The 71925-nt window shown below is 48.5% G+C and overlaps 1 long non-coding RNA gene across 1 annotated transcript; it reads left to right on the top strand.

Annotated features, from left to right (window-relative positions):
* Window positions 1-14658: 14658 nt before the first annotated feature.
* On the top strand, window positions 14659-18780 carry LOC311523645. Its single transcript, XR_014712396.1, has 4 exons — window positions 14659-14714; window positions 14827-15325; window positions 16618-16696; window positions 17310-18780. It is a non-coding gene; the product is annotated as an uncharacterized lncRNA (long non-coding RNA).
* The last annotated feature ends 53145 nt before the right edge of the window (window positions 18781-71925 follow it).

Here is a 71925-nt window from a genome sequence, read left to right as displayed (position 1 = left end):
CAGACCTGTCCTGGGAGCAGAGCTGCAGCAACCAGAGGCAGAGGGGCCAGAGAAGCAGCCCAGGGAGCTGGAGGCAGAGCAGCAGCAGCAGTGCAGAGACCGAGGGGTGGAGCTGGGGCTGGAGCAGTCTGGAGCTGGGTGCGGTGAGCAGCTGGGGAGACCGAGGGGGACCCTGGGCAGCGGGCCCAGCACCGGGAGACGCCTCAGCCAAGAGGCTCTGCAGGCCAGGCTTGGATCGTAACCCCGACAGGGCGGGGGCGACACTGGGAAGAAGGGTCCTACCATTAGAGCCTGAGAGCGTGTGGCCACCACCAGAGCAAGTGTCCAACCCACAGTATCCCTGCAGCACAGCCAGGGCCTGAGACGAAGGCCTGGGCCTTACAAGGAACAGACTGTGAACGGCCCTGACATTCCAGAGACACTGTTTGTGATGTTCCCTGTCACAGAGCGGGGTGATGTGTTTCATTTAACCTTTCCCATTTTTCCTTATTCTTTTTAAAATTAATTGTTGATTAAATAACTTGTATTTGCTTTAACTTGTATGTAATGGTCAGTGGGTCAGAGAAGTGCCCAGTGCAGAGAGAGTACCCCGGAGTGAGGACACCCTAGCCCCTGTCCTAGGTGACCACAGCAGGGTTGGGGGTCGAGCCCCCAGGAATCCTGGGCCCAGCCTTGTTGGGGTTACGAGGACTCTGCCAGACAGGAGAGTGGAAGGGGAGTCCTCAAGGGCAGGGAGGCCACTCGGTAAAGGAAGTGGGAGCGAGGACTCAGATCCTTTCGCTAGCCCACTTCACTGCGGTAGTGCAGAAGCCAGGAAAGTTCCCCACAATAGCGGGACTATTCCCCTGCTTAAACTTGGACGGGCATAACCATTGACCAGAGTTCCCCCTCCTCTCGCTAGGTTCATGTTATAACTGCAGCTAGGACTCAAACAAGGAACCTTGAGTATCACAGGCAGCGGCTCTGCCTGGGCCAAGCCAGCTGGAGCAGAGCTAAACTTGGCTCAGCTGGGAGTTGCTCTTAAAGACAACCTGGAGATTGGTAGCTTCCACACCAAACTCCAGAATACTATGGCTGTTCCCAGAGGAGGCTGAAGAGATCTTGTCCCAGCTGAGAGATGTGGGGGAGCTTTTTCCTGAAGGAAATGAGCACATGGCTGGGGAAAATGAGGGCATTTCCCCTATCCTGGGGTAAATCATCAGCTGGTGAGTCAGAAAGGTCGAGTCCTTGGTGTGAGGCCAGCATGCCGCTCCCTACGGCTAAGGGGGAAGACCCCATGAAGACAAGAACAAGCCACTTTAGGTAAGTGGACATTTGGCCACCAAACCTGGACTCAATTAAAATTTCAGTTCTGGGTCATTTCTGGCAACTTTTTTGATGTACAAAAGTCCCCCAGCCCTTCTGGGAGGGACCCACACAAGCTACCCAACTGAGATGGCGACTCTCCATTCGCCAAGGTCTGGGAGCCATGACAAGGTCTGAGGAGCCCTCAGCAGGGAGTGGATAGGAAGATCTTGCCTCATACAAACTGGACGTTCATCTCACTCTTTGATGGGACCCCCACCAGACAGGAAGGAACACACAGAACTTCTGATATTGTGGAGGGTCTTATAACAAACAATTCAGCCCTACTGCAGAGCTGGGGTTAGCGCTGGCATTAGGGGACCTAGCATTTACAGAACCCTAGGCTTACACTAAGGTCCTGATCCAAAGTCTATTGAAATCAATAGAATCTGGCCAATGGGGGCCTTGCTGCTCTGACCTAGAGCTGGGGACCTGGTTCTGGTCCACCTCAGGCCTTTTGCCCCATCAAAGAAGGTATCAAACACTCCATGTTGTCCTTAACATGGGATGTGAATTCCTCCAGCTCAGCTAGGTGGAGCACATGTCAACAGCACAGGCCAAGCAAGGCCACTCTTCATCTCTGCATGTGATGCTGCAGGCCTCTTCACGTCAGCAGGTGAGCCGAATGAACCCAAAGCTTTTGAGAACCGTGGAACTGGAACCAGCCTGTGGGCTTGGTGGATGTGGAGGGATGGGAGCATCAGTTCTGGTAACTCTAGGGGTAAGAAGAGAAGGAAGGGAGCACTTTGCCTTGCTGAGATTGCTGATGCAGCCCGCTTGAGCATAGAGACCTTCTACGCCAGTGCCCTCTTTTGGACTATGTGTCTAGGGTGAGGTGGTTGAATTGCCACTCCATTACACTGGGGTTATACTGGTGTAACTCTGTTGGCTTCCATTACATCATAATAAACCTGATGGAATTGGGTGGAGATTCCGGACCAATTCTCAACTGTGCCAAGTACCCTGGGTGAAGCAGAGAATTTGGGCAGTCATTAGCTGCTTCCTTATCCAGTGATCGCTTCCTTCTCTCCATAGTTCAGGCCCATCTTCCTCTCTTCTCCATCCTGATGGATTTTGCCAGGCCCAGCCGCTGTAAATTGACACAGAGGCTTTTCAGGAGTCGCAACATTGCCGTGACACAACACGATGCTGCTGCATCTGCTTTTCACATCACAATGCCATGTATGTACCAGATCATGCAATATCATCATGCAGTGTCACATGTTTGCATGCCTTTTTGTGTTTCCATAAGTGCAATCACGTTTCACTAGCCCGGAGGTTCATGGTGAGTAAATTTTAAGCTCACCCACTCAGAGTGAACCTGGAGCATTTACAGTTCTAAATCTCTCATCTGTTCAATCAGAAAAGAGAAACAGCGCCATATGTTCTACGTGACCATTCACAGCTAAAGGACGTGGCTTGAATCTTGGACTTTCAGTTTGACAATGTGAGTGAACAAGATTCATGAAGAATTCTGTCGAGTGATGCCCAACAAGAAGTCAATCTGAGATAATCGTGACCTGCTCACAAATATCACAGAAACAGGCCAAAGAGGCAAAAATGATGGGGGAAAAGGATTCATTCTGAATTATCTGCACATCAATGTTGTTAATAACAATCAATAAAAGGACCGTGCTATGTGCTTCTCTCACTTCCAAGGCCAAATCCTTCGCAGACATGACTGGCTTGAGCCTCACAAGTGGGCTGTGAGACACATGAATGAAATTCCCTGCTCTAGAGAGTAAAAGGCTGTTCAGTCTTCTCTCCCATTCAGTCAGCTGAGGCGGTCGCCAAGGCTGCAGTTGTGATGGCATTGTTTTTTGATGGACATCTCTTCTCTAGGAAGATGATGGAGCCCACCAGCTCACAGTTCACAGAGGGGCCACCAAAACAGCTGTCAGACACCAGCTTCCAGTCACCCTAACCTTGGCCAAGTCTCAGTCCGTGTCTTAGAGGGGAGAGGCTCCATATACCATTTCCCCCATCCCTGGAGCCATCTGGCCCACATTGCGCTGGGGGCATGTCTTGGCTGTGCCATCTAAAGCAAAGGTGTCGGGGGCCTAGCACTTTCATTCCTCCCACTTCGGAAAAAACGTTGGCCCGGGGAGATCAGAAAGGGTTCCTCTTCCTCCTCCTTTTCAGTGGCGTTTACTGCCACCCAAAGATTAAAACAATTGCACCATTTATTTGGTTCCTATTTTATAAACATTTAGGTAGCTGATTTCTCAGCAAGCCTCTGCTATCAATCAAACTTGCCCAAAGTCCTCCTTTGAGCCTGTGATTCCAAGAAGAAAGAAAACAAAATTGGACTAATTTATTATTCATTCGTTCATTAAGTCCGTATTAACCAGATATATTATAAAAGAAAACAGGATTGCGCCTTTTGATCAGGGAACTCTCTGCTCATGAATATTCAGCAGCTTCCTCCCTCCCTCTCATTTGCACATGCTTTGCTTCCCAGCCTGCATCTTTTGTGAGGCATCGGGCTCATCATTCGGGCTCCTCCGACACAGCTGATCTCCGACGCCGCATTTACATGATATTTAGGGGGGGATATGAATGGCTCCCCCAAGGCCCGTCTCTGTTCTCCAGTGTCGCACAGCGCAAGCTGTTAGCCAAGCGCTCCCGCTGCTTAGCCCATTAAAAACCATCAGACCAGAAACACTGCAACTCACAACGCATTTTTCTTGTCTCCTCACTGTCGTTGGGAGCGGCCTGAGTCTGTTTCCTCCCGCGCCCAATCTGCAGGGAACCTTGCTGTTCCCTCTGAGGTAATCATATTTTTCCATCCGTAGGTGTCAGTCTCCAAAATGATACCGGGCCTGATCCAAAGCCCTTGGAAGTCAGTGGAGAGATTCCTATTTATTCCCATTTGCTTCTCTGAGCTTCAGGGCAGGCAGAGAATGCACTGGGCTTGGATTCAGGATATGTAAGTTCTAATCCCCTGCTCTGCTACTGATTGCCCCTTCCTGCCTCAGTTTCCCCAAGTGCATATCCACGTTTGAATACATTGCCTTTATAATGTGACATCACCATGGGGGCATGATGCTTCACTGGTTACCACAGAGAAGGAGAGTGGGTGAAACATACAAATGGGACCCAGGATGCTGGGGCTCTATTCCTGGCTCCGTCACTGAGTTGTATGACTGTTGGCAAGTTACTCAGCTGTGCCGTGCCTCATTCCCCACACCTGGAGGACAGTTGGGGAGCAAGGAATGAGCTCGGAGACTTAACGGAGCAGCTCCATTTGTGATCCTGGAGGTTGTCCCCTCCTTGAGTCCAGAATAGTGCTGAAGCACGTTGCAGGGAGGAGGGGGCTGAGAGGTGTATGGCCTGCTGCTGCTCGTCTTCTGCTGCTCATCTTCTTCTGGTGTAAACTGGCAGAGCCAAATTGACCACAGTGGTGCTACGCCCAGTCGTGCCAGCTGAAGGTTTGACCCTGGATGCCATTGCCCCAGCACCTTCCCTCAGCACCAGTATCAGAGCATGTGATTCACAGGTTTGGGGTGTTTGGTTGGCAGAAGGAAGCTGATGTCACTCAGGCTTTATGGCTGTTAAAGGGAATGCAAACAGACAGCGGGATGTGGTGGATGATGGGGGCAGGAGAACTGGGTGGTGCTGGTGGGATGGGGGAGGGTGGATAATGGGGACAGGAGAGCTGGGCGGTACCCGTGGGACGGGGCAGTGAGCGGACGACGGGGACAGGAGAGCTGGGCGGTGCTGGCAGGAGGGGGTGGGGGTTGGATGATGGGGGCAGGAGAGCTGGGTGGTACCCGCGGGATGGGCATAGTGTGGATGATGGGGGCAGGATAGTGGGCAGTGCTGGTGGGATGGGGCAGGAGGCAGCGATGGGGTGGGAGAGCTGGGTGGTGCTGGCAGGACAGGGCAGGGGGCAGCGATGGGGTGGGAGAGCTGGGTGGGGCAGAGGCCTGACAGTGGGAGAGGCGGACGGGGTGATGGTGCAGGATCAGGGAGCAGCACAAGGCCTGGGCCTGAAAATAGGAAAGAGGGCTGGGAGAGCGGCGCGAGGCCTTGTCCATGTTGCAGGACAGTGGAACAATGAGACATGGCAGGCCAGGGCCCGATGACAGGACCAGCACTGACGTGACTGGGCAGGGCACAGACAGCAGAGACGAGAGGGCCAGGCTGAGGAGGGAGTGACAGTTGCCTGTGGAACAGGGATCCTCATCCCTGCATCCTCCGTGAAGCTGATAAAGACATGGCGCCTTTCCCACCCCCTCCCCTGTGGGAGCACTCACCCTGCTCGGGTGCCTAGGAAGTCTGGTCCCGTTCTGTCCCTCCCGAGGCTGCTGGGACTGAGCACAGACAGGAACATTTGTTGTTTCCACAGTGTGAAAAAGCAACATATGTCTGCAGTTTCCACAGCTTGGGGAGTAGTGCTGGGAGGCAGAGCGCTCCCTGAGTGCTGCGTGTCAGGGACAAGCACGTGGCCTGCCGGGCTACAGGGAGACATGGGATAGTGCTGCAGGGAGAAGGAAAGAAATCTATGCACCAGGCCCCAGCTGCTGCTGGCCCCCCGCCAGCCACTGAGGGTGTGCCCTCTGCCTGTGGGTGTACAAGTACCATGGAGAGCTGGCACTGCAGGTGCCGTGGCAGTGGGGGCATTAGAAATGCAGTCAGATCCTGGACAGACAGACAGATATAGGGATGGATGGAGGGATGGACAGCGCGTGTGTGTAACAGAGAGAGACTCACCTCTTGCTCCATTTATGTGAGTGCACCAAACTCTGCTCCTAGGGTTCCCTGCAGGGCCCCCTAGTTCCTTCTGGCCGACAGGCCATGGCCACCTCTCTGATACATGGGCTGCATCTGCCACATGAGTCACCAGAACCGAGCGGCATCAGGCAGCACTGCTAGTGGGGTGGGCCCCCAGAACAGCTGTGCAGACCTGTGTGGGTTCATTGTTCCTACTGCCCTAGGAGGCCACAGCTGAATACAGGCCAGGAGATTTGTTGTGTGCATGCTGCCAGCAGCTCCTGCGCAATGGGAACTGTCGGTGACCAATATTACAGGCTCCTGTCAGCCTCTGTCTCCACCTCCACCATCCCCATCAGCTCCCACCTTCCTCCGAGAAACCCCTTTATCTAAGCCCCTGCTGCCTCTTCCGAACAAAGCGGGACAGTTTCAGCCCTGCCCCAGCTCCAGTGATAACCAAGTTACCTCAGGGCTCGGAGTAGACGGGCTCAGACTGTTTTGGTTGCCAGCCAGGGGTTAAGAATGCTGTCCTTTCTTCTTCGCCACATCAGTCATTTGCCCTGAGGGCCAACAAGTTACTTCACTGGCTCCCTGGGATGAAGAGCAGAAGGTACAAGAAGGGGGAAGAGTTAGCGTGCTAGTCCCTTGGCCTTGGGCTGGTTGGATGAGAGCAGAGAAGACTCTTAAGAGGCATGGACGGCTGTTGTATGGCTGTTCTTTCTCCTCCTCTGGCCTCACATCCCCAGCCTCTGTGGAATAGAGAGCACCTTTCCATGGTGATGGCCATCTCTGCATCTTCTGAAGGTGTATGGTGGAACTGTCTGTAGCCTGCCCCACACCTGTGTTCATAGGCACTGACTCCGAGGGTGCTCCAGGCGTGGAGCACCCACCGAAAAGAAATAGTGGGTGCTCAGCACCACTCGCCGCTGATCAGCTGTTCGGTGGCCCTGCCGATCAGCTCCTCCCTCGTCCCCCCAGCCCTCCCGCCCCCCATTGTTCAGCTGTTTGGTGGCAGGTGGGGGGAGGGGAGGGAGTGCTTGGGGGAGGGGACAGATCAGGATCAGGAAGAGGTGGGGTGTGGCAGAGCCTTGGGGTAAGGGGTGGGGTAGGGGCAGGGCCTTGGGGCTGAGTGGGGGTGGAGCATCCCCGGGGAAAGCTGAAAGTCTGCACCTGTGCCTCAAGGGAGAGCGGAGCAAAGAACTTGCAACTGTATCGTGTATTCAGTCATTTTGCCTTTTTTTTTTTTTTTTGCTCCATAGAGCAGGCACAGGCAGATGGTGCTTTCCTCGCATTTTCTTGTTACGCCACTAATTATTTCACAAATATCAGTTACGAGTGCCTGGATAGCCAAACTTTGCCTGGTTGCGATTTGGTCACTTGGTATTGTTTCCGCTCCCTGATTGGCTGAGCATCGCCCCGGTAATCATTAGGTCATTGGTGCATGTGCCCTTTGAACCGCCTTAAAAAAATCACTTTCCCCCAACATTGGCAGAAGTAAACCTCGGCTGCCGGGTTTTGTTGTTTGGAAAGGCAGGCGCCCCAGCTGCTGGGACGCTGGCGTGACAGTCAGTGCTGGCTCTGCCAAAGATCTGTCATGTGACCTTGGGCAGGATCCCTCCCTCTGCCTCCATTTCCCCAAGTTCTCGTGAAGGTTTGAGTACTCGGGGTGATCTGTTGGAACTCTTCACCCAGCTCCAAGGTTTGAAGGCCCATTGAACATCCATTCGAAATGGGAGAGCGGAGGAATGGACTTTCAGTCACCCCAAAAGAAACCTTTGAGGAGGCACATGGTGAGAGCTCAGGAGGGCAGGATGGGTGTGAGGCCCTCCACCCAAGCCATCTTAGTCTGAGCGTGATGGGGACTGGTTGCCAGACTATTCCACAGCTTCTTTCCCTGCCCCACACGCCAAGCAACAGCCACCCTAGGCAGCCTGCTTCCTCCTCAGAGAAGGTTATTAGGTGGCTGGGGTGCTACTCATTGGCCTGGGCAGGTGTCCAGGAACACCTGCCTGCAAGAGCGAGGCATGGCTGCTGCATCCCAGGGGAAGGCAGCAACAGTGCACGAGAAGTGCCGCATTTCCATTTGAATGTGGCATTATTCCGCCCAGTTGGCCAGAGCTGCTTGGGATTGTTCTGCGACCCTGCCACTCTCAGCTCGCTGTTTAGACACACAAATCCCAGCCGCTTAATTTTGTGCACAATGGGGGAAGGAGATTAGGCAGTTCAAACACAAACAGATGAGCCCAGATTCGCCTTTTAATCAAAGCATCTTTACTCCACTTAATTGTGTTGTATGTGTTTATTCAGCTGCGGCACCACCACCACCCGCGCCCGCCCTCTCAGTCACTCCTTCCAGAGCCAGCTTTCCTCTAACACCTTCTGGGGAGATGTTAAGAGCCAGTGGCTTCCACACAACTGCTGCTCCAGAATTCCAGCCTGGGGTTCTTGCAAGTTCTTGCTTTCTAGGCCTGTAAGCTTCCTCCCCGTTTCTCACACCATTAACCACGGTGCCATCTGCTGGAGCAGAGACAATTGATTTCCTGCAGCCTCCTCCCCTTCCCTGCAGAATTCCCAACCCTTTGCACGGGTGGCAGAGTTGCATGCCCGCTTTGCATGGGTGTGAGTAGCTACAGTGCCACTCCGGCTCAGAAAGGCTAAAGGCCTGCATCTCCACCTTGTTGTGCCAGGTTCATGCTGTGCAGGCAGGGAATTTTCTCTGCCATCAGTCAATTTACACTGGTAAAAAACTGGTGGAAGAGAGTGGCACATCAGGCCCTGAGTCTAGATGGAGTCCTCCAGCCAGATCCTCAGGTAGTATATCTCTAGTCAAAACAAATGAAGCTTAAACATGCATTGAAAGTTCATGGACCTACATCGATTGACACCAGCTGAGGATCTGGACTGTATAATGTAGGCCTTCTTCTGACCCCTAAGTGCTGCAACAATTGAGGTACTGTTTACATGCACTCTGTACTCATTTAGGCTTCCTTTGGCATAATTTACCGCCCCCACCCTTACTCCGAGGATGTAATTTACCACCCCCCTTACTCACCTACCACCTCTGAATTTGGCCTCCGGAGACTAAGCTCAGAGGGGAGTCCCAGCTGGGATAACCTATACACCAAGGGGTCAAAAGAGAGGAGTGGGGCAAGAAAGGTGTAAAAGGTGTAAATTTAAGCCCCCAAGTTCGGTGAACATCCACCTCCTTTTGCCTTGTGAGCTAGAGCAAATTAGATTCCTTGCACAGTGAGAGAGCGCATGTATGTAGCTCTAAGGGAACATAACTGGGTCTAGCTCAGGTCATGGAGATATTTAGCCTTGTGCTGCTTGTTTCCCTGTTTCAAAGTGGTAGGGTGACCATACGTCCCATTTTGGCAAGGACAGTCCCCTTTTTTAAGCCCTGTCCCTGATGTCCTGACTTTTTTGGCCAAAATGGGCATTTGTCCCTTTTGCCTTTGCCAGTTGCAAGTTGCTCTGATCAGTTGGCAAGAGCAAATGGAACAAATGCCCAGTTTTGCCAAAAAAAGCGGGTTGCACCCCCTTGGGGGGCATGGAGGAATGTTTGGGGAGGCCAGTGGTGACACGAGGTGCTGGGTAGTGGGGCTTGAGCAGTTTGTCCACAGAGGTGTGGGGGCTGGAGGGGCTCAGGCGAGCGATGATGCCAGGTGGCTCAGGCCAGCCCCATGTGGTGTCCTGATTTTGCTGTGGTAAATGTGGTCACCCTACAAAGTGAGGATACTAATTCCCCACTCATAGGGGTGTTAAGAAGGTTGATATGTGAATGTTTGTAGAGAGGTGTAGAAATGCAAAGAATTGCTATTATCATCCAACAGGAGAGACTGGATGGGGGGGCGGGTACGGTTGCCTACTGTCTAATTGCACAAACCCAAACACCCTTGTCCTGCCCCCGCTCACTCCAGCCCCCGTCCCTCTGTTGCTCGCTCTCCACCACCCTCACGCACTTTCACTGGCTGGGGCAGGGGGTTGGGGTGTGGGAGGGGGTGAGGGGTGCAGGCTCTGGGAAGGAGTTTGGGTGCAGGAGGGGGCTGGGGCAGGGGATTAGGGTGCGGGAAGGGGTGGGGGGTGCAGGCTTCAGCTGGGTGGTGCTTACTCGGGTGGCTCCCAGAAGCAGCGGCATGTCTGGCAGCGGCTCCTAGGCTTAAGGGTGGTCAGGTGGCTCTGCACACTCCCCCTGCCTGCAGGTACTGCCCCCAGAGCTCCCATTGGCTGTGGTTCCCCATTCCTGGCCAATGGGAGCAGAAGAGTCGGCGCCCGGGGTTGGGGCAGCATGCAGAGACCCCCTGGCTGCACCTCCGCCTAGGGGCCAGACATGCCGGCAGCTTCTGGGAGCACCGTGGAGCCAGGGCAGATAGCGAGCCTGCCTTAGCCCCACTGCGCCGCCAGATTTTTAATGGCCTAAAATCTCCTGGATTGGCTTCAGTAGCCTCCGGGAGATTGAGCCTGATTCTGGGAGACTCCCAGCCAAACTGGGAGGGTTGGCAACCCTAGCGCGGGGTGGGGCTGGGGAGAAAGCTCTTCTCCAAACACAAATATCAGGTTGGAACACTAATAATTAATTCCTACAATAGCATGGGGAATGCAGAAAATGATGGGCCAAGCTTCTTGTAAAGTTCTCCACAAAACTCCCCTTTAAGAGTCAGACCTCGAATCCCAGTTCATTGACTAACCTGGTTTACGTTAAACCAGTGCAACATGTGCAAACAAGGCCTGAGATACCTTTCTCTGGGAGGGAGGATGGTTGTGTAGTTGGGGCACTGTAGTTCAGAAATTCTGGGTTCCTAACTTGGGTGCAGTCTCCTGGGGTGACAGTATTTGGATGCCCAGTGGATTTACAAAAGCACCTAAATGACTTTCAGTGGGAGTGTACCAGGGCTGCCTGCCCCTTTAAGGGCCAAGGGGCCTTGGGTCAGCCAGCTGTGTCCAATTAGCTCTGCCTTGCTACACTGGCTTTGGGTGCAGGACTGAAAAGGAGCTTGAGCCAGTAATGCTCCAGCCAAGAGGGACTGGGAGGCCAGAAGCCTAGGAAACTGCAGCTGGCTTGAAGAAGCATGTGCAGGGAGCAAGCCTGGGGGAGTAAGGGAGCTGAACACAGCTCTGGGAAGGAGGATTGGAGACTCCTGACCAAAAGGAAGAAAGACACTGAACTGGGGTTGTGGCCTTGAGGACCAAACTCCTGATTCCCAGAGAAAGACTGCACTGAACCCAGCTCTTGCAGCTCTGGATTCAAGGAGACAGGAGGATAAAGGGAGACAGCCCTTCAGGGAGGTGAGGCTGTGCCCAGTGGAGTGAAGCATGAGTTCTGTTTTGTAGGTAGAAGTTCTACACTAGACCACAGAAGGGGATGGCTTTTAGTGCTATGGACCAGTTGAGTTACTGAGGAGTCCAAGGGGGGAAACTGAGGCAGGGCACCACAGCGCCACCCCAGGCCAAGAGGGGGCACTTGGGAGGCGCTTGCACGGTTACATGGAGTTAGGCATCTAAGCCACTTACGTGTTTTTGTAAATGCCACGAGGTGCCTATGTTCAAGTCTTAGGCACCGAAATACCTTTGTAAACCTGACCCTCAATATATCTAAGTCTCCATTCCTGGCTGCTGGATGAGTATAATAATGCTTCCTTTGTCTACCTGTGGTGACTATGAGCTCGCTGGAGCAGGGACCGTCTCTCACTATGTGTCTTTATAGTGCCTGGCACAATGGGGCTCTGATCTTGGGTAGATACTACTGTCATACTCAGATTTGGGACAATTAAGCCCAGATCCTCAAAGGTATTTAGGTGCCATTCTCCTATTGATTTCAATGGGAGTTGGGGATCTGGACCTTAGATATACCAAGATGATGGGTGCCTCAGAAATAGCAGCACTAGGCAGGAAGCAGTTGGAGTAGGACAACTAGGGGGGAGGGATAGCTCAGTGGTTTGAGCATTGGCCTGCTAAACGCAGGGTTGTGAGTTCAATCCTTGAGGGGGCCATTTAGGGGATCTGGGGCAGAAATTGGGGATTGGCCCTGCTTTGAGCAGGGGATTGGACTAGATGAACCTCCTGAGGTCCATTCCAATCCTGATATTCTATGATTCTATGACAGCTTCTAGGGAACCTGCCACCTGTGGGTTGTTTCAGGAGAGCCCACGCAGATGCTGGAGTTCAGAGTACCAAGAGATCAAAGCACAGGAAGAGAGAAGATGTCTCAGAAAGCCGACTGCACTGAGGGCCTGATGTCTGGCGTTGCAGACTCAAAGAAGACCTGAGCCAGAGGACATCAAAGGCTGCTGCCAATGTGCATAACATTGGACACTCAGGAAATCAGATGGGGCTATTCCAGCAATGCTTTTATAGGTTGCAGCCATCATCAGCCCAGTCGCTCACAGTGAGAAAGTGATAGCAAGAGCTCTGGCTTCCATAAAACACCTTGTGGCCTTTATCTGGACCCGTCAATGTGGATTCAGCGAGCAGCAGTGGGGGTAGGGAGGGGAGGAAGTGATGAGAGGTGAGAAGTGATGGTGCCATGTCTGCAGCTAGGAAAGAGCAGGCTGGAGAAGTCTTGTCTGGGGCAGCCACTAAGGTAACCCTACCCCAATGGAAGTGCTAGCCAGAAATCCCCTGCTCCCTGCCCCCAACTTCACACCCATCAAGAAAACAGCAAATTGCCCCAGGTGGACCAAGTTGAAGCTGATTTCCAGCTACCTCAGAGAGAATTTCACTCAGGCAAATAGACAGTGGCCCTGTCCCCGAGCTGTAATGGCTGCGAGAAGGGAAGAGATGCTGGGATCCAGAGCAATTAACTTGTTTTTAATCACCTCAGCCCATATGTTCCTCATTTAGTCTGCAATTTGAGACAGAGGGAGAGAGACAGCACCATTGTGTATGAGTGGCTGTGTGGGCATGTGAGTGTCTGAGAAAGTATAGCTCTGTGTGTGAGACAGAGTATAGGTATATGTGTATCTAAGAGTGGATGGATGGATGTGTGGATGTACAAATGCATGGTTGTCTCTGGGCGTGTGCAAGTGTGTTTGTGGATGTGTGTGACTATATGCCAACGTGTGTGTCTCTAACTTCTCCATCAGTGGTGCAAACAATGTCCCAAAATGCCCAACGTGTTAGGTTCATACTTAAAACACCCCTATATGAATCACTGAGTATTGCAAAACAGTCTAGCTTGCTCCAGATCCCTGAACAGAACTATCATGCTGGTAGACTATTTTGCTACAGTGAAATGCCCAAAGCTAAGGCAGACTCTTGCCAAACACAAAGTACAGTGCAAAGCCAGACAGAAGCAGCTGGGCAGTCACAGAGCAGAGGAAAGATTGGGAGAGGGGAGTCATGCTATTTGAGGATGTTCAAGGAGAGACTTCTTCAAATTACCCAGAATCATTACAGATTTTTTTATCACAATGGTGTGAGGAGAAGGTGTTGCGGTCTTGCCGTGTAATAACCTGCGGGTGGGCGCTAGTGACAGATGTAGAGCGGGGATGAAACCCCAAGACTGGGAAGCCCAGATCATACCTGCCTCTGCCAGGGGCTTGGAATCTGTCACTTTTGTGCTTTGGCAACATGTCTCCAGCTTGTCAGATCAAGAAAGAATTGAATTCAAAGGGGGCGGGGGTGGGGCAGGATTTGCGTATGCAGCCGTACTTGGATGCCTGAGAGTGTATAGATGTGTTTGTGTGTGTGAATAGATCTATGTGTCTCAGTATGAATAAATGTGCGTGCGTGTGTGTAGGGCTGTGTGTGTCTGGAAGAGTGCACAAAGATTTGTGTGTGTATATAACTGAGAGGTTAGAGAGCTGTGTGTATGTGTGTGCGTTCATTCTTCTGCTCACCTGTGCTGGAGAGAAGGGGCAGATTAGGAGAGGGGGCCCATAGCTAAACCGGAAAAATCCTCCTCTTATGATGCATCTTCACTGAAATCAGTGTAGTTGCACCAATGCAAGTGAAAGAGGAGTCTGGGCCCACAGCTGTAACATCGGCACACCCTGGCACTCCGTTCTGCTAGAGCTTGGAGCACGTGCAGAGGGTGTCTCTCTCTCTCTCTCTCCCTCGCTCTCTCTATTTGGCTGATCAAATAGAGTCAAACTGGACCCCAAAAAAATAGGCTGATTTTAAAAATGCATGACTTTGAAGTTATGGAAATGCAAGACAGCAGCAGCCAATGGAGCGTGTTGGCAAAGGGATTTTTTGTTCCCCCTTCCTTTGATTAAAATTGGGTTGCAATTCATTAATAAAGGAAGAGTTGTACTGAATAAAGCTCCATCGCTTGTATCAGGACAGAGCTGCATAATTAACCCAGCTCCAGTCTGATTAGATGGGGAAAAAAGGCTTTTCAGTTTTGGTGCCTTCTCATAAAAGCCCGACACATTTGCCTTCCCTTGCAGGGAATTGATTTGAGCTTATTTAAAAATGAAGCTTGCAGCACGGCATAGCGGCTTCATGGAGCTGTATAAAAAGTGCTCTGATAATATTTTATTCATCCCTCTCTCTCCTTCCCTTTGCTCTGGAAATTCCAGGAGCTCCTGGCAGTCTCTGCAGGCAGCTTGGGGAGAGGAGCAAGAATCCCCTTTTAGAAAGCAATTACACATGCAAGTCACATCAGTTCAAGCCAAACTGTGAGCCAGATCCCGTAGCTGATGTAAGTCCATGTAAGTTCTAGCCAAGTCACTAGAGTTACGGTTGTTTGCACCAGCTGAGGAGCTATCCTGTGTATGTTTTTCCCCCTCTTTCCCTCTAATTAATGTCCCTCTCCATTTGTAGAAACCAGCTCTGCAACACTCCAGGAGGGAGAAAGATAATAGAGGATTTCTAGGCCAGGTCCTCGGCGGATGTGAATGGGTATCAGAATGGTGAAGAAAGTGCAGTGGCCCCGATTTCCACCAGAGGAGGATCCGGCCTGTTTAATCTGATTGGAACTACCACTCAACTTCAAAGCATAATGGACCACACAGCTGTGTTTGCAGAGTCCCTGAGCTGGGTCCAGGTGCTCTTTGGGGCATGGATTACAGAGCTGCTGGAGGACTACCTGGCTCCAGCACAGAACCTGAGGGGTGAGAAAGCTCTGTAGTGCATTGTGGGGAGCTGGAGCAAATTGTGACCCAAAGGGTTTTTGCTGTGCAAACCCCAGTGTGTTTTCACTCTTCCTCCCAATTCCCGTCTCCTTTCCTGTATATTCCCACAGTGCAATCCACATTCCATCAGGTCTAGTCTGTATCCTGTGCATCCTGGAGGCGTTCTTTTCTCTGCCATGGTGGCTCATGTAAGTTGCTGGGCTCCACACCCTGGTGTGGTCTCCCTGTGGCTGGCGCTACTGTGGCTATGCAGGGAGGAACCCGCCCCGTGGCTGCCTTAGATCTCCTCTGACTGTGGCTCTGGGTGCGGTGAGGGAGAAGCACAAATCGGTGGGGAAGGGCAGGCAGTGGGCCAACCCATGGTTCCAGATTTTCCTCTTGTGCCAGTATGCAAGGGGGCATATTGTGTCCTGACAAGGGCCGTAGCAAAATACCTCCCCCATTCCCCCAAGGAGCTAGAGGGAAGTCATTGTGCCTCTCTGAGGCTCATTTCCTTCCTGGGACTCCCCCTGTGGGGCTGCAGTTACATGCCCCCTCCTTGCACAGCACTGAGCCCAAAGGTTAAGTCTAGCCCAGACCCTCCATACTTGCATCTCTAAGCATTGTGTCTCCCTGGGGAAACACCTTCTGAATGGAGTTCCTGTAACTCTCCTCCTCCTTGGTTTCCACTGGGTGACCCACACCCGCACAGTTGGGGGCCTGTACATCAGCACAGCTGCAGCCTCACCATGAGAACAACTGGGGAGGTGGGAGCATAGCCTGGAACACCATGCTGGATAACTCTATTCAAAGAGAGGAAGGCTGGCCCTGTGATTAAAGCCCTGGCCTGGTATGCAGGAGGTGGTGGTTCAATTCCCATTTCTGCCCCCAGACTGATTGACTGACCTTGGGGATGTCCTGTAATCTCTGTGCACCACAGTGCTCCATCCCTAAAATGTAGAGTATGATTGGGACGATGCAGTCCTGAACATGGGGGGGCCCTGATCTCAGTTGGTGGCCTTAAGTGTTAGAGTAATATTGACACTATGAATAGACAGAATGGTGGTGAAAAACACCCCAGGCCTATCAGCGCTGCAATCGTAAATTCTAGGTTCTTCATCTGCTCGTGCAGACAGAGCCTATTACTATTTTCTGGACTGATTTATCCAATCAAGCGGGGAATGAAATCAATCTCTCATCTGATTTTAAAGTGTAGACTTTAGTGTGCAATTATATATTTTTTTTAGGTAGCAAATTTAATCCAGCTGATGGCTTTCTAGCTGAGCACTGGTGGGGGACAAAAAGGAGCTGCACAGTCATCTTTAAATATCTTAGGTGCCATAATCCCTGTGTCTGGATCCCTGTCTCGCACCTTTCGTGTGTTTTTAATTTAGGCGTACAGTATTTATTAATTTTCAGCCCAACTGTTTATTCTGTCTTTAGCAAACCTTAACATGTTATGATACATTTCATAACACGTGCTGTTCTTTTATCGAGCCAGATGCAGCAGGGGCCAGCCCCGTGGGAGATGCCTGCAAGTCAAAACAGGCAAGAAAGTCAAAACTAGCATCAAATAAAGGGTGAGCTTCTCCTCAACATGCAGTGCAAATCATTGCCAGCCCTGATAATCCACTCATTTACACCAGTTTTGCACTGCTGTAGCTGCATTCATTCCAGTGGGGTTACTCCTGATTTATGCTGGCCCAAGTGAGGAATTGGCCCCAGGGGGGTGGAGCTACATTGATTTACGATAGCATCAGATCTGGCTCCAGGTGTCTGTATTTGGTAACAAAGGTGGATGGGGGATGTTTCTCAAGGGCTTCCCCCAGCAGTGGGCTCCATCACCAGGTCCTGGACCCTCTGGATAGATCGGGGAACCCGTGGATTGTTGAGACTTTGTATGAATTCAGTGCTGGTGGAAGATGCTGAGATGGCAGCCCCGTGTGCCTGAACTCCCCTTTTTATCCACAGAATAGAAAGTACAGACTTCTCCTGCCTGGCCAGTATGCCTCAACCCTGAGCGGGAGGGGGAACTATCTGCAGGGGGAGAGTACAGCTTGGTCTCCATGGCCCATTCAGTCCCTGATCCCTCTGCTAAAATAACTGCTAAGGGGCTGTTTAACACCAGCTGTGGTAACTGTAGCTGGGCTGTGTGGGCTCTTATAATTATTTCTTTTCTCATTGTATCCACAGTGTGCTAGGCACTGCACCCTGCCACCCCACACACCGGAGGGCACTGCCATTGCCTTGAAGAGCTTAGAATCTCGGCACTTGCCCCAGTGACAACTTGATGGACATACCAAATGCATTGCACGTGGGCAACCAATTGGGTCACTCATTTGTCCTGGTCTGGATTTGAGTGGACACCCTATAGGGGCATCATATACCCAATCTGCAAACCAGCCCCAGTTTTTCTATTTATCTTAATGCAGAAGACATTCTAAAAAAAATGACAGCTGTTTCAGTGATCTGACCTTTTCTGAGAAACATTCATTGATGCCTGGAGAATAAATTATAGGGCGCAGTCTTGCCTGGAATGGGGATGGGATTGGGGGGGTAAGCTGGTGGGCCTTTTGGATCACTGGTTTCTATGATGATTCTACAGTCTTTCTCTGCGAAGGTCACCAGTGTATTGCAGAACATTCATCCAACCATCCATAGTGACACCTTGGTGTTCGTCATTTAGATTTCTGCAACACATTTTCGCTGACCCTGCCTTTCTCCCCATGTTGAAGCTAATTTCTCCATTGATTGGTTCTTACTTGGTTTAAAAATAGCTGGTTTGTAGCACAGAAGGGTAAAATTAGCAGCTTGCACTTGCTTTTACACAGATTTACAGCTGTTACAGAAGAGAGATGTCGGGTCTCTCATAGCCTCACTGCTTGCACTAAACTGCTACCTTGTTCCGGAGCCTTCTCCCCAAGTCCTGATGACCTGACTCTTCCTATTAGCTTCTTTCATCTTAAGACTGATCTTAGAACATACTCTGACTCTTTGTACCTGGGGGGAACACGCAGCACCCCAATGTTCATCCTTGTAAAATGATTGTGTGGTATCCAATGCAAAGTTTGTCATGTCGGGTGACTTCGGAAGGCTCATAATGCACTGAGCATTGTTGTTACAGTAATGTTATAGGTTTATAATTTGATGTATGTAGTTATGAGGCTGAAAATGTATCCTCATGGCTTAAAATAAGCCTAGGCAAAAACTCTCCAAGAGCAGAGAGTCAGTTCACACCTCATCAGGGCAGGTATGGGACAAACCCAGCCCAGCCTCACAGGAACAAAGGACGCTGGCCTAGGCAGCAACAAAAGGATCTGTGGGACTCTCAAGTGAGTCACCCCCCTTCCTTTGGCCAGTTTGGGACTGCGATGAGGTAATGTTCATCTGACTCTGAAGGGAGGAGGGGGCAAAGCCAAGAGAGAAGAAAGGACATGATAAAAGGGAGAGACTTTGCCATGCTCTTTCTCTCTCTTTCTCTTACATCTACAGACACCACACGAAGTGACTGAAGCGCTGATCAAAGGGGAGAGCCTGGCTGAAGAGCAACTAGCCAGCCTGTGGCGAGAAGCATCTAAGTCTGTAAAGACATTGAAAGTGTTAAGATCAGCTTAGACTGCATTTTGCTTTTATTTCATTTCACCAAATCTGACTTATGTTTTGACTTATAATCACTTAAAATCTATCTTTCATAGTTAATAAATCTGTTTGTTTATTCTACCTGAAGCAGTGCGTTTGGTTTGAAGTGTGTCAGAGGCACCCCTTGGGATAACAAGTCTGGTACATATCAATTTCTTTGTTAAATTGATGAACTCATATAAGTTTGCAGCAGCCAGGAGGCATAATTGGACACTGCAAGATGGAGATTCCTAGGGTTGTGTCTGGGATGGAGATATTGGCTAGTGTCATTCGGTTGCAAGTAGCTGGGATCAGCTTACATGCCAGAGGCTGTGCGTGAACAGCCCAGGAGTGGGGGTTCTCACAGCAGAGCAGGGTAAGACTGGCTCCCAGAGGCAAGAATTAGAGTGACCTAGCAGATCACCAGTCCAGATAATACCAGAGGGGAACGTCACGTATACCTACAGAAAGTAGGCCACATCCTGAAGTCCTTGGTCCTTGAGCAGGCAATGGGTGTTTTGACAAAGGACTTAGAGAGGACTTCCGAATTCAGACCAGTTTCTTTCCCAGCAAGCAGATTGCTTTTGAATGGACAACTGTTTTTTGCCCTGTTTCCTACCTTAGAGAAGTGATTAACTCTGAAAAAGACTCCTGGCCAAACTCAGTCCTCCATCTCTGCAGACTCATGTACAGCTGGCATCCTCTTCTGGGGCAGGATCTAAATTTCTGGTGGTCTCCAAATGAGTCAAACTTTCAGCACTGCTAATGGGCCTTCATGGGTAACCCGGTAAACAAAGAATGAGCCACCCTCTTTATGGGTAGTTAATTCAGTTCTCATGAAAAAACACATCAGCCAAAATCAGCTAAGCTCTTTCAGAGGAGATGTAAATCCAAGGCCCTGACAGTTCATGGTCATTAAAATCCCAGGGGCGTCTTTGTAAGTGCAGAGTTGTTACAGCTATACACCAATAACAGTAATTGCATCCTGCCTACCTTCAGCTCACCTTGTAGTTTCAAATGGATACTGCTGTGCTGGGAGGTGTTAATGGCTGCCATCAGTCATAGACCTGGTTAAAGCTGACGGGGGCTCTAACCATCCTTCATTCAAGCTAAATGAAAGAAGCAATTAAATGTCCCTTTATGGAGTGATAGCTGGAAACAGGAGGAAGCCACTGCCCAAGGCAATGGGACATATGGCAACACTGATCAGAAGCTAAGCTATGTGGACTGTGGGGTTTCCATGGGATTAGTTGCAAATGTAGGTGTGAGGGGATTCTTTGTTTGCAGCTGTGTGCATCTATGGACCTTACCTGTTCCTCTATAGGTGTGCAGCTGTAAGGTCTCCTGTGTGGCCGGTCTAAGCTGGTGGGAGAGAGCTCTTCCACCAGCATAATTAAACCACCCCCAATGAGTGGTGGTAGCTATGTCAGCAGGAGACGCTCTCCCACCGACATAGCACTGTCCACACTGGCACTTTTGTTGGTGAAACTTTTGTGAGTTTTTTCATATCCCTGACCAACAAAAGTTTTACTGAGAAAAGTGCTAGTGTAGAGCCAGAAAGTGACCTGAAAGTGAGATAAGCAGCCACAAGCATGGTTGCGAGAGAGCAGAGAGTCATTGCTCCTTGGGGCACAGGACTTCCTGGAAAAGCAGGTTTTGACATTACGAGCAAGGGAACTGCCTGCTGTTTGTTTCTGCTGTGTTCAGGGAAACGGGACTTTGTGCACATTTTTTGGTAACTAAACATGATTGCACCAAAGAAATACCCGACTTGCATCTTCCAATTCACCTCCTAACAGAAAAAACCCAGCAAGGCCCCAAATACTGTCTACCCACTCAGTCCAAAAGGGAAAACTATACATTCTTCCTTCCTTCTGTTCTGGTGTGCATGCAGAATGGCTATTGAGTCCCACTCTAGAAGGGGATATGCCAGACGCTAATGAAATGAACCTTTGACATACAGAGTAACAGCCGTGTTAGTCTGTATTCGCAAAAAGAAAAGGAGTACTTGTGGCACCTTAGAGACTAACCAATTTATTTGAGCATGAGCTTTCGTGAGCTACAGCTCACTTCATCGGATGCATACTGTTATGCATCCGATGAAGTGAGCTGTAGCTCACGAAAGCTCATGCTCAAATAAATTGGTCAGGCTCTAAGGTGCCACAAGTACTCCTTTCCTTTGACATACAGTCTTCTGGATCTCTTTGGGTGAATGATTCCACATGAAGCATAAGACATCACCATTTATTATTACTGTCAGTACAGTAGCACATAGAGATCTCAACCAAAATTAAAATAGCAAAAAGACAAAGGGTATGATACAGGAAGTTTCAGTAGCCCTATATGTAAAATAGGGAACTGAGGTCAGAAAGATGATGTGACTTGTCTGTGTCCACACAGGAAATCTGTGGCATAGCTGGGACCCAAACCAAATTGTCTGAGTTCTAGGCTACAAACATAACAACATCTCACTCCTTATTTATTATAATCATTACCAGAGTGCCTATGAGCCCTAGGTATAAACCAGAACCCCACTCTGCTAGGCACTCTACTGACATTGGACAAAAAGACAGTCCCTGCCAGATTTTGCTGTGCTCACTTCTCTAGGTTTTCTTTTATCCCCAAAGTAATTTTAGCTAATTATCATCAAGTGTTTACTTAATTAGCCTAATGAAATAATGAGTGCAACTCCGTTCAGTCGCACAGTTACACCATATAATTATCTACTTAGAACATGTGGTACTGGAAAAACCCTTATTACATTTCATGGAGGGATGAGGAGGGGGATAAAGATCTCAGCTAAACACTTGCTCAGGAGACATAAATTGGATCTCCCTGAAATTGTCAAGACTATTTTCTCCCCCAACCCCCACTGTCGCAAAGCAATTAATCCTGATGGACTGGCAGCAACGAAGGGGGTTCGGAATGGCGATGGTGAACCTGAGGAAGAGGAGCAAGAATGAACACTTGAAAAAAATCATGCCAATTTCTGTTCTTTGCTAAATGAATGACAGCACAGGAGAACGCCCAGCACCGGTGCTGCATTTGTAGTGCCCCAACTTCCCCTGCACTGGCCTGGAGGGCTGAGATCGGGTAGGTCACCCTCCATCAGTACTGACTTGCTGCAGTAGTTCCTTAGCATTGCCAACCCCAAATGTTCAAAAGCCATGATTTGGGCTCCAAAAACCATGAGGTTGGCTTGAAAAATCAAGTGATTTAAAAACAAATAATACATTTGGGGTTCTTCTTATGGGCCTTCTGGCCTTGGATCCTTTAGGATACACTGGGGTCACAGGGTCATGCTTTTCTCTGCAATCACAGAGGCTAGAAACATACTTTAAAAAAAAACCCCAAAACTGAGATTCTCATGAACTCACATAACTCCAGTAGCTGGTGCTTTAAGAACTACACCAGTTACCATGAGACTTGTGATGAAATGGTGAGTTGGCAACTCTTTTTTGGTGGGGAAGTGGTGGGCTCCTGCCCCCTCTGGTGGATAGTTTCCTCTTCAGGAGCAGCCTCCACCTGCTCCAGTGTCAGGATTTCGGAGCGCAGTGGGCTGGCTGGCCCTGGAGTTGGGAAGGCGGCTGGGCAGCCTGCTCCTCTCTCTGGTGCAGAAAGATCCAGCATCTTTCCCTTGAGCTCACTGCTCAATGTCAAAACACTCTGGTGCTGCCCGCATCATTGATCCCTGGGAGGTCCGGCCAGATCCTGCTGGATTTACTCTGCCATTGGAGCTTTCAAATTCTTCTGTCCAACCTGCCAGACTTTTCAGACAATCACAAGAGGAGCAGTCAGGCTCATTTGTCTGAGATTAGAGACATTATAAAACATCTGAAATAAACAACCTGATCTGAGGTCCAGAGGGAGCATGGATGTTAAGCAGCCATTTGCCTTCCCAGCACTTCTGTAATTATTTCATGCTCTTCCTGGCTGCTCAGAGACATCAAGGTTGATCTTTTATTTCTTTTCTCCATATTTCTTCCCTAGTCTAACCTCATTCCGCCATACCAGCTGCACTCTCCTCTAACCATCTCCCCAGCTCCCTTTCCCTCCAGCTCTCTCCTCTAGCTTGTCTCTATGTCAGCATCTTCTAGAGTTGGGTGACAATTTTCAGCCAAAATTTTTTGCACCAAAAAATGCAGATTTGGGGCAACCAAAACATTTTGTGACTTGCTGTAGATTTGGGGGAATTGTTTCAGTCAAAGAGGTGTTTTTTTAGAATGTTCTATGGAGGGACTGGCCCTGGAAGTCTCCCTGCTAGTGAGTGCCCTACCCACTAGGTTGTAGAGTCATTCTCACTCTCTGGACCAATATATTCAGAGTTGAGAGACTGAACAGCCTGGTGGTCAGGCTACCCACTGACTGCAGGGGAAACATAAGGACAAGTCCCTCTTCTAGAATGGGGGATTTGAATCTGGATCTCCCACAGCCTAGGTGAATGTGTTACCCACTAGCATATGGGGGAGGCACTATGATCTCCTCCTTGATTTTGTGAATGGCATCAAAGTCCCTATGTGACCCTAGCCCTTCATTTCCTTTGGTTTTATTTAGCTGCCCCAGATTGAAATATTTTGTTCGACCTAAAACAAAATGTTGTCCATCTTTTTGATCTGCTGAAAATTCTAAATGTTTTTGCTTTTGGGTCTATTCAAAACTTTTTTTTTTCTCAGAACTGCCAGCAAACCAAAAGATTAGTTATTCACACAGCTCTGATCACTTCCCCACACACTTGCCTAAGCCAGAGTTACCTCCTAGGTGTAGGCACACATTGCAGGGAGCAGCTACCCCCAGATCTAGAGGATTTCTGGGAACGGGCTCCAGAATTTGGTTGAAGTTTGGATTTTGATCTGATTCCAGCTCCAAAAATTCATGACAAAGGCCTTTCAAAGAAATACAAATAAACTTGTCTTTTATTTTATGTCTGTAATGCACCTAGCATATTATGGGGCACTATGCAATTAATAATAATCTTTAATATTTTCTGATTCATTAATACTCTATACTGGATGCATTTGCAGCTGTTGTAGTTGATTCAGGGTAATTCTCTAGTTCAGGTCAACTTTATATGATTTTCCCTGCAGAGATTATAAACTCTTCAAACTTCCTTTTGCACAATGTATACATTCCTCACATGGCTCTGCAGCGTATATAAACTCCACCCACTTCCCCCTGAAGAGTTTGTGAACTCCAGAGGTGATTTAAGAGCTCTCCACATCTTCCGCTGTCACGGTGTTAATTGCATTACAGAGAGAAAACTCACACCCAGTACAGTTACAAATGCTGCCTACAACAGGGTAAGCCACTCTTGCTATGCACAAATGATGTTTATTTCTAACAAACTATGTGATGTTTTTACTATCTGGATCTGGTATCCAAGAAAAGTTAAGGCCCGATATCTGGTGTGCAGTGGATCTAAATAAAATTGTATTCTCCAGGGATAGCTCAGTGGTTTGAGCATTGGCCTGCTAAACCCAGAGTTGTGAGCTCAATCCTTGAGGGGGCCATTTAGGGATCTGGGGTAAAAATTGGGAATTGGTCCTGCTTTGAGCAGGGGTTTAGACTAGATAACCTCCTGAGGTCCCTTCCAATCCTGATATTCTATGTATATATTCTGAGGCTGCCTATGGTGAGCCCTAGAATGTTTACATGGCCTCATGGAACTGTGGTAACAAATGAGGGTGCAGGTGCAGAATCATCTTCTGTTCTAAATTCTCAACTGCGAAAACAAGTCTGAAAACCACCTTCTGTGGCCAAGTTTCCCAGGTCCAGGGAATCTGGGGCTAGATCCCATTTTGAGTAGAGCTAGATAGCCAGGTTTGCAGGCTAAAGGCTGATTAGCTGGCTCTTGGGATAGAAGATTGAATTGTCCCCATCCAGAAAGAGGAGGCCAAAAGCTGATAGTTTTGTCTCTAGACAAACCATAGAGCAACAGAATACAAATTCTTAATGAAAGGCTGTGGTTAGAATATGTCTTAGCAGAAAGTTAGGAAAATAAATGTGTGTTTCTTGCTGATGTTTTCCCCCCTTGTATCTAGTTATTATTAAAGAGCTGTTGCTTTGTCATTGAAAGGCTATTATACTCTTTTATGACTGCCAGTACTATGCCCTTTAAATACTTTTGTATATGTGTGTGTTTAATAATAATATTTATATGTATTGTAATTGCACCTAGTGACTCCCACTGAGATTGTAGTCTCATTGGGCCAGGCAGAATACAAACACATAGTCAGAGGCTAGCACTGTCCCAAAGCACTCACAGCTCAATAGACAGGACAGACCTGGAGTGGGAGGGGAAACAGATGTAGGGGAAGGTGAAATGACTTCCCTTTGGTACCTACTGGCTAGACCCCAGCTCTACTGCATGCGTGTCTGTGCACCATTGCTCCCTGCTGAACCCATTCCAGCCTGCTCAAGTGTGTGAGATTAATTATTCACACAGCTCTGATCACCTCCCACACACTTGCCTAAGCCAGAGTTACCTCCTAGGTGTAGACACACATTGCAGGGAGCAGCTACCCCCAGATCTCTCCCTCTAATGGCTGGAGGATATAAACCAGGAACATCTCAAGACACCAGCCTGAGCTGTATATATCAATTAATTTGTTTCACGTGATAGTTTCATGTTTAATCCCTGAACCAATGACTGAGTGAATCAAACTGCCACACTTGAAACAATGCACAGGGAACTCTTAAATCCAAGAAGAGTGTTGTACCAGAAAAACAAAGGTTAATTTGATGGCAACAGCCCAACCCTACTTGGAACTGCACCCTCTTAAAGAGAATCCACAAGACTCCCTTGTGATCAGCGGATAGATCTATATTGATTGCTGTGACAGATTTTTCAAGAGGATTGAAGAGATTTGGTAGAGCTGGTGGAAATCTTTGGTGTGGAAAGTTTTCCTGCCAAAGACAGCTTCCAAACTTTTTTGTGGGAAAATGTTGCGTCCAACAAAAAATAAAATGGATGCCAGCAAGGCGTGCCCAAACAAAGATTTTATTTTGAATTGACATTCAAAATAAGGACAACTTTTTTCATTTTGTTTCAATAGAGATGTTATGGCGCCATCAGGTTGCATTTGGTTTGTTTGATTTGTTTTAAAATCCAACCCCTCCCCGGGGTGGGGGTGGGGGAGAGTGTTTTATGGTGAGAGGTTGATTCAAAACAACAACTTGAATTTTGTTGAAATTGAAAATGTCGGTCTTCATTTGCATGTGCCTGATTTGGAACATCTCAGAATTATTTATTTATTTATATTTCAACTTTCCGTTCCAATTTGAAACGGAAACTAGGCTTGGGAATACAAATATTTCCAATGGAAGTTCCATTTTCTGACCAGCTCTGCTTAGCACTTTCAGTCACATTGACTTTCCATGGGACTCAGACTCCCGAATTTCTTAGAAAATTGTACTCAACGTCTATATCTTGTCTGTGCTATAATGATCTTTTACAATAAATTCACTGATGGAAAATGTTAATTAAAAATGATTCTGGCAAAGCAGTATCGAATAACCCCCAAACAAAGAGACTTAGGGAGGATGTTTGCGAGGATATAGCACCTAACTGAATTTCCAGAAGGAGAGAAATTCCATAAGCCATGTGCTATATGGGAGCGGAGTTCTGCTCCCAATTGTGGGTGCTGAGCACTTGAAAACCTGGCCCTAGCAGAACACTGATTTCTACAAGCTCTGGTAGTATTCCAAGGCATCCTTCTTGAAATAACCTTGCTCCAGTGCATCTTTCAGACTCCTAGACAGAGATTTTTTTTTTTACAGCCCTTCTTTCCACTGAAGCAAAAAAGCTTAATTTTCACTGAAGCTTCCCAGAGATAAATTTCATTTACACCTAATGAGTTATTGTTTGTCAAAATAGATAACAGCTGATTGCTGAAAACATGCTTAATGTAGTGCATCTGTCAGTGACAGCTAATCTCCACACCTACCGCTCGCTCTCAGAATGCAGGCCCATAAATCACATCACCTCTCCGCTGCCCTCTGGAAGCGTGACACGCACCAGGCAAAGCATCCCTCTCTCTGTATGCGTCATGGTGTCGCTTTCCAGTCACATTCACCACAGCAGAGGGAAGTGTCCTTGTCAGGACCATGCACCATCACAGAGACTGGGGATGGACGTAGCTATGAGGCAGCTAGCTCACCCCCATGCCCAGGTAGCATAGCTCCCCAGAGTAGATCTGCCAGTGCTTTGGGCAGGCGCCTTCTAAAAGGTGTCAGGGTCCTGAATCGAAGCCTCTGGGAGACTCTTCTGCTAGTAGATCTAGCTGTTAGGAGACTGTCATGTGTAAGGATCCAAAAAGTCATCGGAGCAGGGACTGGAAACCTGGTATCCCGCCCCTCCCTTCCCAGCTGAGTCCCTAACCACTTTCTTTCTTTTTCTTTTGTTGGCCCACAGGCTATTCAAGTATTTATACAACAGGAGGGTCCGAGCTCTGTTCCAGCATAGCCTAGAACCTTGTGAGTCAGGCTCTCACCTGGGAGGGGAGACCAAGGTCAAGTCACTGTGCAGAGTGGGGATTTGCATGTGGTTCTCCCACCACTGTGGTGAGTGTTGTCCTCCTCTGGTGCCTTTCCTCTTGTGAATTGAGGCTCCAGTCTCTCTCTCTCTTTTCCCCCCCCCCCCCGGAAACTTTTGGGCCATTTTATGTTGGAATAGCCTTGGTCAACCTGCCAATGCATTTTTTGATGAATGTTTCGCCCAGCTCTAGTGACAACTTGCTAGGAGACTAAGGAGGCGACTGGGGCCCAGTCCTGTTCCTGTGGAAGTCAATGGGAGTTTTGATATTGATTTCAACAGGACCAGGATTGGGCCCTTAGTTTGGCTGCATAACATTAAGCCTACTGCAGCCATCCTCATGTGTAATGCAGAGCTGCAGCCCCGTGCATGATCCATATGATTCTCCATTATGCTCTGGGTGGTTTCTACTTGGGCACATCCTGTTCTGGGCCTGGGTATCTCAGCAGGCCGTGCTCCCAGATCCAAGGTGAAGACAACTACTGGCCACATGAGAGTGCTCAGTAGAGCCCAGGTGGCCCCCTAGATGTATATGAGCTCTGTTGTTTAATGGGCATTTGACCATCTTGGTAGCAGAGTGTTTCCAAGGTGAATCCTGTTGTAGTTCTGGAACCTGATGGATTACTCTGGCCTAGCAACCAGCAGTGCCAAGTCCTGTGTAAGCCAAGCTACCGACCCACTGGCTTAATGCATCAAGGCTGAGAGCACGGGTCTGAGCCCTTCTTCTGGAAAGTGTTGACAGCAAGGAGGCAAGCAGTGGGGGTAAGCCAATTAAACTTACAACTCTCCAGTCTTCAGAAGGTTGGTGATAGGATCAGTGGAGTTGCTACCCTGCCCACATGCTTTTAACATGGTAGATCCATGCACTAGGAGTGTATATGGGGGATGAGCCCTGCCTGGCAACTCGCCAAGGTGGCAGTCCAAGGGCAGGGCAAGCAGGAGCATGGAAAGGGTTCACCATTTAGGTTTGGGACAGAATTTGTCTTAGCAATCTGACTGGGCTCAGAGGAGGTGCATGCTGGAAGAATTGGTGTGGATGTTTCAATGCTTGCAGAGTTGAAATATGGCCCATGTGGACTCAACTTCATAGTTCCTTGACGTTGAACTCTTGGGTGGGTGAAAGCTTCATTTCAGCATCAAGTGAACTTTGTGTGTGTGTGTACACACAAGCATGAATTTGTGTGCCTAGTTTGTGCTTGCAGTGACTGCTGATGGGCCTATGTTTGCAGACCACAAGGGAGAGCAAATTGCAAGGGCTTGGGCACTCACCTGAGAATGCCCTGCCACCCCAGAGAGCAGGAATCTACAGCTGTCAGTGCCGGCAGGCATGGAACTGGAGGTGGGGGGAGGAGTCTCTGAAACAGCTGTGTTCCCTGCGGCTCCTGGAGTTATCTGTGAGAATTAATGGCTGGGGTGTGGAAGCAAATGGAGCGCCAATGCAGAACATGGAGGCAAGATTTGCCTGGCCCTTTGGCCGGCTCTGCTGGAGAGGCAGGAGGCTACAATCTGCCCTGTAGTTTGGGAGGTGCTAGACTAACAAGCCTGCTGACCTGCACCTCCCCATTCACTCGTGCTGGGTAGTCCCACCGATTCCCCTCACCGCTGACGGGAGGAACCACCTCCAGGGACGGGACGGGAGTTCTGACTCCGTGGCCCATTCAGTCCCAGGCTGCTTGGCTGAGACTGCCCACAAGGGGAGCCAGTCAGTGTCCATGGCTGGGAGGGTCTCAGGTGTGGACACCTGTCTGCTTGGAACTGCTCCATGCAGGCCATTGACTCCCCAGCCCATGGTGTAAACCATCCCCCATGTGACAGCTTTGGGTGCTGCCAGTGGAAAGGGCTGCATCAAACAGAGCCATGGGGCCAGAGTCTCCGCTCACAGCTGGGCTGACCTATTGATTTCAGTGGCATGACCCCAGATTTAATCCAGTGGAAGGGGGAAGGTGCATCAGGCCCACCTTATTCAAAAGCCTGGAGCTCAGGCACATCACGCAGGAGGTGATGGCACAACCTTGGGGGAGGGAGGCAGATATTTTTAAGCACTTCTTTCCCTTGGGGATTATTCTCCATGAGGCCTCACCACCGAAGTGTGTTTGAAAGAGATGTGGCTGAGAGGAAGACTGATCAGTGGTTGGGCTGCTAGTCTGGGGCTTGGGAGACCTGCATTCAGTTCCTGGGTTTGCCACCTACTTCCTGTGCAACCCTTTAATCTCTCTGTGCCTCAGTTCCCCATCTACAGGGATAATAGCACTGTGTCACCTCCCAGGAATGGGTGAGCATAAATCCATCCAAAGATCATGTGGTGCTCAGATTCTACAGTCTTGGGGACCAGAGAAGTACCTGAGCAGGAGGGAGTAATAGTACCTGCCTTGTACCCAGTGTTTTCCCTTGAGTCCCAAAGCACTCTACAGTCAGGAGGTCAGGATCATTATCCTCATCTTGCAGGTGGGGAAACTGAGACAGAGCGGGGTGAGGTGACCTGCCTAAGGTCAGGCAGGAAACCACTCGTAGAACTGAGAACAGCACCCAGGTCTCCCAGGTTACAGCCCCAAGAGTAGGAGGGAAAGTGGGGGACATAGAAGAAAGTGATGAGATGAATGAGAGAAGGCTACACAAGCAGCAAGTGGCTTTGGAGGGGCCTGGCCAGTGGGATGGGAATAAATAGAAGCTGGTTTGTCAGTTTGGGTGATGATGCGCAAAGAAGCATTTGGGCTTATGTCTTTTCTTGCTGCTTTCTGCTACATAAGGAAACTGTACATGATTTTTTTTTTTTTAAGAATTTCCTGTGTTTGTGGGTTGTTTTTTTTTTAAACCTTAGAAATTCAGGTCTTATTTAGGCTGGAAGACTGGCGATGGCAGCATTTCACTAGGTGTTCAAAACCAGTGAAAGCTGAGAATTGAAGGGGCTGTTCCTCAGATTGTTTAAACCTTTGTTTTTAACTGTCATTTAACTTCAGTGCATAATGAACATTCCAGAGAAAAGTAATTGGCGCGAAGGAACCAGCACCCTCAAAGTGCTGCAGCTAACACTTACATCCCTGAGCCCTCCCAGAGGTTCTCCTACAGAGCCAGGGAAAACCAGACTTCCACTGCCTGATATTTATAAGGACAAACAAGCAGGAAAGATAAACATTTAAAAACCTTCCACATCTCGGGACAAACCCAGTTTTGAAAAAACTTCTTTGCAAGTCACCTTTACAAGGTGTCACTGGTTCTCAGCATCAGCTAGTGCTAAAAGGCACTAAAGCTCACTACAAGGGTTGGACAAATATTTTCCGTCAAAACTTTTTTTGGATGGAAAACTAGGGGTTTTTTTAAAAGGGGGGAAAAATCATGGACAATGTCTGCTTTTCTTCAAAATTTGTTATGGGGTTTTTTTATTGAAAAGCTGAAATTAGTCTGCCAAAACCTGAACATGGTTTGGGGTTTCAGAAGTATGTGGCCAGATATTTGCTGCTTGCTGTGCTTGATTGTTTAAAGAAATAATCAAAAAATTCGGCTTAAAAAACCCCAAAGCTCATGACCAAACGCCTGAGCCCATCCAGTCAGATTTTTCCAGGTTTCTGATACTCTGGTGGCTTCCTTGACTCATATCTATCTCTATAACTTAGGGTTCATTTAGGTCGTTTCCTAGAGAATGGTTTCATGGGGTCCTCCTAAACTGGAGAAGGTTACTGGGGGTTTGTCTTTAGTATAGCTTATGTACATACTCTACGAACTGAGCATTTGAGCTTGTTCCAGAATCTGGGGTGAGCCTATGTTGTGAAAACTGAAATGCTCAAAATAGCACATCCATGTGAATGGACACAGGGTGCTAAAATTAAATTAACCCCTCCGGAGCCTCGGGGAATGCAGGGGAGCGGGCCTCCCTTGGTAGGGTTGGGAAGGAGGTAGGTGGTATAGGATATTGCTCTTCTCATTCGATCCCTCCCCCATGGCTCTCTTGGCTCTATCACTGTTAATCTAAAGTGGCTAATTTTAAATGAAGCTACCCTCCCCTGACATGAATCTCCCTATGGCACTGAAATTAAATGTAGACTATAATTTGGCATTTGAGAAGTGAGAGGGATGGTAGCCCTAAGGGAAAAGATAACAGCTTGGCTCTTTGTGTTAAATAGCTGTCTGCAAGCCTCAAACTGCTGAATGAGCTTTAGACCACTCCTGGGCAGGCAGCCAAGAGCAGGGACCTGGCTTCAGCTACATCTCATTTACAGCAGGAAGTTCCGACTGGGACCTGCAGGGCAGCACAGGACTTGTGTCCACATTTTGCCTCACACATGGATTGGGGTTTTTTTAACAGCATCAGATAAAAAGATATCACCGGCTCCCCATGCTCCATGAGCGAATGTATCGAAAACAGCACTTTGTACCCAAGCCAAGGCTTCAGATGGCATCTGATTTCTGCTTGCCATGCTCTGGAAAGTGATGGGCTGGTGGCTCTGGCTGGAGCCAGGTGTTCATGGGACAGATGCTTTGTAAGTTTTCCCTTAACACTCTGTCAGCGCTCCTCAGCATCCCTAGATATTTCCATGCTGGGGCTCTTGTGAGCAGAAACTGCCAGCTGTGCTGTACTACATGGTGGATCAGAGATGTGAACTGCCATCCCTTAGAGAATGGGATGAGGCCCCACCAAACTCATTTCACTAATGGCCTAATTTGGACCCCAGGACCGCTGAGATGAAAAGATCCAGAGCCTCCAAGGTTTAGCAGCCTCAATCAGTTGTCTGAACTCTCTCTTCCTCTGCATGCTGAGAAACCAGCATAACCCAGAGGCAATGCTGCCCCAGACTGCCATTCTAGTAACACATGTCCCCGCTGCTATAGTTAAGCGTCTGCCAGGCTCCCAATTAAAACTCTGAGTACTCTGTGCTTCTGGATTGACACCAGCCACACACGTTCACACGGGCAGAGACCTTATTTGGTTAAAAGGGAACTGGATTCATGATCTCACAGCAGAGCTCTTCCCAACTCCCTCAACTGCATCAATTCTTACAGTCCCTGATGTTCTTAAAGTCCCAATGCCTGAAGTCATGTGAGAATCTCTGCTTGCATTTAAATTCAAGTGATGTTTCTAGCCCTCCAGTTTGAAAACGTGAGCTCTAAAGGCTCAAACCAGGAAGAGCTTTGGGATCCTGAAGGCTTAAGAGCTCTATAGAACTTTAAGAGGCTCACGGTAAATGTCCCATTCACAGAAAGCGGCTGTGCCCTACGCTCTGAACATCTTTTGTAGACGTGATATCTTCTGCTCCTAAGATGATCTGTGTAATTCTTTATGGGAAGGTCTTCTGTGAGATTGAGCGCTCTTCAACCTTCAGTGCTTCCTAAACTGAAACTGAAACACCATCTGCATGCAGATCAAGTCATCCACCCCCAAAATGCATCCACCTCTGGGGTGGGACACAGCAGTAATTTAACAGTGTGTGGAAGCCCAGGGCAGGTAGTGAAGAACTTTGCCTCTACCTGAGATCAAACAAGGAAGCTTCAGGAGGGATGATGCATTTATCCAAGCTGGAATCTAGACCATTCACTAGGGTTAATATCCTTATCCTTGTGACCATTAAAAGTCTTCTGGCACTTTTTACAAGTGGTCAGGAGGACCTTGGTTGATATCTCATCTGAATGACAATACCTCCAGCAGCGCAGCACCCCATAGCCCCACGCTGGGGCATTGACTCAGGGGCAAAAGTGCCACCCTCCTCTTCCCAATACTTAAGTGTTTCTTGGAGATCTCCGGTCCAAGGGTCTACCCAGCCCAAGCCTGCTGGTGGGATCACAGCACAAGATGGCATAGCTGGCTGTGGCTGTATACCCCCTTCTGGGGGATGATGAAAAGCACAGGTGGAAAGTACAGTTCATGGAGATGAATGCAGGCACCTGGGTGGATATTTGGCATGGTTAACCCCCTCATAGCACAATCAACTCACATGCAAATGTGATTCCTTTTGTAATCTGCAGGTTTAGAAGCCACCAGCTAGATTTCCAAATACTAGCTCTTCAAAAACCAAGTTCCTGATTCAGGATATAGGCCAGCCTCTTACTAATGGGGGTTTGGAGGGAACTTTCTTTGGGGGGCCAGTTATCCCATTTTGCTTATGCAGGGTTTCTTGCATCTCCCCTTTGAAGCAGCTGGGACTGGCTATTGTGGAAGGGCTAGATGGACCCCTGGTGTGATCGACTCTGGCGATCCCTATGTTCCTGTTTTGTCCTTGTGTTCACCTGATGCACTGGACTGTCTCCGAAGGCACAGGATCCTGGGATAGCTTGTGACCTGTACTGTGAGCCTGTGCAAAGCTGGATCTCCACTGCCAATGGATCAGCAGGGCAGTTTAGCTTTGGGTATAACGCAGGCTGGGTCCATTCAACACCTGAGCAGACCATCATACCAACTGAGCAACTTTCATCAGGGTCCCCTGTGGTGCCATGGGGTTGTTTCCTACCCCTGGGCATGCATTCCAAAGCCAGTAGCACCGGCACTGCTGTATGCTGAGGGCACGGCTGAGGGCATACAGCTCCCTCAGCTGCAATCCCTGAGAGTCCTTGACAGTGTGTCTGTGGAGGGGCAGGGAGGGGAGCGGCTTCTGCAGCCCTGCCTGACTGCATACCCTCTTGTGTAAATCTTTCATAACCTGCAACGCTTTTGTCTGCCTTGAATCTTCCTGAGGGAGCCTATAAACCATCCATCGTGGCTCCCCCACCCTCCCTCCCTTCATAGGCCCACCGGTGCCATGGCAACAGGAGATAGCACTCGCCAGCACACCATGCGCCACTTGTCTCCTCTGGTGTCCTGGTGTGAAGGAGAGGGGTGGGCTCCTGCAGAGCTGAGGGCTTCGCTCCAGAGTGGGTTAAGCAGGTTTGAAATCAGGGCCTAGATACAGGGCCCCACCAAGCCACAGGTTGCTCGTCTGAGCCACTTGTGCCCATGACACCTGCAAGGCTTTCCTCCAACCCCCAGCATCCTGGTGGGAGTCACAGGGCCATAAAGTCCCCTGACCGCTGTTCTCCGACAGCTGCACTGGCGTCTGGTTCCCAATGCTGGTTCCCAATGCAGCTCAAATCCCTGATAAAGCTGGTGGCTGGCGTTCTGACGGCCTGAGAGATGCCTCCCTCTCCAGCAAGAGCTGGGGTCAGCTTGGCCGCTGTTGCTAATTGTCTTCAGCGCCAAGTTTTGGGGGAAGAAATAAGGCCTTGCTGGAGAGTCCTCTGCTCTGGAATTTGCTTTGCTCCCTGCTCTGAGAGAGGCCAAGTCACATCCAGACACAGCGGAAGTTTCTGCTTTTTCCACCTGCTCTGGCCCACTGCCTAGAGAGTGGTAATGTGCTGGTTCCCAGGGGGCTGTTCCTCTGAGGCAGATGCTGGTCAGCTGGTTGTGCGTTTGCTTGTTTGTTTTAAATCAAATGGGCCTGAGTCTGGAGAACTAAATCCCAGCCCCCTGGAACGATGGGAATTTAGATCTGGATTCAAAGATCGTGCCTCGACGCCATCCCTGTGAGATGAAACCAAAGGAGGGGATCTGAACCCTCCAGAATGCTGGGGTAGTTTGGATCCCTTCACCATCCTCTGATGGTTTCTGTATGAGGAAAGGTTTCTAGTCTACAGGGAGATGCGGGGAGAGAGAATATAAGGGCCAGATCCTCAGGTGGTTTTAACTGATGTAGCTTCACTGATGTCACCTTTCCCCTCAGGTGTAACCCGTTTCTGAGTACACTTGCTTATGTTTTTGCCAATCTTCCCTGCCACCTCCCCTTTCCTCTCCCATGTACTATCTTAATGCCTCACCATTCCTTGGCACCATGCCCAGGTGTGTGAAACCTTCTCTCTACTCTGCCACTCTGTGGCAACTACCCTGTGACGCTCTGTGTGATGGAAGCTCTAGCGAAGGATGTTGTCTCCTGGATCCCTGTCCTCCCAACTCTCTGAGGGGCAAAGCAGCCCCATTCCCACCCCCTCTGCAGCCACAGGGAGCCCAGTCACAAACCTGTTTCAGGAATGTGTCTTTGCGGGCCTCATCCAAAACTGGGTGAAATCACTGGGAAGGCTCCCATTGACTCCAGACTTTAGAGCAAGTCCTGAATTTCCCACTGCTCCCATCTGTGAAGGGGACTCATTCACAGGAGTTGAGCTTTCTGCCCTGTCAGGATTTCTAGCCAGCAACTGTTTGGTGCCATTTGGCTGTGAGATCAGTCTGTACCATGCAGGTAACAAATGAGAGCATCTGACAGAGCCAGTGGGCCCAGGCTAAGACCATTGCACCATTGAGTAGCAGAGATAAAGATGTGGTAGGCTAGCAAGTGGCTAATCAATGAAAGCCCATTTCAAACTATCTGTCTAATCTGTGTACTGATCGAGTGCCCATCACCCTGGTATCTGAGCACCTGCTCCTCACTTCCAGATAAGTAACATTTCTGCTTGTGTGGGGCCCAGATGTCCCCAGCTAGAGTCGGTCAGAAAAAGTTAATCAAAACAATTTTCTGGTGGGAAAATGCTGTTTGGATTCAATCAAAATTTTTCACAATTGGATTGATTTTTGATTAATTAAAAAAAATTCCAGTGGAAAACACTTTTTCAAACTGTCAAAATATCCTGCTTCAGTATTTTTGGGATGAAAAGTTTAAGATTTCCATTTTGAAATGATTTTTCATCTTAAAATTTACTATATATTAAAAGATGGGGGAAGGGTCAAAACTCCAGTGAAATACTCTGAATTTATCAAAGCAAAAATATTTCAGAATTTCCTTTTGGAAAAAATTTTGAAATTTTGACCCAGTTTTGGATGGAAAAGGCTGAAATCTCCATTTTTTTTTTTTCAGGATGGGAAATCTATTTTCCAACCAGCTCTACCCTGGACTCCTTCACAGCTCAAAGGACACTGGGTCTTTGGTTCCCAGATGAGCCCCTGTTGCAGACAGGAGAAGGAATGGGTGGTGCTGGGCTGGGCTGGGAGAGTGAAGGGGGTGCTAAATTCCATGGTCACCTGCAGAATCAATCTACTGAGGACTAGACCTGGGGAACTAGGATAAAGGGACAGGAGCTAGGAGGAAGCAACTGAAGACAAGATGTGGGTTGTAGCTGAGCTGAGCTGAAAAAATTCCCTTATCCTGAGCAAGTGAGGCACTTAGCTGGGATCTAGCTTTCCAAAGCATTGTGGGCATCTGGATCCAGGTTTTCTGTCTGGCCCACAATAGAATTGGGGGAAAGCCACCAAACTTTGATCTTATCTCCAGCCCGGACAAGTGGACAGTTCTGCCACAACTCAGAGTGAGCTCCCATCACTTAAGTGGAAAGGTCATGGGCAGCAGCCCTTTGCGCTAATAAGAGAAGGAGAGAGGATTGGGGGAAATCATCCAGTGTGAGCAACTAGACTGAGGGAGCCAGACTCCTAGAAAGGGAATTTCCCCTGGCAGATCACACCAGACAGTGGTTGAGGAGCTATGAAGCCTGTGCAAGCCCCACTGTGCTGCAGATATTCCACACTGTGTGACTTCATTTGAACCTACTGGAGACATGCAGGCCAAATGCTAGCAGCTTTGTGGCTGGCGTGTAAAGGCAGGAGATGGTACTGGAAGACTCTTCTGAGCCCTGTGAAGGAGGCAGTCCAAATCCTAGAGCTCACATTCCCTAAGCACAAGTACGAGGGGATCAGTGGGTGGAAGTGTGACCTAGTGCTTAGGATGGTGGCCTAGGACTTGTGGAAAGTGGGGTTCAATTTCCTGCTCTGCCACAGACTTCTTGTCAGATCTCGGGTAAGTCACTTATCCTCTCTGCCTTACTTTCTCTCTCTGAAAACTTATCTTTGATTAAAGATTGTCAGGTGCTCAGATACTACAGTAGTGGGAGCTAGAAGATAGTGCCAGACATTCCTAAAGAAGGTGGGGGGCCATGATTGCGCCTCCTGAACGAGCTGTGGTCTGAGGCCAGGCTAGAAGGTAAACTTGTGTGCTTTTATAGGCTGTAACACTGGCCATCCCTGCATGTGCTTCCCCAGGGGCATTCTACCAGCCTTTGCTCTGCCTAAGTGGAATGAATCCAGCTGCTGCTGTTAGTGTGATTGCCCCTCGTGCTCCTCCCCTGCCACGTTCTGGCCTGTACTGCAGCCACGTCCGCAGTGTGATAAGCGGGCAGAGAACCACAGAGTAGAGTTGGATAAAATTTTACCCATCAGACTTTTTTTTTTTTTCATGGAGAAATGACCTTGTTTGAACACTGGAAATTTTTTTTGCTACAAATCTTAACTTTTTTTTAAAATTTCCTTTCCCCCCCCCCAACAAAACTGGAAAATAAAAAGCTTAGGGTATGTCTACACTATGAAATTAGGTCGAATTTATAGAAGTCGGTTTTGTAGAAATCGGTTTTATATATTAGAGTGTGTGTGTCTACACAGAAAATGCTCTAAGTGCATTAAGTGCATTAACTCGGCAGAGCGCTTCCACAGTACCGAGGCTAGAGTCGACTTCCAGAGCGTGGCACTGTGGGTAGCTATCCCACAGATCCCGCAGTCTCCGCTGCCCATTGGAATTCTGGCTTGAGATCCCAATGCCTGATGGGGCTAAAACATTATCGCGGGTGGTTCTGGGTACCTATCGTCAGGCCCCCGTTCCCTCCCTCCCTCCGTGAAAGCAAGGGCAGACAATCGTTTCGCGCCTTTTTTCCTGAGTTACCTGTGCAGACGCCATACCACGGCAAGCATGGAGCCTGCTCAGCTCACTGTCACCGTATGTCTCCTGGGTGCTGGCAGACGCGGTACTGCATTGCTACACAGCAGCAGCAACCCATTGCCTTGTGGCAGCAGACGGTGCAATAGGACTGGTAGCCGTCATCGTCATGTCCAAGGTGCTCCTGGTCGCCTGTGTGAGATCGATCAGGAGCGCCTGGGCAGACATGGGCGCAGGGACTAAATTTGGAGTGACTTGATCAAGTCATTCTCTTTAGTCCTGCAGTCAGTCCTATTGAACCATCTTATGGTGAGCAGGCAGGTGATATGGATTGCTAGCAGTCCTATTGCATCATCTTCTGCCGGGCAGGCAAGAGATGAGGATGGCTAGCAGTCCTATTTTACCATCTTCTGCCGAGCAGCCATGAGATGTGGATGGCATGCAGTCCTTCTGCACCGTCTGCTGCCAGCCAAAGTTAAAAGATAGATGGAATGTATCAAAAGAAGAAATAGACCAGATTTGTTTTGTACTCATTTGCAAACCCCACCCCCCGTCTAGGGGACTCATTCCTCTAGGTCACACTGCAGTCACTCACAGAGAAGGTGCAGCGAGGTAAATCTAGCCATGTATCAATCAGAGGCCAGACTAACCTCCTTGTTCCAATAAGAACAATAACTTATGTGCACCATTTCTTATTGGAACCCTCCATGAAGTCCTGCCTGAAATACTCCTTGATCTAAAGCCACCCCCTTTGTTGATTTTAGCTCCCTGTAAGCCAACCCTGTAATCCGTGTCGTCAGTCTCCCCTCCCTGCGTCAGAGCAACGGCAAACAATCGTGCATCTGAGTTGAGAGTGCTGTCCAGAGCAGTCACAATGGAGCATTCTGGGATAGCTCCCGGAGGCCAATACCGTCGAATTGTGTCCACAGTACCCCAAATTCGACCCGGCAAGGCCGATTTAAGCGCTAATCCACTTGTCAGGGGTGGAGTAAGGAAATAGATTTTAAGGGCCCTTTAAGTCGAAATAAAGGGCTTCATCATGTTGACAGGTGCAGGTTTACATCGATTTAACGCTGCTAAATTCAACCTAAAGTCCTAGTGTAGACCAGGGCCAAGTTTTTGTTTTATTTTTTCAGGTTTTTGGTTTGGGTTTTTTTTAATCTATCTCTTTTTTTCCCCTCCCACCCCTCACCCCTGTATCTGGCCCTCTTTACCTTCCTCCCCTTCCCCTTTTTCTGTGATGAAATGGATAAAAGGGGGGAAAGTGGCTGCAAGGATTGGGAGTGTGGAAGGAAAACTGAAAAGCCAAAAGTATAAAGAGAAGCAAAACATTTTGAAAATTTGGTTTTTAAATGTAAAATTTCAATTAAAACGGGTGCATGAAACCTTTTGGAAAAATGACAACATCGTCCGTTTTCATAAGCTGCAGCAAGGACGCTGTCTCCGTAACTTCTTGCCAAGAAAAAAAGTTGTTCCCTTTGCTAAGGGATACATGACCCTGGGGGTTCCTAAAGGAAGCACTGGTTGGAGGAGCAAAAACTAGCGCACTTTTCACCAGTAGCTCTCAGAGTGCTTTATACAGGAGGTCAGTGTCATTATCCCAATTTTAAAGTTGGGGAAACTGAGGCACATATGGGGCAATGAGGAAACCTGAGCAGACCAGTGGCAGAGCTAGACTAGAACCAGGTCTCCTTAGTTCAAGTACAGCACATTACCCTCTAGGCCACACTAGTTAGATTTTTGCTATGTTGGGAAACCACACTGTTTGGCCACCGTGGCAAGCTGCAGGTGACCATGCAGAGCTCATCAGCAGAGGTGACCATGATGGAGTCCCAAAATCGCAAAAGAGCTTCAGCATGGACCGAACGGGAGGTACGGGATCTGATCGCTCTATGGGGAGAGGAATCTGTACTATCAGAACTCCGTTCCAGTTTTGGAAATGCCAAAACATTTGTCAAAATCTCCCAGGGCATGAAGGACAGAGGCCATAACAGTGACCCGAAGCAGTGCCGTGTGAAACTTAAGGAGCTGAGGCAAGCGTACCAGAAAACCAGAGAGGCGAATGGCCACTCCAGGTCAGAGCCCCAAACATGCCGCTTCTATGATGAGCTGCATGCCATTTTAGGGGGTTCAGCCACCACTACCCCAGCCGTGTTGTTTGACTCCTTCAATGGAGATGGAGGCAACACGGAAGCAGGTTTTGGGGATGAGGAAGATGATAGCTCACAGCAAGCAAGCGGAGAAACCGGTTTTCCTGACAGCCAGGAACTGTTTCTCACCCTGGACCTGGAGCCAGTACCCCCTGAACCCACCCAAGACTGCCTCCTGGACCCGCCAGGTGGAGAAGGGACCTCTGGTGAGTGTACCTTTTAAAATAGTATACATGGTTTAAAAGCAAGCATGTCTAATGATTAATTTGCCCTGGCATTCGTGGCTCTCCTGGATATACTCCCAAAGCCTTTGCAAAAGGTTTCTGGGGAGGGCAGCCTTATTCCATCCACCATGGTAGGACACTTTACCACTCCAGGCCAGTAGGATGTACTCGGGAATCATTGTAGAACAAAGCATTGCAGTGTAGGTTTGTTGGCGTTCAAACAACATCCATTCTTTATCTCTCTGTGTTATCCTCAGGAGAGTGATATCATTCATGGTCACCTGGTTGAAATAGAGTGCTTTTCTTAAGGGGACATTCAGAGGTGCCTGTTCCTGCTGGGCTGTTTGCCTGTGGCTGAACAGAAGTGTTCCTTGCTGTTAGCCATAGGGAGGGTGGAGGGGCTCGCCACGCGGTCAGGGGGAAGGCAAAATGTGACCTTGGAACGAAAGCACATGTGCTATGTATGTAATGTTAACAGCAAGGTTTACCATGAAAGAGTGTACCCATTGTTCTATAAAATGTGTCTTTTTAAATACCACTGTCCCTTTTTTTTTTCTCCACCAGCTGCATGTGTTTCAAGGATCACAGGATCTTCTCCTTCCCAGAAGCTAGTGAAGATTAGAAGGCGAAAAAAATGCACTCGTGATGAAATGTTCTCTGAGCTCATGCTGTTCTCCCACACTGACAGAGCACACATGAATGCATGGAGGCAGACAATGTCAGAGTGCAGGAAAGCACAAAATGATCGGGAGGAGAGGTGGCGGGCTGAAGAGAGTAAGTGGCGGGCTGAAGAGAGAACTGAAGCTGAAAGGTGGTGGCAGCATGATGAGAGGAGGCAGGATTCAATGCTGAGGCTGCTGGAGGATCAAACTAATATGCTCCAGCGTATGGTTGAGCTGCAGGAAAGGCAGCAGGAGCACAGACTGCCACTACAGCCCCTGTGTAACCAACCGTCCTCCTCCCCAAGTTCCATAGCTTCCTCACCCAAACACCGAAGAACGCGGTGGGGGGCCTCCGGCTACCCAGCCACTCCACCCCAGAGGATTGCCCAAGCAACAGAAGGCTGGCATTCAGTAAGTTTTAAAGTTTTAAACTTTTAAAGTGCTGTGTGGTCTTGTCCTTCCCTCCTCCACCACCCTTCCTGGCCTACGTTGGTAGTTATCCCCCTATTTGTGTGATGAATTAATAAGGAATGCATGAATGTGAAGCAACAATGACTTTATTGCCTCTGCAAGCAGTGATCGAAGGGAGGAGGGGAGGGCGGTTGGCTTACAGGGAAGTAGAGTGAAACAAGGGGTGGGGGGTTTCATCAAGGAGAAACAAACAGAACTTTCACACCATAGCCTGGCCAGTCATGAAACTGGTTTTCAAAGCTCCTGTGATGCGTACCGCGCCCTCCTGTGCTCTTCTAACCGCCCTGGTGTCTGGCTGCGCGTAACCAGCAGCCAGGCGATTTGCCTCAACCTCCCATCCCGCCATAAACGTCTTCCCCCTTACTCTCACAGATATTGTGGAGTGCACAGCAAGCAGTAATAACAGTGGGAATATTGGTTTCGCTGAGGTCTAACCGAGTCAGTAAACTGCGCCAGCACGCTTTTAAATGTCCAAAGGCACATTCTACCACCATTCTGCACTTGCTCAGCCTGTAGTTGAACAGCTCCTGACTATTGTCCAGGCTGCCTGTGTACGGCTTCATGAGCCATGGCATTTAGGGGTAGGCTGGGTCCCCAAGGATAACTATAGGTGTTTCAACATCCCCAATGGTTATTTTCTGGTCTGGGAATAAAGTCTCTTCCTGCAGTTTTTGAAACAGACCAGAGTTCCTGAAGATGCAAGCATCATGTACCTTTCCCTGCCATCCCACGTTGATGTTGGTGAAATGTCCCTTGTCATCCACCAGTGCTTGCAGCACTATTGAAAAGTACCCCTTGCGGTTTATGTACTTGCGGGCTTGGTGCTCTGGGGCCAAGATAGGGATATGGGTTCCGTCTGTGGTCCCACCACATTTAGGGAATCCCATTGCAGCAAAGCCATCCACTATGACCTGCACATTTCCCAGGGTCACTACCCTTGATATCAACAGACCTTTGATTGAGTTGGCTACTTGCATCACAACAGCCCCCACAGTAGATTTGCCCACTCCAAATTGATTCCCGACTGACTGGTAGCTGTCTGGCTTTGCAAGCTTCCACAGGGCTTTTGCCACTCGCTTCTCAACTGTGAGGGCTGCTCTCATCTTGGTATTCTTGCGCCTCAGGGCAGGGGAAAGAAAGTCACAAAGTTCCATGAAAGTGCCCTTATGCATGCAAAAGTTTTGCAGCCACTGGGAATCGTCCCAGACCCGCAACACTATGCGGTCCCACCAGTCTGTGCTTGTTTCCTGGGCCCAGAATCGGCGTTCCACCGCATGAGCCTGCCCCATTAGCACCATGATGCCCACATTGCCAGGGCCCGTGCTTTGAGAGAAGTCTGTGTCCATGTCCTCATCACTCTCGTCATCGCCTACTCGCCTGGTTTCGCTTTGCCAGGTTCTGGTGCTGCATATACTGCTGAATAATGCATGTGGTGTTTAATGTGCGCCTAATTGCCAAAGTGATCTGAGCGGGCTCCATGCTTGCCATGGTATGGCGTCTGCACAGAAAAAAGGCGCGGAACAACTGTCTGCCGTTGCCCTGACAGAGGGAGGGGCAACTGACGACATGGCTTACAGGGTTGGCTTACAGGGAATTAAAATCAACAAAGGGGGTGGCTTTGTGAGAAACTGAATGGCCCCCTCAAGGATAGAACTCAAAACTGGGTTTAGCAGGCTGTTGATTTCACAGAGGGAGGGAGGGAGGAGAAAATGAATACAAAACAAATCTGGTCTATTTCTTGTTTTGAGCCACTTCATCTATCTTTATACATCTTGCTGGCAGCAGACTGTGCAGTACGACTGCTAGCCATCGTCATCTCCTGGGTGCTCGGCAGAAGACGGTGCAGTATGACTACTGGCCATCGTCTTCTGCTAGCTGCAGATTAAAAGACAGTGCACTGCCGGTAGGACTCAATCGCCATGAGACGAAACAAGGGAAATGACCTGGCTGAGTCATTCCCATGTTTGCTCAGGCACCCGGTTAAAAGAGCACCCAGGACTACGTCAACGACGGCTACCAGTCATACTGCACTGTCTGCTCCCGAAAGGCAGTAAACTGCTGCTGTGTAGCAATGCGGTACCACGTCTGCCAGCACCCAGGAGACATACGGTGACAGTTAGCTGAGTGGGCTCCATGCTTGCCGTGGTATGGCGTCTGCACAGGTAACTCAGGAAAAAGGCGCAAATTGATTGTCTGCCCTTGCTTTCACAGAGGGAGGGAGGGAACGGGGGCCTGACGATATGTACCCAGAACCACCCGCGACAATGTTTTAGCCCCATCAGGCATTGGGATCTCAACCCAGAATTCCAATGGGCAGCGGAGACTGCGGGAACTGTGGGATAGCTACCCACAGTGCAACGCTCTGGAAGTCGACGGTTGCCTTGGTACTGTGGACACACTCCGCCGACTACATGCACTTAGAGCATTTGTGTGGGGACAAACACAATCGACTGTATAAAAACGTTTTCTACAAAACCGACTTCTATAAATTCGACCTAATTTCGTAGTGTAGACATACCCTAAAGACTAAAGTGTGACTGTTTTGGGACAGATGAATGTGACTCCATCAATCCTGAGAGTTCATTTAGCTAGAGGTCCGGGAAATGCTTGGGTTAACTAAGGGCTAACTGCGGTGCTGAAGATGGAGAAAGTTTGATTGTAGGAGTTATCCCAACTAGCAAACTGGGATGACAGGGGGCTCAGTTTATAAAGCTGTGTCTGTCTTGATTCCTTGTTCTGATGGGGCCCAAGAAAGTGGCAACAGCAAGACCACATAGAGGCTTAAAGCCCAAAGTCCCTTCGTCACATAACTAGCTTAGAAAACCTCTTTAGTAGGCATTAAGTAATTCAGTGCAGAGCTCCGAGTTAGGTCGCCTGTCTAGAATTCTGCACTTGGCACTTTCAGGTTTTTTACTGTGGTTACATTCTGTCTCTGGCACAGCAGGGGGATGACAGCACTGCTGGGTTTTATTGCTGGCAAAGTCAAGCAACAAACAATTTCCACTTTTCAATCAAGGAATATATAAGTACAAGCAAACACATTGATGTACATTTATTATGCATCTCTAAATGTACATGCACTTGTAGACAAACTGCTTCAGGTGTAATGATGTGTGTACTTGCAGTATGTAATTCAGCACTAGATGTCTCTGTGAGCTGTAGAGGGTACAGCCTCTGGTAAACAAGGCTGACAAAGCTGGCACTTGAGCTGTGCAGAAGACTGTAGTTATAGCTGTTTTCTTTAATAAACCCCTCCTATTTAAGATGGATTGTGATCCCAGATAGCATGGCAAAAGGCATGGGCGCCAGGTCCCTGGTAGTTTGGCAACATAGTGTCGCAAATTTTGTGCACTCTTATTGTGTAATACACTGGTTCTCAAACTTTTGTACTCGTGACCCCTTTCACATAGCAAGCCTCTGAGTACAACCCCCTCTTATAAATTAAAAACACATTTTTATATATTTAACATCATTATAAATGCTAGAGGCAAAACACGGTTTGGGTGTGGGCTGACATCTCACAAACCCAATGTAATAATCTTGTGACCCCCTTGAGGGGTCCCAACCCCCAGTTTGAGAACCCCTGCTGTAATATGCCTGCTGTACTGGGCAAAATTCCCCTCCAGTTCCTGTGTTCAATGGATCATGTCACTTCTCTGCTGATTGCATTGGAAGATCAGCAGAACATGGCAGCATGAAGTGCTGTAGTAGAGGAGCAGGAGTGAATCAGTTAAAGGTGCCGTGTGTGTGAGTTGGAGCTCCCGATTCATTTGCTGGCTGGATTAGCAAAGAATGCAGTTGGCTGGCATGACGGGCATAGTGAATGCTAAAGCTCACCCGGCAGCCGCAGCCAGATTCCAAGTGCTGTCTGTACAATCCAGTGTCCTCGCCGCCGCTCCAGCACAAATGTGTGCTCACTCCATTCTTGACGAAGAGACACAGCCATCTTATCTACACACGGGGCGCTCTATTTCCACCACTTCCAAGAGAAAGGGATGGGGGAGGAGGTGAGATGAGCAGGAGAATGAGATCAGAAAGAGAGGGAAGGATCCATCTTATGCGCCATCCCTACTTCTACTCACCATTCCCTTCCTACTTGTGGTACAGATCAGGACAAAGGACAGTGAGCAGTGGGACGAGTGTGGCCATCGCTGGGACCTAGAGCCCGGGCAGTGAGTGTGGACAAAGAATGGGTGAGGAAGGAGGGGAATACAGGAGGCTCCTGTAAGCTGAAGGGCAGTGGAGAGTGCAGGGTGGGAGTCAGACGGACAGGACGGGGAGATCCCTGCTTCTGAAAAGAGAGGCCCTCCAGGACGACAGGCCTAGAACAGCCCCTGCTCTCAGTGGCTCTGGCAAGGGAACATCTGCCTCTTTTTGGAAGCTATTGTCTCCTCCTAAAGAGGGGCTGCAGCATGCCCAGCTTCCTCGGGCCAACCCTAGTGCACAGCTGGCACGACTGAGTCTGTGCAGGTTGCACTGCCCCTGTGTTCTGGGTGGCTGCCTCATCCCTTCTCATGGGAGTGATGTATATACAGCACCTGCTGGATTCATGTGTCTCTCCCACTCCTGCCTGCTCTGGAAATAGAGCAGCTGGGGTGGGGCAGAGGCATGATGCATGGGGCAGGGCAGAGGGATGGCATACGGGGCAGAAGGCTGACATTTAGGACAAAGCTGATATGTAGTATATTTTTTCGCAGGCACTCTTGGGCTTGATGAGGAAACATCAAGGGATCTCATCATGAGTGGAGGCTGAGAGCAGATAGACAGAGACCACATAGTCTGGGCCAGTCCTGTTGCCCTTGCGGACCCTGCAGGGCAGCTGGGACTCCAAATTTCAGGGCCCTGGGGGGAGCCCACCTCAGATTGGGAGTAGCTGTCATGAGGTGGGCAAAGACAGGAAGGCCCCTGTTCTGTGCTGTCATGGAGCCTGATGGGACACTGTCCTGAAGGTAAGTCTATTTTCTTAACAGCTGGTGTGCACGTCTCGGGATCTTCCCAGTCCTTCCTGACTGGGGGCTCACTAGAATCTTCACAGTCACCAGGTCCCCCCAAAGTACCTGGCTGTAAGAAAAATACATTTAAATATGCCCCTCACCCTGCTGAACTGAATGCCTTCCCAAGGTCCCCCTCGCTTTCTCTCTCTCTCTCTCTCTCTCTCCCAGGGGTGAGGATAAAAGCTTGACATTTCTTAGCAATAGAGCGACTGCATTATCCCCACAACCACTGCTGCCATGCCACCTTCCCACCCCGTCGACGCCTGTCTGTCATTCAGCCTGATGCCCCCCCCCGATTAGCATTTTAATTATTTTAATTACCTTGTTTGCCAGCTTATCTCCGAGCTCAAATCCGACCGTGTGTGCGCACACACAGACGCCGACTTTTATCTCCAGCCCTCTGTGGCCGCCATTAGCATTTCCGCTCCCGTGTCTCGTTGTGGAAAAGAGAAATTAGCATTTGTTCCTCTCGTTTCTGTTGTGATTGCCACTGGAACAATAGCTCGCTTCCTCGGCTCATCTTTGTTCAGGGTCACTTTATTCTCCGAGCAGAATGGGGCTAATTTATCTCTATTTTCTCCCCTCCGTATCCATTTCAAACAAAGGCACTGAGAGATTAAAAATAATACAAAGCTCCTGTGGAGGCCAATGCCATTTAAGGCTCATTAGCCTGTACACCATTACAGCATTTTACCTTCCAAGACGCAGCTTGGACCAGGCTGCCTGGGCATCTTGCTATGCGGAGTGGCACGTTCCCTGGGGAATGGGGAAGGCCCCAATGAAGAGGGTAGGTGACAGCTGAAGAGGCAGCATAGGGGGGACAAGGAAGCTATGTGCCCACTGAGAGCTGGAGACTAAATCTGATGGGAAAATGTCTCTTCTTACAGAAAACTTCAGCAAAACCTACCATATTTGTCTCAGTGGAAAACTAGCTTTTTGGTGAAAAACGGAAAACCAGAGAACCTTCTGCTGAAAACTGCCAGCCGCCCCTGTGTTCCATTTTGGGGGCATTGATTTTCAGATTAAAAAATAAAAAAAGTTCTGAGGAAGGCCAACATTTTTGTCAATTTCTTCCTTAGTTGAAACCCCCCATTTTCTATCTTCTAAAAGAAGCTTCAAAGGAGAATGTGACCACCACGGATGGACACACAGCTTTCTCTGTGACAGACTGGTGGCGGGGCTCCCTCCCTGAAGAGATCAAGGTGTCCTTGAATCTCTACCACCTTCTGATCCAAATCCAAGAACCATCTCTGAACTCTAGCTTTCCGTCCACTGTACAGTAATCATAAGAATTTGAAAATGACTCCTTGCTGCCCTGAGCTGGGAGGGGATAGAGAACCGGCACCAGTGAAACACCTGCTCATCTTCTTGGAAGGCGCTCAGATGCTATGGCGATGAGCAGGAGATAGAAGTCAAAACAGAAGGAGCAAAGGGAACTTTCACCAGGGAGAAACTTGGCCACAATTACACTGTGGGATCCTATTATTCACCAGTCCTTGTGCTGCTGCTTTGCTTAGTGCCCTCAGTGTATCGAGACAAGAATACCTGGTACACAGCAGCAGCAGATCAGTACCGGCTCCTTATTATCATTAGGAGATTATCATGAGGTTAAGCATTACTGAACAAGCTTCAAGGGCAGGAATGAGGAGAGGGCTCCTGCCACATCAATTGCCCATGATGGGCAGTATTGGTAGGGGTTTCTGATGCCATCTGACTAACAGTTCAACATGGTGCAAGGGTTGTGGCTTCCTCTTAGTCTTGTTACTATGTTTCAAAGAGTTCTGATTTGCTGACACCAGCAGTTGTGTTTAACAGCATGCATACAGAGAAGTTAAATTAAAAACATAAAATACTCTTGCTGCAAGGCTGCAGAATAATGCTGCTTTTATTCTTAGACTCCACACAGTTACCAAAAACAGAGAGAGACAAAGCAGGCTCCTCCCTAAGGCAGAGCAAGGCACACTTCACCCCACCTTGTTCCAAGCTGAGGCTTCCCAGACTAACTGCTGCTAGATCACAGGTTTCTCTACAGGATCCCCTAGCCTGCAAGAAGGAGGGGAAACCCCTAAAATTTAAAGTGACAGCTCGTAATTTTTCCACATCGTTTTCTGAGAACACAGAAGTTGAGTAATACTGCTGTGACAACAGGTACAATTGTCCCAGGGCAAGGACACCGCTACCATCCAGCACAGAGCCTGTACTTTTGTTTTCATCCCCAAGGACGGCTCCTCTTTGACCACAACCCCAAGAGACTTTCCCATCCTCTTTCTCTCTTCTAAAACCTAATTTAAACACTTGACACACTTAACATGTTAATAAAAGGCCTCATACTTCTGATTTATGTCATTAGGGAGAATAGAGTGAATTAAACAAATTCCGGATAAGGATAAATCTCTTCAAAGCCTACCTTTTAATGAGACCAAACTGCGGTTTCCATGCATCCGGCAAAATCCTTTAATACCCAAGAAAGGCATAAATACAATTTCATCAGCCAGAGCAATCAGAGAAATGATCACCAGGTTTCCTAATAGCATCTAAACCTGTTAAATGCATAAATCTTATGCACACAAATGTCTATCAACATAAAGAAGGTCCTCTAGCAAATACTGAACAAAGCTGTCAGCTCTAGCCTGCTGCAATAGATGGCACAGACCAACAGCTGGGTTCTCTAGTCAACATCTTTCATTCTAAACTTAGTGTCCCAAGTTCCCTGTTCCAACTTGCTCAGTAGAGTTACAGTAGATCCTCAGAATTACAAACACCTTGGGAATGGAGGTTGTTTGTAACTCTGAACAAATTGTTATGGCAGTTCTTTCAAAAGTTTACAACTGAACATTGACTTCATATGGCTTTGAAACTTTACTATGCAGAAGAAAAATGCTATTTCCGAGTGTTTACTAGCTTAGGTTTAACACAGCACTGTACTGTATTTGCCCTTTTTGTTTGTTCTGCTGCTGCCTTATTGTGCACTTCTGGTTCCAAATGAGGTGTGTGGTTGACTGGTCAGTTCATAACTCTGGTGTTCGTAACTCTGAGGTTCTGCTGTAGTTGAAGGACTTGTTAGGGATAAGTTATCCAATGAACAGAACACTTTTTTCAGTTTGTGCATTTTTCATGGGCCAATCCCGATTTTTTTTTTTGTCAATGCGCTTTTTATCTGCAAGCAAACAGCTTGCACAAACAAACTTAAGCCTACAGGTTGTCTCCTTCAATGTCTGTTTCATATTCATGGTATGTGATCGGTTGCCCTAGTCACATAGCATTGTTTCTGCTCCCTGGCAGCTTAAATGGAACTTTTAATACTCTAGAATAACGAACGGGAAATATTCTTGCTCGTGTACTTGTTTGTACCCTTAACTGCATGCAAATAGGGGCATTCAAGAGAACAATTTTACCAGCTCTTGAACACCAGAGGTACGTGGTAAAGACATGAAATTAGGCATTTGGATTGTCCACGTGTCTCAAATGTGCCTTTAGATGTTCTCACGAAAGTTGCTAGTAATTTGTCAGTTACAGTGTAAGGGATTAAAATCTGTACAGTGCACATGCACACTGGGTTTTGCACAAGGATCTCTTAACTGTTCCAACTGGTTCCACACGTGTGTGTTTGTTTAGCTTAGGGCTCTGCTTCCTTCTATTATAAAGAGTGCATGAAAAGAGGATGAGGCTTTTGTCTCACTGATGGCACAGATGTGCTGTGCCATGCTTTCTCCTGCTCGCTTGCAATATCTGAATATGGAATTTCTTTGTTTCTTTTTCTTTAAAAAAAATAAGTGGGGAAATTACCCCATGGCCTGCTACTTCCCAGAGCGTGGCAGAAAGCCCTGCAGTGTGTGCAATGAGTGAGCGAAACAATTGCCTTTTCCCCATTCCTTGCACTCTTTTCTGTGGCATATGGAACAGTTCAGATCCCTGCTTTCTTCTGTGCGCCTTCCCCCCTTAACACACTGACTGCCATGAATTGTCTGATAGGAACCCAGGAGACTGAAATCCACTGTCGAGCCACCGACATGGGCAGCAACTCGGCAATCATTGCTCCAAACCCTGGCCTGAGACCGCCCCTCTGTTGGTGAAACCCTGATTTCAGCAGTGCCAACTGTTTTCTGTGACATCAGCTCCCCCTGCCAAGAAATGGACTGAGCCCCACCAAGTTTTCACATCAGGGTCCGGGAACAGACAAGTGAGGCAGCAATGGTAACAAAGGCATGTGCTGATCACAGGTGGAGTTGCAGTTTCCCACCCTCCCCAAGCAGAGCTGTGTTTAAACACCTGTATAGTCCATATGAGTTAATCTAAGGCCTCCTTCTCACCTCTACATTCTCTACCCTGCTCCCTTACGTGTGCATGCACCTCACCCTGGGAAGCCAAAGCTAGTGAGCGAGTCCCATGCACTCTGTGAAATTGGCATGACACTGCAAATAGAGCGGAGAGCCTCCAGACTTCCTGGAGGATGTCTCTGTATTGCTAGTGAGTAGCTGGATGCTTTCAGCCCTGGGCTAGGGCTGTGGCATCCCTTCATGGTTCCTCTTGTCTTCCCCATCAGGAACTGATCTTTGCTGGGGAGCAGAATTGCCAGGGTAGAAGAAATAGCAGCTAGGTTGGAAGCAAGCACTAACTGAAGCTGGAGATGGTAATGGCTTTTGTTAGCACCATAAAGGGTGTGCTGGGTGGAGGTGTGGGGGAATCTAACCTTTAAATTAATTGAACTGTTTGGAGGGGTAAGGGTAAAGAAGGGGTAATAGATGACCCCTTGGAAGAGCTACTCAGCTACGCAGAGAGCTTTTCTATTAGTGAAACTGCAGGCAGACTAGACTTCTCCATAGTTTTCAATCAACAAACCCCATTTTATCAGTCGATACTGGCAATTAGGAAAGTGAGATAAAGCTGTGGGGCTATGAGATTGAATCCAAGCAGTTTATTGCTATGACACCACCTGGGGTGAGACCATCTCTGTCCCATCCAGGGGTTAGCAAGGGCAGGTTTAGCCTTCTCCTTGCTAGGGGAATGAATGCAGCTGAAGGGCTGAGCCAGATGGGGAGGATTACATAGAATCATAGAATCATAGAATCTCAGGGTTGGAAGGGACCCCAGAAGGTCATCTAGTCCAACCCCCTGCTCAAAGCAGGACCAATTCCCAGTTAAATCATCCCAGCCAGGGCTTTGTCAAGCCTGACCTTAAAAACCTCTAAGGAAGGAGATTCTACCACCTCCCTAGGTAACGCATTCCAGTGTTTCACCACCCTCTTAGTGAAAAAGTTTTTCCTAATATCCAATCTAAACCTCCCGCACTGCAACTTGAGACCATTACTCCTCGTTCTGTCATCTGCTACCATTGAGAACAGTCTAGAGCCATCCTCTTTGGAACCCCCTTTCAGGTAGTTGAAAGCAGCTATCAAATCCCCCCTCATTCTTCTCTTCTGCAGGCTAAACAATCCCAGCTCCCTCAGCCTCTCCTCATAACTCATGTGTTCCAGTCCCCTAATCATTTTTGTTGCCCTTCGCTGGACTCTCTCCAATTTATCCACATCCTTCTTGAAGTGTGGGGCCCAAAACTGGACACAGTACTCCAGATGAGGCCTCACCAATGTCGAATAGAGGGGAACGATCACGTCCCTCGATCTGCTCGCTATGCCCCTACTTATACATCCCAAAATGCCATTGGCCTTCTTGGCAACAAGGGCACACTGCTGACATCTTTCCTTCTCACCCACCGGAGCCCCATGCTGGGGAGAAACGAGTCGGGAGTGCTGTTCTAGGCAGTGGGCTGGAGTAGAGAGGAGAAACAGGTGTGTTTTCCTCTCCCTGGGTGAAGTGAGCCACAATCTAGCCCTTGGCTTTGTATGGGCTGAAGCAGGCCTTTCCTTACCCAGTTACAGCTGGGCTTCCTTCTGCCCAAGCCTTCATCTGGCTCCTCAAGGGGGGCAGGACATCGTATACATTCACTCTCCTGTTTTACAATCACGGATGCCAGAAATGTGGGATGCCCTGGCCAACATTTTCCAAAGTGAGGAGTGCGACTTTGATGGCCTCTGGTACTACAACTTTCAGGTCTCTTAAGATTAGCACTGTAATGTATAAGGATAGGATTATACCCCTTGGTATAAATAAATTCGTTAGTCTCTAAGGTGCCACAAGTCCTCCTTTTCTTTTTACCCCTTTGTATAGTGTGTGAACTCTCTAATTGCTTTAGCAGCTGCCAGAAACCAGCCAAAGCAGCAGGATGGAGCTATCCCTGGCCCAGCCTAGTGAGTAAATCAGGGTTATTTGGGACCCAGCTGTGTCTGGCCAGTTTCATCACAAAGAGCAAAAGACACACCAGCCCCCCAGACTCCCTGTTCTGAGAATCCTGGTCCATGTATATCCCGGCCCACGGCGCAGGCACTGGGAATTCTGAACGTCCCTGCCCTGTTGGCACGAAGGATGGTTTGTACCGCCAGCTCGCTGCTAGCCACTCACTGTTTGCTGGCTTAAAATCTTTGATGCCCCCAGAGGAGCAGAGACAATACCATGCGCCTAAGGCAATCAACCACAAAGGGCGAGTAGCAAACAGTACCCAACTAATGCGCTGTCTGGAAATCATTCGGTCAAAGTGACTGTAGGAGTGTAGGAGGAGGCATGGGGCAAAAGGGGTAAAAGCTGCACCATTCCAGGAGCAGGCCCAGGTGGTGCTGTGGCCCGAAGACCCCACAGGTCCCAATTCCTCCACAGTCAGGCTGGACGAAGGGGAATAATTTGCTCCTGGCCTGTACTCTGTGCACTAGCTTAGCTGCACTGGCCTGCCACTAGGCCTTTGCCCATTTTTCACCCCCGTTTCCCACTCCCCTGCAAGTGTGCTGCATCCACATATGAAGCTATGCAGCCAGATGTAAGGTCTGGGAGCTTGTATAAGGGGGTCGCTTTAGGGTATGTCTGCACTTTGCACTGGGGATATAATTCCCAGCTCAAGGAGATGTACCCACACTAAGCTCTCCACTAAAAACAGAAGGTAGCCATGGTGGCCTCAGCCGTGGGAGGGCCTAGCTGCTCTGAGTATATGCCTAGTGACTCAGTCAGGGTCATGCATGAGGTGGCTAACCCCTCGGCTGCTCACACCCCCATGACAACGCTCTATTTTTAGCATCCATACATCCCCTCCAGCTGGGAATGACGGCCCCCAGCTTGAAGTCTCGACATATCCTTAGACACAGTCCCCCTGTGTGGATGTGTAGACAGTTGTACTCTAGCCCAAACTGCTTAGGAGAAACCAATCCAATAAAGACTGTCCGGTGAGGAGAGGGAAGGGTTAGATAACAATGAAAGGCCTGAATTTATAAACCCTCCCCTCTCCTCCATCTTGACTTAATGTGCCCTCATTCTGTTTGTCCTGCATGAAACCCAGGAAGGTATGGTGGCCAAGAGCCTTGCATCTGAGTCACTGTCTGATTCAGACATGATGCTGATCCTGGATTGAGTCACCAGTCAGACATTTTTCCTATCTTCTTACCTTTTCGAATAATTTCAAAGGGAATTTTATGACCGAGTGGGAAATGACACTGTTTTGATGAGCTGTAGACAGCAATAACTTAATGACAAGGAAATTAGAGGCAAAAACTCTATTAAAATAACATTAAGACCAGGACATAATCCTACCAAAGCAATGAAATGAGAAGCAATTGAAGGTAATAAGGCTGGGGACAAAACGCAGGGAAAAGTAATATACTGCACTGTACCATTTAATAAATCTGCTCTGGGAAATAATGAACAGTAAAGGGACCCAGGGGAGGCAGTGGAAAACAAACTCTGAAACTGTCAGCACAATGTTGGCAGGCAGGAGAGACGCAAGGAATATAGAATCATAGATTTTAAGGTCAGAAGGGACCCTTATGATCGTCTAGTCTGACCTCCTGCACAACGCAGGCCACAGAATCTCACCCACCCACTCCTGTAACAAACCCCTAACCTATGTCTGAGCTATTGGAGTCCTCAAATCGTGATGTAAAGACTTCAAGGTGCAGAGAATCCTCCAGCAAGTGACCCATGCCCCACGCTGTAGAGGAAGGCGAAAAATCCCCAGGGCCTCTGCCAATCTGCTCTGGAGGAAAATTCCTTCCTGACCCCAAATATGGCGATCAGCTAAACCCTGAGCATGTGGGCAAGACTCACCAGCCAGACACCCAGGAAAAAATTCTCTGTAGTAACTCAGATCCCACCCCATCTAACATCCCATCACAGGCCATTGGGCATATCTACTGCTAATAGTTGAAGATCAATTAATTGCCAAAATTAGGCTATCCCATCATATCATCCCTTCCATAAACTTATCAAGCTTAGTCTTGAAGCCAGATATGTCTTTTGCCCCCACTGCTTCCCTTGGAAGGCCGTTCCAGAACTTCACTCCTCTGATGGTTAGAAACCTTTGTCTAATTTCAAGTCTAAACTTCCTGATGGTCAGTTTATATCCCTTTGTTCTTGTGTCCACATTGGTACTGAGCTTAAATAATTCTTCTCCCTCCCTGGTATTTATCCCTCTGATATATTTATAGAGAGCATATCTCCTCTCAGCCTTCTTTTGGTTAGGCTAAGCAAGCCAAGCTCTTTGAGTCTCCTTTCATAAGACTGGTTTTCCGTTCCTCGGATCATCCTAGTAGCCCTTCTTGGTACCTGTTCCAGTTTGAATTCATCCTTCTTAAACATGGGAGACCAAAACTGCACACAATATTCCAGATGAGGTCTCATCAATGCCTTGTATAACTATACTAGCACCTCCTTATCTCTACTGGAAATACCTCGTCTGATGCATCCCAAGACCGCATTAGTTTTTTTCACAGCCATATCATTTTAGCAGCTCATAGTCCTCGTGTGATCAACCAATGCTCCGAGGTCCTTCTCCTCCTCTGTTACTTCCAAGTGATGCGTCCCCAGTTTATAACAACAATTCTTGTTATTAATCCCTAAATGCATGACCTTGCACTTTTCACTATTCAATTTCATCCTGTTACTATTACTCCAGTTTACAAGATCTTCCTGTATGCTATCCCGGTCCTTCTCTGTATTGGCAATACCTCCCAGCTTTGTGTCATCTGCAAACTTTATTAGCACATTCCCGCTTTTTGTGCCAAGGTCAGTAATAAAAAGATTAAATAAGATTGATCCCAAAACCAATCCTTGAGAACCTCACTAGTAACCTCCTTCCAGCCTGACAGTTCACCTTTCAGTGTGACCCGCTGTAGTCTCCCCTTTAACCAGTTCCTTATCCACCTTTCAATTTTCATATTGATCCCCATCTTTTCCAATTTAGCTAATAATTCCCCATGTGGAACCATATCAAATGCCTTAGTGAAATCGAGGTAAATTAGATCCACTGCATTTCCTTTGTCTAAAAAATCTGTTACCTTCTCAAAGAAGGAGAACAGGTTGGTTTGACATGATCTACCTTTTGTAAAACCATGTTGTGTTTTGTCCCAGTTATCATTGACTCAATGTCCTTAACACTTTCTCCTTCAAAAATTTTTCCAAGACCTTGCATGCTACAGATGTCAAACTAACAGGCCTGTAGTTACCCGGATCACTTTTTTCCCCTTTCTTAAAAATAGGAACTATGTTAGCAATTCTCCAGTCATACGGTACAACCCCTGAGTTTACAGATTCATTAGAAATTTTTGCTAATGGGCTTGCAATTTCATGTGCCAGTTCCTTTAATATTCTTGGATGAAGATTATCTGGGCCCCCCGATTTAGTTCCATTAAGCTGTTCAAAGTTTGGCTTCTACCTCGGATGTGGTAATATCTACCTCCATATCCTCATTCCCATTTGTCATCCTACCATTATCCCTAAGCCCCTTATTAGCCTCATTAAAGACTGAGGCAAAGTATTTGTTTAGATATTGGGCCATGTCTAGATTATCCTTAACCTCCACTCCATCCTCAGTGTTTAGCGGTCCCACTTCGTCTTTCTTTGTTTTCTTCTTATTTATATGGCTATAGAACCTTTTACTATTGGTTTTAATTCTCTTTGCAAGGTCCAACTCTACATGGCTTTTGGCCTTTCTCACTTTATCCCTACACGTTCTGACCTCATTAAGGTAGCTTTCCTTGCTAATCCCTCCCATCTTCCACCCTTGTAGGCTTTCTCTGAGATACTTGCTCATCCAGCTTGGTCTACAACTCCTGCCTATGAATTTTTTCCCTTTTCTTGGGATGCAGGCTTCCGATAGCTTCTGCAACTTTCACTTGAAGTAATTCCAGGCCTCCTCTGCCTTTAGATCCACAAGTTCTTCAGTCTAATCCACTTGCCTAACTAATTTGCTTAATTTTTTTAAGTTAGCCCTTTTGAAATCAAAAACCCTAGTTACAGATCTATTTTTGTTTGTCCTTCCATTTAGTTTGAACTGAATTAGCTCATGATTGCTCGAAGCAAGGTTGTCCCCGACAACCATTTCTTCTATGAGGTCCTCACTGCTCACCAAAACCAAATCTAAAACGGCATCCCCTCATGTTGGTTCAGCAACTCCTTGGTGAAGAAATCCATCAGCTATCGTATCCAGGAAAATCTGAGCCCTATTATTATTACTAGCACTTGTCTTCCAGTCTATATCTGGGAAGTTAAAGTCTCCCATGATCACACAATTCCCATTAGTATTTACTTCATTAAAAACATTAAAGAGGTCTCTATCCATATCCAGATCGGATCCCGGTGGTCTATAGCGCACCCCGAGCACTATCCCAGGGGAGGCTCTAGTAGCTTTCTTCCCCAATGTGATTTTTGCCCAGACTGCCCCGACCTATCCACATAAGACTGTCTTATCCATTCCATCACTTCTTATTTTTTTACCGTCTACCTCATCATTGACATACATGGCTGCTCCACAACCTTTGCCTTTATTTCTGTCTTTCCTAAACAGCACATATCCTTCAATACCTGTAGTCCGGTCATGACGACTATTCCACCATGTTTCTGTTATCCCGATAATATCTGGTTTCACTTCCTGCACCTGTAGCTCTAGTTCCTCCATTTTGTTACCACGGCTCCTCACATTAGTGTACAAACATCTTAATTTTTGCTGTTTGGCCTTGTTCACATTCTTTACCCGATTGGGCACAGACATTCTACCACCAGTATCACCTACTAGATTGGTATGTACACTGCCCTTCCGTCTTATGTCCATTCTCCTACCCACGGCTGTATCCTTTCTTACTTCATTTTCTTCCCTCTCAATGTTGAAATCCGTCTTGGAGATTCCCTGGACATCTCCCAACCATCTCCCCCAGATTCCTAGTTTAAAGCTCTCTTGATCAGTTGTGCCATACTCCATCCTAGAAGTCTATTTCCCTCCTTACTCAGGTGAAGTCCATCCCAAGAGAACAGTCCTCTGTCCATGAATGCTTCCCAGTGGCCATACATCCCAAAGCCCTCCTTATAGCACCACTGCCTAAGCCATCTGTTGAGCATCATAATCTTGTCACACCTTTGTTGCCCTTCTCTAGGAACAGGCAGAATCCCACTGAAGATCACCTGAGCCTCGATTTCCTTAAGCGTCTTCCCCAGCCTGGCGTAGTCTCCCTTGATACGTTCCAGCGTGCATGTAGCTCAGGGGTGGGCAAACTTTTTGGCCCCAAAGCCACATCGGGGTGCGAAACTGTATGGAGGGCCAGGTAGGGAAGGCTGTGCCCCCAAAACAGCCTTCCCTACCTGGGCCCCTGCTCCCTATTCACCCCTTCCCACTTCCCAGACCCTGACTGTCCCCCTCAGAGCCCCCAACCCATCCAACCCCCCTGCTCCTTGTCCCCTGACTGCCCCCACCTGGGATCCCACCCCCTATCCAACCCCACCTATTCCCTGACTGCCCTGACCTATCCACACCTCTGCCCCTGGACTCCCACGCCCTATCCAACCCCCACCCTGTTCCCAGACCCCTGACTGACCCAGAACCTCCGCCCCATCCAACCGCTACCTTAGAATCATAGAATAGAATCATAGAATATCAGGGTTGGAAGGGACGTCAGGAGGTCATCTAGTCCAACCCCCTGCACAAAGCAGGACCAATCCCCAATTAAATCATCCCAGCCAGGGCTTTGTCAAGCCTGACCTTAAAAACTTCTAAGGAAGGAGATTCTACCACCTCCCTAGGTAATGCATTCCAGTGTTTCACCACCCTCCTAGTGAAGAAGTTTTTCCTAATATCCAACCTAAACCTCCCCCACTGCAACTTGAGACTATTACTCCTTGTCCTGTCCTCTTCTACCACTGAGAATTGTCTAGAACCATCCTCTCTGGAACTACCTCTCAGGTAGTTGAAAGCAGCTATCAAATCCCCTCTCATTCTTCTCTTCTGCAGACTAAACAATCCCAGTTCCCTCAGCCTCTCCTCATAAGTCATGTGTTCCAGATCCCTAATCATTTTTGTTGCCCTTCGCTGGACTCTCTCCAATTTATCCACATCCTTCTTGTAGTGTGGGGCCCAAAATTGGACACAGTACTCCAGATGAGGCCTCACCAATGTCGAATAGAGGGGAACGATCACATCCCTTGATCTGCTCGCTATGCCCCTACTTATACATCCCAGAATGCCATTGGCCTTCTTGGCAACAAGGGCACACTGCTGACTCATATCCAGCTTCTCGTCCACTGTCACCCCTAGGTCCTTTTCCGCAGAACTGCTGCCTAGCCATTCGGTCCCTAGTCTGTTGCTGTGCATTGGGTTCTTCCATCCTAAGTGCAGGACCCTGCACTTTTCCTTATTGAACCTCATCAGATTTCTTTTGGCCCATTCCTCCAATTTGTCTAGGTCCCTCTGTATCCTATCCCTGCCCTCCAGCGTATCTACCACTCCTTCCAGTTTAGTATCATCCGCAAATTTGCTGAGAGTGCAATCCACACCATCCTCCAGATCATTTATGAAGATATTGAACAAAACCGACCCCAGGACCGACCCCTGGGGCACTCCACTTGACACCGGCTGCCAACTAGACATGGAGCCATTGATCACTACCCGTTGAGCCCGACAATCTAGCCAACTTTCTACCCACCTTATAGTGCATTCATCCAGCCCGTACTTCTTTAACTTGCTGACAAGAATACTGTGGGAGACCGTGTCAAAAGCTTTGCTAAAGTCAGGAAACAGTACATCTACTGCTTTCCCTTCATCCACAGAACCAGTAATCTCATCATAGAAGGCGATTAGATTAGTCAGGCATGACCTTCCCTTGGTGAATCCATGCTGACTGTTCCTGATCACTTTCCTCTCATGTAAGTGCTTCAGGATTGATTCTTTGAGGACCTGCTCCATGATTTTTCCGGGGACTGAAGTGAGGCTGACTGGCCTGTAGTTCCCAGGATCCTCCTTCTTCCCTTTTTTAAAGATTGGCAAAACATTAGCCTTTTTCCAGTCATCTGGGACTTCCCCCGTTCGCCACGAGTTTTCAAAGATAATGGCCAATGGCTCTGCAATCACAGCCGCCAATTCCTTTAGCACTCTCGGGTGCAACTCGTCTGGCCCCATGGATTTGTGCACGTCCAGCTTTTCTAAATAGTCCCTAACCACCTCTTTCTCCACAGAGGGCTGGCCATCTATTCCCCATGTTGTGATGCCCAGCACAACAGTCTGGGAGCTGACCTTGTTCATGAAGACAGAGGCAAAAAAAAGCATTGAGTACATTAGCTTTTTCCACATCCTCTGTCACTAGGTTGCCTCCCTCATTCATTAAGGGGCCCACACTTTCCTTGGCTTTCTTCTTGTTGCCAACATACCTGAAGAAACCCTTCTTGCTACTCTTAACATCTCTCGCTAGCTGCAGCTCCAGGTGCGATTTGGCCCTCCTAATTTCATTCCTACATGCCTGAGCACTATTTTTATACTCTTCCCTGGTCATATGTCCAACCTTCCACTTCTTGTGAGCTTCTTTTTTATGTTTAAGATCCGCTAGAATTTCACCGTTAAGCCAAGCTGGTCGCCTGCCGTATTTACTATTCTTTCGACTCATTGGGATGGTTTGTCCCTGTAACCTCAACAGGGATTCCTTGAAATACAGCCAGCTCTCCTGGACTCCTTTCCCCTTCATGTTAGTCCCCCAGGGGATCCTACCCATCCGTTCCCTGAGGGAGTCGAAGTCTGCTTTCCTGAAGTCCAGGGTCCGTATCCTGCTGCTTACCTTTCTTCCCTGTGTCAGGATCCTGAACTCAACCAACTCATGGTCACTGCCTCCCAGATTCCCGTCCACTTTTGCTTCCCCCACTAATTCTTCCCTGTCTGTGAGCAGCAGGTCAAGAAAAGCTCCCCCCCAGTTGGCTCCTCTAGCACTTGCACCAGGAAATTGTCCCCTATGCTTTCCAAAAACTTCCTGGATTGTCTATGCACCGCTGTATTGCTCTCCCAGCAGATATCAGGAAAATTAAAGTCACCCATGAGCACCAGGGCGTGCGATCTAGTAGCTTCTGTGAGTTGCCGGAAGAAAGCCTCATCCACCTCATCCCCCTGGTCTGCTGGTCTATAGCAGACTCCCACCACTACATCACTCTTGTTGCTCACACTTCTAAACTTAATCCAGAGACACTCAGGTTTTTCTGCAGTTTCGTAGCGGAGCTCTGAGCAGTCATACTGCTCCCTTACATACAGTGCTACTCCCCCACCTTTTCTGCCGTGCCTGTCCTTCCTGAACAGTTTATAACCATCCATGACAGTACTCCAGTCATGTGAGTTATCCCACCAAGTCTCTGTTATTCCAATCACGTCATAATTCCTTGACATCACCAGAACCTCCAGTTCTCCCTGCCCTTTGACTGCCCCCCGGAACCCCCTACCCAATGTTGTCACCGCTGCGTGCACGCCGCCCCTGCCCCCTTACCATGCTGCTCAGAACAGCAGGAGCTTACAGCTCCGCTGCCCGTGCGGCGGCATGGCTGCGCGGGAGGGGGAACAGCATGGGAGGGGCTGGGGGCAAGCCTCCTGGGCCAGGAACTCAGGGGCCAGGCAGGGTGGTCCCAAGGGCCGGATGTGGCCTGCGGGCCATAGTTTGCTGATCTAGCTGTATCATTTGTTCCCACATGAAAGACAATCGGTGGATTCTTTCCCACTCCTGTTAGGATCCTCTTCGGCCTCAGGTCCACTTTCTGTATCTTAGCACCCGGCAGACGGCACACCCTTCTGTTCTCTGGATCAGCTCTTGTTACAGGCCTGTCTATTCTTCTCAGTTAGGAGTCCCAAATCAAGTAGTGACCTCTCCCCCTCTCCCCCAATTTCCTCCTAAGCTGCTGCTGTTTGGCTAGTGTGCCATTAGAGAGCGGTGTTTTCATTGTGCTCAGGTTCCTGGCTCTCATTCTGTCTTTCCCTCCTGAAACTCTGGGGTCAGAGAAGTTCCATTTGCAACCAGATCACGGTCTTTGCTGCTCCACATCTGATGGAAAGTATGAAGAGTTCGATCTATAATTTACAGAGATGTCCGTCTGGGGAATGGTTGGATGTGCTGGGAAATATAGACACTACCTGCTTGCCTCTTCTTCTTCTTTTAATTTGGAAAATATTTACATCAAGGAATGGTATCAATAATTGTACACGACAGGCATGATCATTGCCCTACCTACCCCACACACGCTCTGTCTCCACACACCCCTGCATACCTTTTCCTCCAGAGAGACAGGCAGGCTGACCCTGCAATGCCTGTCTCCACTCCCTATGCTGATGCTAAGCAATAATGCCATGCATGGGGGGTATGCCATGCCATGCTGGAGCAGCTGTCCTGTCCCTTCTCTTGAACCTTGTCTCCCCCTTTTACTCCATTCACGGGCAGCTACCCCTTGGCACTTACCATCTCAGAATGGCCTGCCAGCTGGCTGTCCTTCGGGGTTTTCTCTGGCCCAGGCCTTGGGTGGGCAGGTGGTCAATGAACTCCTCACTCTTCTCTGCATAGAAGCTGGACAGAATCCCATGGGGGAGGAGAGCCCCTGTAAAGGGGCAGAGAAGGAAACAGAGAGGGCGGCGGGAGTGTGAGTGCTGAGCCATGGTTCTAACTACCTGGCCAGTTGAGCTAGTAGGACATGAAGAGAGGAGTACGCCGCACCCTTGATGATGCAGCAGGTGTAGCTGCATGGGAGCCACCAGGAGGGATTCTGTCTGATTGATTCAGTGAGCATCCCAGCTGGGGACTGATTTCCATGCTACCCTCCTGTATGCCTGCTGAGTGCCCCAGCATGTCAATGACACAATATCAGCCTTTATTTCACTGCTCCCCTGAGTTCACAGAATCATAGAATATCAGGGTTGGAAGGGACCCCAGAAGGTCATCTAGTCCAACCCCCTGCTCGAAGCAGGACCAATCCCCAACTAACTCATCCCAGCCAGGGCTTTGTCAAGCCTGACCTTAAAAACTTCTAAGGAAGGAGATTCCACCACCTCCCTAGGCAACGCATTCCAGTGTTTCACCACCCTCCTAGTGAAAAAGTTTTTCCTAATATCCAACCTAAACCTCCCCCACTGCAACTTGAGACCATTACTCCTTGTCCTGTCCTCTTCCACCACTGACAATAGTCTAGAACCATCCTCTCTGGAACTACCTCTCAGGTAGTTGAAAGCAGCTATCAAATCCCCCCTCATTCTTCTCTTCCGCAGACTAAACAATCCCAGTTCCCTCAGCCTCTCCTCATAACTCATGTGTTCCAGATCCCTAATCATTTTTGTTACCCTTCGCTGGACTCTAGAATCATATTCTATGATTCTAGAGTCCAGCGAAGGGCAACAAAAATGACTCTCTCCAATTTATCCACATCCTTCCTGTAGTGTGGGGCCCAAAACTGGACACAGTACTCCAGATGAGGCCTCACCAATGTCGAATAGAGGGGGACGATCACATCCCTTGATCTGCTCGCTATGCCCCTACTTATACATCCCAGAATGCCATTGGCCTTCTTGGCAACAAGGGCACACTGCTGACTCATATCCAGCTTCTCGTCCACTGTCACCCCTAGGTCTTTTTCCGCAGAACTGCTGCCTAGCCATTCGGTCCCTAGTCTGTTGCTGTGCATTGGGTTCTTCCATCCTAAGTGCAGGACCCTGCACTTTTCCTTATTGAACCTCATCAGATTTCTTTTGGCCCAATCCTCCAATTTGTCTAGGTCCCTCTGTATCCTATCCCTGCCCTCTAGCGTATCTACCACTCCTCCCAGTTTAGTATCATCCGCAAATTTACTGAGAGTGCAATCCACACCATCCTCCACATCATTTATGAAGATATTGAACAAAACCGACCCCAGGACCGACCCCTGGGGCACTCCACTTGACAACTGCTGCCAACTAGACATGGAGCCATTGATCACTACCCGTTGAGCCCGACAATCTAGCCAACTTTCTACCCACCTTATAGTGCATTCATCTAGTCCATACTTCTTTAACTTGCTGACAAGAATACTGTGGGAGACCGTGTCAAAAGCTTTGCTAAAGTCAAGATACAATACATCCACTGCTTTCCCTTCATCCACAGAACCAGTAATCTCATCATAGAAGGCGATTAGATTAGTCAGGCATGACCTTCCCTTGGTGAATCCATGCTGACTGTTCCTGATCACTTTCCTCTCATGTAAGTGCTTCAGGATTGATTCTTTGAGGACCTGCTCCATGATTTTTCCGGGGACTGAAGTGAGGCTGACTGGCCTGTAGTTCTCAGGATCCTCCTTCTTCCCTTTTTTAAAGATTGGCAAAACATTAGCCTTTTTCCAGTCATCCGGGACTTCCCCCGTTCGCCACGAGTTTTCAAAGATAATGGCCAATGGCTCTGCAATCACAGCTGCCAATTCCTTTAGCACTCTCGGATGCAACTCGTCCGGCCCCATGGACTTGTGCACGTCCAGCTTTTCTAAATAGTCCCTAACCACCTCTTTCTCCACAGAGGGCTGGCCATCTATTCCCCATGTTGTGATGCCCAGCACAGCAGTCTGGGAGCTGACCTTGTTCGTGAAGACAGAGGCAAAAAAAGCATTGAGTACATTAGCTTTTTCCACATCCTCTGTCACTAGGTTGCCTCCCTCATTCATTAAGGGGCCCACACTTTCCTTGGCTTTCTTCTTGTTGCCAACATACCTGAAGAAACCCTTCTTGTTACTCTTAACATCTCTCGCTAGCTGCAGCTCCAGGTGCGATTTGGCCCTCCTAATTTCATTCCTACATGCCCGAGCACTATTTTTATACTCTTCCCTGGTCATATGTCCAACCTTCCACTTCTTGTGAGCTGCTTTTTTATGTTTAAGATCCTCTAGGATTTCACCGTTAAGCCAAGCTGGTCGCCTGCCGTATTTACTATTCTTTCGACACATCGGGATGGTTTGTCCCTGTAACCTCAACAGGGATTCCTTGAAATACAGCCAGCTCTCCTGGACTCCTTTCCCCTTCATGTTAGTCCCCCAGGGGATCCTACCCATCCGTTCCCTGAGGGAGTCGAAGTCTGCTTTCCTGAAGTCCAGGGTCCGTATCCTGCTGCTTACCTTTCTTCCCTGTGTCAGGATCCTGAACTCAACCAACTCATGGTCACTGCCTCCCAGATTCCCGTCCACTTTTGCTTCCCCTACTAATTCTTCCCGGTTTGTGAGCAGCAGGTCAAGAAAAGCTCCCCCCCAGTTGGCTCCTCTAGCACTTTCACCAGGAAATTGTCCCCTACGCTTTCCAAAAACTTCCTGGATTGTCTATGCACCGCTGTATTGCTCTCCCAGCAGATATCAGGAAAATTAAAGTCACCCATGAGAACCAGGGCATGCGATCTAGTAGCTTCCGCGAGCTGCCGGAAGAAAGCCTCATCCACCTCATCCCCCTGGTCTGCTGGTCTATAGCAGACTCCCACCACTACATCACTCCTGTTGCTCACACTTCTAAACTTAATCCAGAGACACTCAGGATTTTCTGCAGTTTCGTAGCGGAGCTCTGAGCAGTCATACTGCTCCTTTACATACAGTGCTACTCCCCCACCTTTTCTGCCCTGCCTGTTCTTCCTGAACAGTTTATAACCATCCATGACAGTACTCCAGTCATGTGAGTTATCCCACCAAGTCTCTGTTATTCCAATCACGTCATAATTCCTTGACATCACCAGGACCTCCAGTTCTCCCTGCTTGTTTCCAAGGCTTTGTGCATTCGTATATAAGCACTTGAGATAACCTTCTGATCGCCCCTCATTCTCAGTATGAGGCAGGAGCCCTCCCCTCACAGACATTCCTGCCTGTGCTTCCTCCCGGTATCCCGCTTTCCCACTTACCTCACGGCTTTGGTCTCCTTCCCCCGGTGAACCTAGTTTAAAGCCCTCCTCACTAGGTTAGCCAGCCTGTTCGCAAAGATGCTCTTCCCTCTCTTCGTAAGGTGGAGCCCATCTCTGCCCAGCACTCCTCCTTCATGGAACACCATCCCATGGTCAAAGAATCCAAAGCCTTCTCTCCGACACCACCTGCGTAGCCATTCGTTGACTTCCACTATTTAACGGTCCCTACCCAGTTACCTGTTAGTTACCTGTGTCCGCGTTGCTGGAACCCGGACATTCCCCCTTCTTCTTCTGGAGGTCACATGTTGCCAAGCTTCTTCACTGGCCTCTTTGCTCCGCTGTGCAACCTGCTCTAAATCTTTAGAGCTTTGTGCCCGTAGAAGCATATCCTGACTTTTGTCCAGAAAATCCTCCGTTTCTCGTATGCAACGCAGGGTCGTTATCTGTTGCTCCAGACCTTCAATCTTCTCTTCCAGTATGGAGACCAGCTTGCACTTTGTACACACAAAGTCGCTTATGTCCTGTGGAAGAAAGACAAACATGGCACATCCAGTGCAGGTCACAACAGCTGAACCCCTCCCTTCCATATCACCTTCTTACTATGAGCTTCCTCAGAGAAGTTGGCAAGATGTAAGCCTCACTGGGCTCACTCCAGGCGAACTCCCAGGCAAACTCCTGCTGTGTGCTGCTCTGCTGTTGGAGACCCTTACTTCCACTCAGTCAACTTAGGCACGTCTATGCTACAAAATTATGTCAACCTAAGTTAGGTCGGCATACAGCCGACGCAGTACTTAAATTGCTCGTGTGTCCATACTCCGTTCCTTGTGTCAGCTGTGAGCGTCCTCACCAGGAGCAATAGTACCAACTGGACTGTCCGTGTGAGGCATTGTGGGATGGCTTCTGAAAGCCACTAACAGTCAATGTAACCAATGAAGTGTCTACAGACACTGCGTTGACCTAACTCTTTCGACTTTGACTCTACGCCTCTCATGGAGGTAGAGTTATTACGTTGACATAGTGCGACAGTTACGTTGGAAGGAGTGAAATTTTTGTGTAGACACTTATAGTCAGGTCGACGTAAGGTGCCTTGCGTTGAACTAATGCTGTAGCATAGACCTGGCCCTTGAGGAGAGTTTGTGAAACAGAGGCCCATCAGTGCCAGCTGGCAAAGGGTTCCCTGTTCTGGAACAGCAACTCCTAACAGGCCTGCCAGCCTCACTACACCTAGCACCCTGCTTTCCTGCTATTTATCCATAAAAATGTCATGTAAGAGCTTAAATGAAAGGCAGGATCAGACTGGTCATTAAGATCATTGTGCAATGTATGTACAGCTACAGCATAAGGAGCTGTGTGTAGGTACTGAAAATATGGTTTAAAGTCTGTGTCCAAGGCAGCACTGACAAACAGGTTTTGGGTCACACAAAGGATGTTGATTCACCTCTGTCTGTGTCGGCTGTGTAGAGTAAGCATTGTAAGCCAACATAACAGAAGCGCCGTTTGCATATGAACTCAATTTGGGGACGGTAAATCAACAGATAGGCAAGACACTGAAGAGTGAACCACAGGGGGTTGTCCTGTCTCTGGGGAAGACAAGGGGAATATAAGGGGAAGGCAAAAAGACACCCCTTTATTCTGCACTGAGGAAGTAAATAGACAGCATGTTTACATTCGTGAAAACAGGCTCTCAGCCAGGGTTGTTTGGAGAGTGCTGAGAAAGTCTAAACTTTTGCCTACATAAATTTATCTCATTCCCAAAGCCTAAGTCCAGTTTTGTTTCTAAAAAGAGAGTTATATTTTTGTTGTATGTGTCACTGTTGAGTCTGTCATCCTTATGATCTCTTAAAGCTTAACCTTTGATAATAAGCTCAGAATTGTGTTCACTCTAAATATATCTCAGTGCTGTGATGTTATATTGGAGCCAAGCCTCAGATGAACCAAACAAGCTGGAGTGTGCACTGCTCCTTTGGTCACAGCTTATTTAGTAATTTCTGTGAGAGTGCAGTGGCTAAGGGCTGGATGCTGCAGAGGGGGTGCGCCAGGGACTAGGGCGTTGGTAGATACCTAATCACTAGCCTCGACAGAGAGAGCGAGGCCTGTGGGAGGCCTGAGGGCGGTGCTTGTTTGGCCAGGGGCTGGTGGTTTCAGGGAGGAGAGCTGCATAGACATGAGCATTTCATGCTAAGGGGCAGGTAGGGCCTCAGGACACTGGGGAGTCTGCTCCCTCCATAGCCCTTTATCATCATTCATGGCTTAGCTGGGGAGGGCTCATTTGACAAAAAAGTGAGAGGCCATCTCCCCATTGATGGGCCTGAGTATTTGTCTGCCTAGTGCCTCCAGCTCCCACTGGCCTAAGGGAGTAAGGGATTGAGCTCAACCTTCATCTTGGGCTGCTCCCCTCACCACCAAACTTCCAGATCATCTTGGGAGGAAGGAATTTCTTTTGATCCAGATTTGTTCCTCCAGAAGTTACTTATGTAACTGTAAGTAGCTCCAGAATATAAGAATCCAGCACATAAGCCCCAAATGGGAGACTTTTCTAGGCCACCATGCTGTCAAAAGCAACATGCCCATCTTCTGTGGGACTTGAAGTCTCTTCCGAAATTTGTCTGTGGCTGTTGAGACCCTCTACTGCTTGGGTCCATGGTTCCATCAGCCTCTAGGCCAGTGGAACAAAGAGTACCAGAATCCCAGAAGCTATCTCGTCTTGTCCATCCCCGCCAATGCAGACCTACTTTGTATTCTCCACTGCTTTTCCCAGTCTACTTTGAAATGACGCAAGCAATGGGGCGTTCACCACTTCCAATGAGAGATGATTCTGCATCCTTACAGAGCTCACTGTCTGGAGCTTTCCTTCATATTCAGCTGCATTTTTCTTTTGCTAGATTTTTGTCCCATTTTTCCCAGTTACATTTCCCTGGATCACCACAGAAATCCTCTTTCTCCTTGGTGTCTATGCTGTTCATATACCTGATGATATTTACCGTATTTCTCTTCACCTGACAGCTGTTAACAGCTTCTCACTCCCACCCCTAATTGAATCAACACAACAAAAATCTTAGCTCCCTTGCCTCTGTTTCATTTACATCTCTCTGCTTGCTCTACTGCTCTTTAATAATGCCTTCCTCTCTTTATCAATTATGAAGAACCGGGCATAGATCATCCTTAGCTCGCTCATCCCCTCCCATAATTGGTACGGAAGATTACATGCTTTTATGCTAAAAATTGGTCCAAGGTAGGATCCAGATGGATTTGGATGCAGGGTTTATAGAGACAGCAGGAAACAATGATGTATAGGTTCAAAATTCAGGTTGTTGAGCTGTGGGGGATTTGATTCTGGCCCATCTCTAGTTTACACAGTGGATACTAGTAGTCTGCTCTCTAGCTCTTTAACATATAAAGAGCCACTTAATAACTGGATGGATTTACACAGAACTACAAAACAAACATTTTAAGTGTGATCATGTGAGCAGCCCTCTGGTTTTAATAAAGTAATCATCAAAACCTGCAGCAGACCAGCTAAGTCAAGGTTATACTGTCAGCTTTGGAGCAGATCTCTCCAAAGTACTTATCTAGCACCAATGCCGTGGTATCTGAACACCTTACAACCTTTAATGTCTTTATTCTCACAATGCCGCAGTGAGGTAGGGCAGTGTTGTTATTCCCACTGTACATATGGGAAAGTGAGTCACAGAGCAGCTAAGTGACTTGGCCACAGTCACACAAGACGTCTGTAAGATATTTAAGCCAGGTCACCCGGGCTAAGGTGCTCACCACTGGATCATCCTTCCTCTTCCATCTTCAGCAGATATACATCGGCGTAGCTCTGTTGACTTCTAAGGAACTGTGCTGCTTTGCATGATTTCAGGATTTGGCCCATGTTTTGTACTGCTCACCTTAATTGGATACCTGATCAAGTATAGATTGACTCATGCCTCTGTGTTGACATTTTAAATTGCTATTTTTGGCACCTGTTGTATCTCCCCTGGCCTCATGCAATACCTCCCTGAACTCAAGTACAGAGCTGCATGCATCAAGGCTGAGAAGAGCCTCATGGGATCAGGATCCATGACCCAGCAGTCACAGTTCAGGGCAACTGCACCTGTATTCCCCCTCTACAGTCCAGGAAGAGCACCCACTGTCATGTTTCCGGCTCCCCGGCCATTACCTCTCTTGGGCGGAGACCCGCACCTCTCTTCCTCCTGTCCAGGGTATTCCTTGTTTGCAGAGTTCCCTGCCTATGCTGTTAATTCCCCAGCAAAAGACAGACTGGCTCAGCAGACTTGCTTTGCCTTCATTCCTCAGAGGCTATCAGGGAGCATCATTGCCCACAGTGATAAGTTACATTAAATGTTCCCACTAATTTTTGACAGGCTGTGTGCGCAAAAAATGTCTTCTGTGCAAATTGTTGTGCTTCTGTGCCAATTTTTGTGCGCGCGGAGTTTCACTGCGTGCGCGGGGTTTAGGATCTGTGTGTGCACGCACACGCACACAGCTTAGAGGGAACAGTGTGGCACCCAGCTCTTTCTAAGCAAGCATTTTTATTCTCAAGGTAAACACTACAGAGAAAACATTAAAAACAATAAAGGGACCTACACAACTGATAGGTTCATCAGTGATTACCCCAACTACACTGGCAGGTGAACAGTTCTTCAAACTCCAAGATGCGTCTCTGGCTTCCATCTCTGTGGTATCTGAACACCTCACTAGGGGTTCTTCTGTGGTCACATGTTCCTAACAGCTGTTAGCTCAGAACAGCCTGGGTCTTTGATCTGGGAATAGATAATTTGGAGACAGTGGATTCAGGACATAGTCTCAAAAGGCTAGGTATTCGCGTAACCAGAGGAGTTACCTCCACATACACTTCCCCCTAGAGGTTTCCCGGGAAATCCACTTAACAATCACATTGGTTCAAATCGTTCTTTGAAGCTCATAACACTTCTGACGGGTCACGTTAATCAGGGCTCCACCCTAGAGATATGACATTCAAATATTTACCGAGTATTTTGGGATTGTATTTTTACTACAGTGAATTCCCAAAATACTTCAACTTAATTCAATAAGGGTTGGCCAGGAAATTGCCATATCTGTCACGCCAGCTAGCACTGGGATGAAGGACCTAACGCTGATCTGCTCTTGGATCGCCTCGTAGGCAATGCATTTGTTCGTTTCCTTCTTCTCAAATGCACAGGGATTTCTCATACGAGGGACCCTTGTGGTGCTTCAGAACTGGCTCCAAACATGTGGACCCACAGGCAATGGACATAACTGCCATTAGTAACAGACAGCTACCTGATGGGAAGGACTGACCTTCCTCTCCCCCGCAGTGACAGTTGAATAACCATGTGGGATACCTCCACCAAATGCTAATGAATGTCCCCTCTCAGTGCCCCAATGTCTGATCAAATTCATACACTGTGTGTCAGTCTGAGACTCATTTGTGAGTGGCACTATCTAACGTATCTAGGGTTCCTGAGCACTTAGCTGTGTATGAGAGTGGAGGGTTCTGGGAACACCACCGCCCGCAAGTGTGAGGAAGGGGTAGATGTTGTATAGCACATGTTGTATAGCTACTGATGTAACAACTGCTCCAGTATGACCCCCTGGCGGAGGCGAATAAAGAGGAGACAGCACCTCCTGCTGGCTGGCTCATGCGGTTTCCCTGGAGATTGTTTGACCTTCTCTTCCAAGGAAGGGAGAAAAGACTAGCAATTTAGCTCATAGACTCACAGACTTTAAGGTCAGAAGGGACCAAAGAGATACATGCATTAGGGTGCGAGATGGTTGTCCCCTGGAGAGAAGGGGTGGAGTGGTTCTTAGTAGCCAGTCTCGGTTGGCGTGAAGATGGGGTGCATGTTCAAGGGACTTTGCCCACCAAACCTGCTATCACCGACCCCACAAAAATCCCAGGCCCCAGGCTTTGTAGTGGATCATTGTTGTTATTGGCTTCTGGGTGGCACCAATGATGGACTGGGCACTATCCGCGTGCCCAGGAAAATGCAACCCCTACCCCAAGTAACCCTTCCCATTTCCAATGTGAGTGAGGTCGTTTCCCCATCTCTGTGAAACAAACTCCAGGGGTGTGCTTCTGTCAGCTTCCCTGCCCATGCCCACAGCTTCTCAGCTCAGGGGGAGTGGAGAGGGCTCCTTCCACAGAGCTCCGCGCATCCCGTGGTAACGACTGTGGCAGTTGCTGTGATTTCTGAGATTTCCCAGCTTCTTTGGCTCAATAATTTTGCTTAATTTAAAAGCTCTTACTAGCAGGAACCTCCTAGCAAACGTGAAACTATTTCAATGATGAGGGGG

This window comes from Lepidochelys olivacea, assembly GCF_965140295.1.
Source record: "Lepidochelys olivacea isolate rLepOli2 genome assembly, chromosome: 7".
NCBI lineage: Eukaryota > Metazoa > Chordata > Testudines > Cheloniidae > Lepidochelys > Lepidochelys olivacea.
Note: the sequence above shows the minus strand (reverse complement) of the source record. Positions and strands in the feature narration are given on the sequence as shown.